We start from the raw sequence: 60,614 nt of genomic DNA on the forward strand, positions 1-60,614 counted from the left end.
AGGTGGTGAATGTTTCTCGGCAGTCCAAGAAGGTTCTCACGGAGGTCTTCCTCAAGCTCAAGCCCAAGCCCGAGCCCGAGCCCGAGCCCGAGACCGTCAAAAGAGATATTGAAGGGTACATAGTTGTGTGAATATGTTTAGTTTTTGAATTGGAATAATCTTAGTATCTTAGTTCTTTTTTCTTCTTTTAAATAAAAGACGGTATTCCTATTATCTATTCAGCAATTTTGTTAGATTCTTGAACCGATTTCTTAATTAGTCGTTGTTTTACTGAAATTGCAAATTAAGTAAATAAAGATGTATTCACAATAATAAAATGGATATTATGAAAAAGCAAAAAAAAAAAAAAAAAGGTTATTAGCATTTAATACACCAATTTTGGGGTAGTCTTGTTTTACATGAACTTTAAATACACCAACTAGAGGAGTAATTTGGTTTTGCACATGAACTTTTAAAGAAGTCAATAAATACATTAACTTTAATATTGCAGTAATTTTGCAATCAATAATGCTATTTGGACAAAATTTGTCCGGACAAAATATAGTTAAATATTTTATAAAATAAATGTATTTAAAAATTTTGGTTCAAAATAAAACAGGATTTAGCTAGTTTTATTGTTTTCTTCATATTGTAATTTTTTTGTAATTTTTTAATAAATTTTTTAATTATTATTATTTTTAAAGTACACAAACTACAAATAAAAGAATAAAAAATAAAAAAATTGTTAAAAATTACGAAAAAACTACAATATAGAGAAAACAATAAAACTAACTAAATCCTTTTAAACTTGAATCAAAATTTATGAATAAATTAATTTTTAAAAAATTTTAACCTTATTTTTGTCCGGACAAATTTTGTCCAAATAGCATTAATAAATTTTGCAATAACCAAACTACCCTCAAAATTGGTGTATTTAGGCTCTAATAACCCCAATAAAAATAAAACATGATTAAAAATAGATTTATTAATAAAATAAGAGGGGGGGGGAATTTTCTTAAATTTAGCCTTTAAATAAATATAAATTTTACATTTTAATTTCAATATTTGGATAAAATATATCAAATTAAAGATCTCATCGTGATATGCATATCAAATATTTTATAATTAAAGAAATTTCACAATTTTAAAAAAGAAATAAAATAGAAAATAAGAAGATAAAGAAAAGGAAATAGAAAGGAAAAATAGTAATTTATAAATAAACCTTCGATCGATTTATTATAATAAAAAATTATCAGTTAATTTTTAAATTGATATATTTTTTTAAATATATTATAAATGGGCATGGAACCAAATTTTGGATGTGCTATTATTTCGTTGAAATAGCATCACTTGGTGGGATCTACATATGTGGTACTTAGCTCTATTATTTATCGATTAACCAAATTATTTAGTTTTTTTCATTGTCTAACTATGGTCGGATCTATGTGTTGGCTGTTAGGAATTTCAATCCATTGGCAGGATTAGGATAAAAAAAATATATTGAGATATTCCCTTTTCATCTCTTCATCTTTATTTATCTCTTCATCTCTCAATAATTCTTCATTTACAAACACAGGACAGAAGGACTCGCAACGGATCTACGAAGAATTCTCAATATATTCAACAACTAAGATGGGTCAATCGGCATTGCTTTCCATGTTGATTCTAATTAGCAATTTTCGACAATGAATTATTATTATTATTATTTTTTTTCAGATGCTTTATAAGTTATTTTCAGCTTACGATTTCTAATTAAAATTAAAATTTTATATTTCTTTCATTCTGTCTCGCTTGACCTGTATTTATTTATTTATTGAGTTGTCCCATCCAACTTAACTTAGTTCATTTTTGACAAAATTAAGTGCCACTGAAAGCCACTAATTACACAATTAATTGCAAAAATAAGGCACAGTCTTAAACAAATGCCCTATTTTTCAATAATTACATTGTTGGGCCCTAAAATAAAATAAAATAAAATAAAGGTTAAAATTAGCTCCCCAAAGGCCCAAAAATCACATCTTGGGCCAGTTCACTGTATATGGGCATTAGATTTAAGCCCAAGCCCATAATTTACGATTCAAACATCATCTTAAAGCCTGCCGTCCTCATCTTCTTCTACTTTACTTGGAATATCTTCGATGCTATAGTTATTGTTAGTTATTACATTGAGTTAATTGCTAAGAGGTGGTCTTGGGTACACCCGGGTGTACCGTACAATCGGGTTACACATTTATTTAAATATTGATCCACATCCTGATTTGAATAATAATACTATTTTGGATATGGGTCAACCCAGTTGTACGGTACACCCAGGTGTACCCAAGATTTTGTGAAGTGCTAAATATTACGAATTTTTGACTTAATTAATTTTATTTGATACCGTCAATTTTGAATTTGTAGTAGAATAGACAAGTCGTGTGTCATAATGTTTTTGCCTCTTTACTGAGTGCATGGTGCTTAGAAATAGTGTGATTAATAAAAGTAAGATAAATAATATAAAAAGATAATATTAGTTATCTAGAACTAATGTGATTAGCAAAATCAAGATAAATAATATACGAAAAAAGAGGTTAGTTATCTATCTAATAATAAATAAATGACAATAGAGGAGGTATTACTTATCAAGGTAAAATAGTAGAATAAGATAAGACATTTTAACTATCACGAGTCGACTTGTTAAATAATATGAGCTACCAAACGCCCACATAGACCCAGATTATTTAACAATCTTAACTTATATAGTGCATCAAACGCACAATATTGAACCGTAGAGATGTATGAAATGTGTTTCTTTTGTTATAAATTAAAATGTTTTATTATTATTGCAATAATTTGTTAAACATATCGAAAACCAAAATTTTATCAAAGGTCGTTGAATTTTTTAGCAATTACCGTTTAATTCAATTTAGCATCGATCTATAAGCATCGATCTATAAGCAATTTAACATGACTTTGCCCGATCAAAAAAAAAAAAAAACATCGATCTATAAGATCTTCAATCATCTATCTTTTTTACGGATTTTAACTTTTGACCACCTTTGGTATTCCATTTAACAAATAAATATTTTAATCATCTCCTAGTTCACTGCACATGCATTTGGCTTTATTAGAACTCTTTAGAGCTCCTCGTGTGCGTGTGTGAAAAACGCATATTTGGATTCTTATAATTTTTTTTTGTTCAGGTCCTTATATTTCTATTAATCAAAGCTTTGATTTTTCATTTTTTTTTATTAAAAGTAGATCCCTATGTCAAAGATTATATCCTTATCACTACATGAATCTGGCCGATTACCGACGGAATTTTCCGTCGGTAAAATTCCGTCGGTAAATCGATACACCGACGGAACAACGACGGCCACCGCGTGTCGCTGTAAAAGTGGTCGGTAAAAAAATTACCGACGGAATTTTGATCCGTCGCTAATTACCTCCAATTCATACCGACGGACCGTCCGTAGGTAAGCACACGACGACGCCGGCGTCGTCTGAAATAGCGACGGAAATGACCGTGGCTAATACCGATGAAAATGAATTCCGTTGCTATTTTTTTTACGAAAAAAATATTAAATATATATATATATATATATATTAATATCAATCTAGCTTTATTCTCTACAAGTATTTTGGTATTTCTATTTCTAATGTATTTTGAATTTAATTGCATACGTTAAGGCATACTTCCCAGTGGGTCACCCATCTTAGCTGTGCTCTAAGTCAAGCACGCTTAACATTGAAGTTCTTTTCGAGTGGTCACCAGTACAGAACACGCGTATTATTGATATAATTATCACCTATTAATTCATTTAAACTCTATTTCAATATACAATATCATTTATTCATAGTCTTAGAATATGCTGAAGTCATATCTAAGACTTGTAGTGCCAACGAAAGAATGACGGTAAATATACGATCGAATTTAAAATAATAAAAAAATATTAATATTATAATTAATTAAAAATATATATATTACTGTTGAAAATAACAATAAATTTAAAATATTCTCAATAATTTAAAAATAAGAATAAATTAGAATATTAATTAAAAAATAATAAAAATAATTTTTTTAAAAATATATAAATAAGAAAAAAATTAATAATATTTACCGACGGATTATTAATTAAAAATTAAAAAAATAAAAAAAAAATAAATTTTTAAAAAAATATATTTAGCAACGGAATATATTCCGTCGCTATTAAGTCCGTCGTTATTCTGTTGGTAAATTTAAAAATAAACTAAAAATAATAAATAATATTTAACGACGGATTATTTTCCGTCGCAATTAATTCCGTCGCTATTCGGTCGGTAAATTGCAAAAAAATAATTAAAAAATAAATTTTAAAAAATAAATAATATTTAACGACGGGTTATTTTTCGTCGCTAATAATTCCGTCGCTATTTCGTCGGTAATCCGTCGGTAAAATTTTGAAAACATCTACGTCGGAATTCCGCCGTTGTTCCGTCGGTGATTACCAACGGATTATTTTCCATCGGTAATTCCGTCGGTGTCCGATACATTTTTTTGTAGTGTAAGAACTAATAGTTGCAAACGCAAACAAGGCCTAGAAAGTTAAAAATCTATGTGTTTATTAATCCCTTCGTCCATAGTATCGTTTTCACTTTAGTCATTTTGATACGTTCGCGACCATTTCCATTTATATCAATATAGTCCACAAAATTATACTCATAAAAATAATGGGATCAAAACTTCACTCACAACAATATCACTATTATGAACTACTAACTATCAACCATTTTCTTAAAACTCGTGTACTCCACAAAGTGAAAACGTTATCGTGGATGGAGGGACTATGTATTTTTGTGATACATATTCAATTTATTTAACCATATATATATAGGAAAAAGTTATACTAAGAATGCTATCTTTCGTGAGAAATGAGAATGATTGAATAAATCAGTCTATAGTGCTGAATAAGCTGCTTGTAATTACTTCATAACAAAATTCAATTAATTAGATAGAATTTTCGCTCCCTCCAAGATTCGAATCCAGGTAACAATGTTATGCAGTCATTATAAGTAACTTATTCAACACTATATACTAATTTATTCAATCATTCTCATTTCTCACGAAAGATAGCATTCTTAGTATAACTCATCTGTATATATATATAGTAGGTATAAACAAATATTGTTAGGGTGAAAGGGATATTTAGAGTGAGTGATGTCCCATGGTTGGAGACAAAAAGATGGAGAAAAACGCGTTGGATTTGCACATGAATTGAAGTCGAAAGTCGTAGTTGTTTCCACAAACATCAACTACTTCCATCAATTTAACTAGTCCATTTCATAGCAGCTTTTTCTTAAGCTTTTCTCTGTGAATTAAGGACTTGGGATACAAATAATAATTATCTTAAATATATTCACCATCACTTTTATAAAGGGTGAAAGGGCAGAAGTGACTGTAGAGAGAGAAAGTGGACACCTATGTTTGACTAATCATCACATCACAAAGCTTTGTTATATGCTCAGCCACGATTTTTATTTACTAGATTTTGTCACAACTACATTTTCTTCACCTTATCAATTTTATTTATTTTCTTCCTCAAATTATCAATCAACAAAAATGCGCATAATCATAAGTAAGTTTTCGAGATTGTGTTCGTGTTCAGTTTCCTCTCTGGTCACTCGTCGAATTTTATTGGAAGCCAAAAAAGACCAACAAATATTTTCGAAAAATTGGCTCGCGCCTGCGCTTTCTATAAATATTTTATTGTATCACGTGTTGATAATTAGTAAATAAGAATTAAATATATGAAGACAAATAAATTAATTATCGGAGTTTAATTTCGTGAACTCGTGTTGTCTTAATCACAAATTAGCTAAATGAAAACCTAGAATATATCTACTATTTGCCGACGAAGAATTTTGCCTATCGTAATGTGGAATTCAATCGCCTGCTTTTTATGACTCTTGTGAAAATCTATATGTTAATAGAATTCGTTTAAATATATATTCGAATAACAAATGAAGAAAACGAATGTTAAGAGTTTCTGAAAATAATGTGTCACTTGTCACTTGTCAGGGTTCAATATTTGGTTAATTAAATAATGTTTGTAATAATTCCATTTTTTTTTCTTGGTTCGTATAAATTAATTTATTGGTGAATATCTGTAGTCTGTAGACGTACGTATGCACAATCTATTTAATTCGACCTTTTTATATATAAATGTGTTTTAATTAATTACTGATGTGCTGAGAGTGCTCTAATATGCTACATTTTAGTCTGTTATGTTATAATTCAATATAATAAAAAAATAGAAAATAATTAATTGATTTTTATTAGATTGAGTCTATTGGGCCTTACTGTCTAAATCGAGATGCTAATAGTATTAAACAATAGCAGATTGATTTAAGTCTAAATCGAGATGCTAATAGTATTAAACAAAATACTCATTGAAAAATGGCTCAAAAAAAAAATATACTCAGTCAAAAAAGCTGAGAGATAGATAGCAACGTTAACGGTATAACAAAGACATCTTCTTTTACCCAGAAAAAAAAAAAAAAAAAAAAAGACCGATTACATCTATTTAAGCCAATCGATACAGAAGATATCGATTAATTAATGTTATGATCAACAGTGGTGATTGGTGAAAGGCATGCCTAAATTATACTCTATATATTAGATCATTTCTAAGCACTATGATCGTTGGGGCTGAAATAGAGATTTTATAGAAAGAAAAAGAAAAAAAAACCTTAAAAACCCTATGATGATTACTTTACTTGAATTCGAATTAAATTAAATTCTTACAAAATATATTTGACTTTTGATATTTATTTGCTATATTGGTACATGGTGGGGACGAATTTTTAAGGAAATTCTAGAATTCATAATGACATCAGAATTAACATTTCTTCAAGAATTATTGGTAGCTTTTACACACCATTCCAAAGATACAAAAAATATCCATTATAACAAAAAACTACAAAAAATTATTCATTTTGAACTTGAAAAGATAAAGTTATCATTATTTAATAGATTCGAAACTCTATCTTAATATCGTTCTATAATATTCAAATCACGAATTTTGCTCGACAGCTTGACTAATGCGAGTCGAGCAAGTTAAAGTGATAAATGCATTAATTCTCTATCGCTGTACTTCTAAATGACAAAAATGAATGAATAGATAGGCATTGTACTTCTAAGTTGACGGGAGTTGATTAGTTGCGGTGCAAATTCATCGAATTACTTTTCAACCATATATTGAATACGATGCTGAGGAAAAAGATATTTCTAATACAAATACTTGAAGGAAATTACAGGGTGACTTTTCTTTGAGAAAAAATGGTGGAAATTATAAATTTTTATAATTTTTGTTATATGTTCTATATAGTAGATAATTTTTTTGGGGATGAAAAAAGTTTTAGGCAACCCCTTTTAATTTTTGTTATATGTTATATATTACATATTAAATTATGTAATATAAAGTAATAAAATAAAATACAAAATCAAACATCATTATATTTCGCAATTTTCTGTCGATTTAACCATGCATGATCTGTTTGTTCTCGTTGACAAATAGCTCTATTTTTTATACTCATTTTTTTTCCTTTTGAGTTAAAGCAAAGTCAATCCATCCACACATTGGAACTATATATCACTATCTCACTCTGCAATAAATTTGTGGGAATTTCTCGAGCCCATTTATAAATATTTTACTAAAATCGATTCTTTTAATAGCCCAATAAAATAACATGAGCACTTGCCCCCATTTTAAAATTGCAATGCATACATATATTCTCGAGACAAATAGTTAACACAATTTTCTATTCTTCAACAGCAACTAATTCCCTACAGTTGGAAAAAAACGGCTTTATATATAAAAATGATAATGGAAAATTCCGCGTACAGAAAATTCTAAGCATAACGCGGTTGGAGGAAGAAACAATTACCCTAAGTCTTATTAATTTCTTAATTCAAATAAAGAATTGGAAAACTTTCTCGAAGTTCTACACAAAAGTTAAAATGACCGTACCTAACTCCCACTATACTTCGATTTAATAATGTTATGAATTTAATTAGGACTTTTTTATCCAAATAATGTCTACTGCTCCCTCCGTCCACGAAATAAACTCATACTTGTCCTTAAATATTTGTCCATGAAATAAACTCCTTCTTTACTTTTTGAACAATTATACCCTCTTTTATTTTCTAAACTTACTATCCTTCACCGTTCATGGGCCCACCCCACAACATTTTTATCACTTTTATATTCTATATTTACTTCTCTTTACCACTCATGGGCCCACCCCATAATACTTTGTCACTTTTATATTCTATATTTACTACTCTCTATCACTCATGGCCCACCTCACAACACCTTTATCACTTTTGGTCAACTATCCTTTTATTTCAATCACAACACCTTTATCAATTTTCTTAGTCTCCGTGTCGAGCATCAAATGAGAGTTTATTTCGTGGATGGAGGGAGTATATTCTATTATTCTTCCAACAACTGTTTCAGGGATAATTTAACCTCATCATTAATTAAGCGTTAATAAAGTAAGCCTTCATAAAGTGGCATCTCAAGGTAAAAAGGGTCAATTTAAGTCATATTTTTTCTTTTATTAATGAAAGCAAATTGTCAAATCAGTCCAACTTTTAGTTTAAAAATGAGAGAAAAGGGTGAAAAAGGAGAAAATACTGGTTTAAGGCTGAAGGAATGTTTGTCTGCATTTTCCATATATAGCAAACTTTGCAAGGAGAATTTTGGTAATTGATCTCGTGTACTAATCCTTCCCGCCCATTTCTTTAATTTTAGGGTTATTAGTCTGTAAATAAATGAACTTTTTATATTTTTTAAAATTTAACATGACTTTTATTTTTAGCCCACAAATACACGAACTTAGCATTTTTTCTGATTTTTGACATCGACATGAAAAAACTCTATTTATTGTTGAGGTGGAGGCCGAAATACATGACGTGGATTACGAAATATGCACTTGAATAGAGTAATTTGATTCATTATTTTGATTAGAGAGTGAATGACATGGTATACCGGCCTTCACGTTAATAGTAAATTAGAATTTTTTCTTGTCGATAAAATCAGAAATAATGCTAAGTTCGTTTATTTGTGGGCTAAAAATAAAAGTCATGTTAAATTTCAAAAAATATAAAAAGTTCGTGCATTTACAGGCTTATAACCCTTAATTTTATCAACTAATAATAGTTTTAAGTTTTGGTAAGCATATTTTAAAAAATAATATCTTTGAATTTTTGAAAATAAAACCAAAAAAATCATATATCTGGTAAATGCAGAGTATTCATAATGTTAATTTAGTAACTTAATTTGCTACACATAATTAGAAGAAAAAATAACTGCTTAGCTTGTTGAGGGATTGCATGCTGGTGGGGTGAGTGCTTGTGTTGTGACAAAGATATCTCTGTTTTTAAATTCCACGAATACAAAAGAATAATTTATTTAATGAATGATTTTATAGCGGTTACAATATCTCATCACTAAAAGGATGGATAAAAAAGTACGAAGTTACATTAGTGTAAGAAAACTCATATTTTGTTTACTCGTTACGTCCCGCGAAACTTGAATAATTTTTATTTTTTTGCACAAATTTTAAGAATTACTCTCATTGTCCCATTATAAGTGACTTATATTCTATTTTGGGCCGTCCTAATATAAATTGTATATTTCTATAAAAAAAAAATTACCCTTAAAAAAAGTGTAGGCCCTTGCACGTTTAACCAATTTACACTTTCCTCTTAATTTCTGTATCGAAAAGTTTTGAGTCACTTATAATGAGACGGAGGAGTAGTATTTTGTGTGTTAAGCATGGTAGGTGAAAAAATGAAAAGGTGAATAAAAAATAAAAAATAAATTGTCATATAAGAAAAATGCTCAAGTTTCGCGGGACAATCCGAAAAAAAATATTGCTCAATCTTCGGGGAATATATCTCTATCGCGTTTTGTGCTGCAAAAAGACAAATTAAGAATTAGCATGGAGTATTTTTTTTATTTTTATTTTCTAGAACCAAAAAAGAAAAAGAAAAAAAAAAAGAATTAACATGTTTTTAAGCCACTTGCGATTAAAGAAAGCTTATTTTTAGTCGTTAAATTTTCTCTCTTTTAGGCAGCCAGAATTTTCTTGAGCATCTAATTACTTATTTTGCCTATACGTACATTGTCCAAAACACAAAAATTAGGCAGTAAGATCCCAAAACGATATTATTATTTATCAATTAACGATAAGGATATATTGGTATAATTTAATTCTCTCACCTACAAGGAAAATGAAAGAGATACAACAATTAAAATGCAGTTCAATTGGTAAGAGGTTTTTCCGCTAGTTATTAGATTGTGGGTTCCAGTCCTTATGTTGGGGATTGAAGAACCAATATTGATGATTTCTTTTCCAAAAAAAAAAAAAAAAGAGTTATGAAAAATTTGATCTTATGTGTGCATGCCAATCACTAATTATGGACGTCTGATTTGATGGATGAGATTTATAAGATTAATAGGACATAATTCAATTTTAGGATAATAAATATTATTCAATTGAATGATTAGAGTGCGTCAAGTTATCCATCACCAAAAATTATGCAAATCAAACATTTTTTTTTTTTTGATCAGTAAAATATAACTTTTATTGAAAGAAAAGGAATCAAGGCATCAGGAATGCCAATCAACACTACAATACAAGTTTGAAATCTTTGGAACACCAAGAAGTAAAAGAAATTCCTAACTCCACGATTTTGTAGGCCTCGTTCCAACTCCAAAGTCTCCCCTTAATCTGTAATACAAGTCTATCAATATCCCAAGCCTTGTCCTGGAAACGACTACCATTCCTGCTTTCCCAGAGCAACCACACTGTTCCCACCCACAAAGCTTTAAGCAGTCTTCTTTCTCTCTTCTTTTTTCCAACCGCAATGAAAGAAATGAAGTGTTGGAAAATACCTCTCGGATTTGCAGTTTTGATGTCAAGCCATTGAAAGATCTGGTCCCACACCGCCGCTGCTTTCGGGCAATGGAGGAACAGGTGTTCCGTCGTTTCCTCACTAGAAACACAGGCATTGCACCATCTCTCCTCTACGCTGATCTGGACATTTCTTCTACTCAGATTATCACATGTTGCCAATCTGTTTCTAAGACATCTCCATGCCGTCACCTTGGCTTTATTTGGTGTTGGGGCCTTCCAAACCTTTGCCATCTCCAAAGGTAAAACTTCTTGCACCTCTCTAATTTTTGCCACTATTTCATATGCCGACTTGATTGTGAAGCATCCATCTGATGTCGCCTTCCAATTCCATCCGTCTGTTACATCTACCGAAGGAGCAAACTCAGCAATCGCCAATCGGAGATCCTCCGCAAACCCTTTCTCCCTCTCCCTTAACTCCCTCCTCCACTCCACCCTCCACACCCATGAGCCTCCCTCCCAATACCCGCTTTCACCAACCAGGCTTTTCTTGTTCAGGCTCAAATTATACAATCTCGGAAACACAAACTTAAGGGGTTTGTCAACCGCCCACACATCCTCCCAGAAGCTGGTCTCAAGCCCATCCCCAATTTTTCGCCTCAAATTATTGATGAACCACCGATCTCTTCTACCTCCTTCCTTATCCACAATTTTCTGCCACCACCCTTTCTGTCCACCTCTTCCCGCCACCGAACATTCTCCCCCTTCCCCCCACTCTAGCTCCCCATAAATCGATTTAATCACCCTTACCCACAGAGCCTTACCCTCCCCCAAAAACCTCCAGAGCCACTTACTTAACAGCACCTGATTAAACCAATCGATATTCCGAAACCCCAGGCCTCCTGAATCCTTGTTTAAGCACAAGGCATTCCACTTAAACCAGGTGATACCCCTCGTCTGTGTACCTCCTCCCCACAAAAATTTGGAAAACAGTGAATTAAGTTCCTTAATCACCGCTTTAGGTACGAAAGCGAGGGATAATTGATAGACCGGGATGGATTGCAACACCGACTTGACTAGAGTAATTCGTCCTGCCAGCGAAAGGTGTCTCTTCTTCCAGCTTGCCACTTTGTTTGATACTTTTTCAACCAAAAACTTCCAATCTCCAACACCATTGCTGCGCCCCCCCCACTTTAGTACCCAAGTAGTTGCACGGAAATGATCCGATCTTGCATGTGAGAAGCGATGCCCATCTCCGCTCAACTGCCTCATCCACTCCCACTGTCAAAAGACAGCTTTTGTCGAAATTTACAGCTAGACCCGAGACGAACTGGAAGAGAATCAGGAGTTTCTTCACACTCTCCATATTCCTATCATCTGCCTCCAACAAGAAGATAGTATCGTCTGCGTACTGAAGATGTGAAATGGGCACTTTATCCTTGCCAATCTTCGCCGGAACCAGGAACTGCCTCTCCGCTGCTCTTTCAATGAACTCGTTGAGGCCTTCCGCCACAATAAGGAAAAGGAAAGGTGACAACGGGTCACCCTGTCTCAAACCTCTCTCCATTTTGAAGTCTCCCGTCGATGACCCGTTCACCAATACACTTGCCGTTCCAGATTCCAGACACCCTTTAATCCACTTCCTCCAAACTCCGTCAAAGTTAAGTCGATCGAGAAGCATATCCAGGAAATCCCATTGCACAGAGTCGTATGCTTTTGCGAAGTCAATCTTGAAGAAAATCCGGCCCACTCTCTTCTTTTTTGCCTCAAAAATAGCTTCATTCAGGATAACCACCCCATCTAAGATGAAACGACCCTTGACAAACGCACTTTGATTATCGGAAATGATCGACCCCATAACCCTCTTCAATCTCTCAGCCAGGATTTTAGCCACAATTTTGAACAAACTGGTGATAAGAGAAATTGGGCGAAAATCATCGAGCGACCCAGCCCCTTCTTTCTTCGGAATCAGAACAATAAAAGAGGCATTACCACCTTTCGGAATTTTCCCGTTTTCGTGAAATTCCTTCAACACCTGGAGTAAGTCCTCTTTAACCATGTGCCACGCCGCTCTCCAGAATGTGAAGTTAAATCCATCGGGTCCCGGACTCTTGTCTCCACAACAGCTCCAAACTGCTTCTTTAATCTCGTCCAGATCAAAATCCCTGATTAGCCACTGCCTCTCGTCAGTTGAAATTTTCCTCCTCATGAAGTCCCGGGGGAAATCAGGCATCAGTCGTTCTTTCCTTTTGAAAAAAGCTTCAAAATGATTTCTCACTCTTGCTTTAACCTCTTCCGGTTTAGATATCCAAGAGTTTTCAAAGAGCATTCCGCCAATTTCGTTTTTAACCCGTCTCCCACGAATTGCCCTATGAAAAAAACCCGAATTAGTGTCTCCCTCTTTGAGCCATTTGATTTTGGCTTTCTGTTGCAGCATCATCTGTTTATTCTTGAATTGAAGGGAGAGCATGGCTTGAATCTCATTTCTCCTGATCACCTCTGATTCTTCAAGACCTCTCTGTTCGTCCACCTTATCCTTATCCTGAAGTTCCTTCTGAAGTTCTTGGATTTTGTGGTCAATCTCACCGAAAGAAGTCCGATTCCACACCTTCAAGGCCTCTTTGAGTTTCTTCAGTTTCTCCTTAACCTCAAAAAAGCTCCATCCCCCCACATTAGTCCCCGTCCAAACATGCTTTACCATATCCTCGAACTCCGAATGATTCACCCATGCATTGAGGAACCGAAAAGGTCTTGGTCCCCAATCCTCCGATCTTGTAGTGAGAATAATCGGACAGTGATCCGAAATTGAACGTTGAAGTCCTCGTGCCGACGTCCCTTCCCACACAGCCAGCCAATTCTCATTAACGAGAAAGCGATCAATCTTACTCTTGCACTTTCCATTTGGTTTGTACCAAGTAAACTTCCGGCCATGAGTTTTAATTTCCTCCAAATCGTTCTCCCGGATAAATTCTTCAAAACTTCTTGCATCAGTTGCTCCAAACGCCTCCCCACTGCCCATACGTTCATCCCTCCTCCTAACTGAGTTAAAGTCTCCCAAGATACAGACACTCCTATCCGTATTTTGTTCCACAATTGAGCTTAAGGCATCCCACAAGATCCGCTTATCCCCTGATCCGACTGGTGCGTACACGTTGATGATGCAACATAAGATATCACCCTCCTTGTACCTACCATTCACCACCACCGCCCCCGGTAAATCCCACGTACTAGAGGCTTCGAAAACCTCCCTATTCCACAAGCAAACAATTCCTCCAGCCCTTCCCTCCGAATTCCTAATCGCTTTGTCTGTATAATTAGACCCCCACCAAGATTTACAGAACAAATCCCTGAACACCTCCATCTTTGTCTCCTGTAAGCAACAAAAATCGATCTTCTGCCCTTTCACCAAATCAGTAACATCTCTCTGCTTCGCAACACTCCCCAAGCCCCGAATGTTATAAGATAACAAATTCATTAAACATTCCTCAAAATACTCCCAGCATTTTCGCAAGAAAGAAAATTACCTTGCACCTCAATCTGTCGAGCAACATCTTCGTCTGGAATTCGACTTGAAAGCCCGATCTTCTTTCCAAAATCCCATATCTGCTGACCTGAAATTTGCTCTCCGCCTGTCGTCTCCTGGCCTTCTTCGTTCTCCCCCTCTCTTTCCTGCTCTGCCACTTCCTCCCCCCTTCCATCAATTGGCTCTAAATCTGAAATGAAGTGTTTCCATTTCTCTTTCTCCCTGGCTCTATTCTTTTTCTTTTCTCTCACTTTTTTTCCTTTTGAATTTCGGTCCTCAAACCTTTTGCTTTGCTTTGAACGACTTCCTTCGTCGGAGCTGAAAATCGGAAGCTCGTTCTCTTCGATCCTTTGCCCTTCCTCTTTCCACTCCTTGTCCTCGACAATATTTTTGGCACCTTGACATTCGCTGTACACAACTGAATCAGCTTCTTCCCTTTCCGGAATATCGCTTATATTCTCTCCTTGCGCTTGGTTCGACATTAAGGTATGACCTCCCTCACAAACGCTTCTTCGTAGCCCATCAAGAGAAACACCAGTAAAGCCACCAGTTGGGCTTTTTTCCTGTACATTCTGAAAGTCGGCACAATTCTGTTCCTCAAAGATCTGATGTGGGCTTTGAAAAGCGTGGCAGTCCATCTGCCCATCCTTAACGAATGACTGAGTCTCACCTTCGGCCCCAACCAAATTCAAAAGCATTTTCGAGCCTCCCTCCACCTCCCCCTCATAATTAGTTTCCTCAACAAACGTGTCTGCAACGGTTTGGATCGAAGTTGACGAAACGTTGATTTCTTGTAGAACCGAAACGTCACCATCCCTTTCACCGCTCTCGTTCCGATCTCCGATGGTTGCAGCTGCCGGATCCATGGACTCCTCCCCGCTCGTCCATCCCGAATCCGACCCCGAATCCTCGAGCACCGACTCACCGATCATAGAAGAGAAAGGGTTCTCGTGAATTTCCTCAATGCGGAACGTGAACCTTGCTCCATTAATACAACACTCCGTCACTTGATCAATGGATCTAAGGCCCGTGGAGATTTGAATCAAAGCAACATCCAATTTTTCTTTTTCTTTCGTCTTCTCATGCATCTTCAACACCCGACCGAACTTTGCAGTTGCCAACTCAAAAAAACGAGGATTCCATGCATGTAGTGGAATACCGGCCCACCTCGTCCACACAACTCGTTGTTGAAACACATCCACAACGTTCCATTTCCTCTTCCATTGAAACCAGAAGTCACTCCATTCATCCATCTCCGTTAAAACTTTTTCTGTTGGCGCGTCGCAGACACTCCGAATCAACACCAAATTTCCTCCCATCGTCGTCACTTTCAATTTCCCAGCACTTTCACTATTGATTTCTTCATTAATCTCTTCCCATAGGAACTCATCTTTGATGAAACCCGTGAAGGCTCCCTCTAGCCATCGTGTTTCCTCATCCGAAGATTTGAACTGAATCAAATCTGAAGGTCCTGACTCCCCTTCTTTGGATCCAGTGAGTACCTCCTTAAAAGAAACCCCCATCATCCTTTTTGCGGCATGCACAAGCTTTGTCTTTTCCGGCTTTCTACCTACGTCTGATTTGATTCCCTTCCCTTTACTTCCTTGGCCCTTCACTTGTCTCTCGAATCTCGGTTTGAACACCCTAATTTTATAGCTCCCAATCCACAACTTATTCAGCTGCTCCAGCAAACCGTTCCTATCTTCAACGTCTTGGAAGCGAACAAAACCGAAAGGCTTCCCCTTTTTGTCTCTTTTTCTTGGACAAAAGATGTCTGTCGGTTCTCGCACAGAACCGAACTTTCTCCTCAAAAAATCAAAGCTACATTCTTCTGGAATGTTGTTGAAAAAGAATGTAACTCTTTGTGCTTCATTCTCGTCTCTTTCTTTCCACTGTTTCGAAAACTTTTGATTCTTTTGGTTCAGCTGATTCTTCACCATCCCATCGACTCCAGTCTTCACCGCCCCTCGTCTCCTCACTTCTCTCCAGACCTCCTCTCTCATCTCTTTAATTGGAACTATTCTGCCATAAACAATCAGTCCTCTCTCTCCACTCAACTCCAGCAACAACCAATCAGTTGAACACAATCAAGGTAATTTGCTATCTCAAACATTCAATTCAGTTCGCAACCAAATTTAGCATAATCACCTTTCATCTACCTCAAATATCCATAAGATGCTTTATAACAGAAGGATATTAATGCTTCACATTCGTGCACTCTAGAATAGCAAGTTATAAGAACTTCACCCCAATCCTTACCAACTAGCGAGAGAGTTAAACTTAGCTTAAGGGAGAATGTCCGAATATGATTCCCGCCGGAGTCAACGCCTCGCCTCTCCTCTCTAACAAGCATCCATTGCACGCTCGCAGCTACCGGCCGGCCAATCCGAGGACGATCTAGCTGTGATTTCTTCCAAATCAGTGGTTCCCGGAAGAAATCCCAATCTACAAAATCTTGCTACCCAAATCAGATCTTGCCGGATCTGCGTCTGTGATCGAGAGCAAGAACAAAATCTCAGTAGATCCACCTCTACTTGGAAAAAATTATCTGAGCTGAATACTGCGATCGGAGCAGCAGCGACAAGGCGATGATGAAAATTTAGGAATCAGGCACTTTCCTCCGCAGGGATGGAGGCTGATTCAATCCTTTACATCGGCAGGCAACGGCGGGCTAACGCAGGGAGGCGGAGCGGCGAAGCGGCGGACTGACGCAGGGAGGCTCGACGGCGAGCGGCGGGGTTCTGACGCAGAATACTGCGATCGGAGCAGCAGCGACGAGGCGATGATGGAGATTTAGGAATCAGGCACTTTCCTCCGCAGGGACGCAGGCTGATTCAATCCTTTACATCGGCGGGCACCGGCGGGCTAACGCAGGGAGGCGGAGCGGCGAAGCGGCGGGCTGACGCAGGGAGGCTCGACGGCGAGCGGCGGGGTTCTGACTCCTCTAAAGCGGTAATATGCAAATCAAACATTTTATTAATCTTATCTCCATTGGTTAGCACCACCAGAGTGATCGCTTCTTAGGATTCTTTGATCCATCTAGGTTCGTGCTAATTTTCCGTACTGTTCTCAAAGTTATTACTATTAATTAGGAATATTTTTTGAAATTTGTTATATTTATCAATCATGTATCATAATCGTTCAATCCGAGAAAAGTAAACCAAATACATAAAGCAAATTTTATGGGGAGTAGTTATTAGTGTGCATCAAATAAAACAATAGATTCTAGTAGCCTTTTTATTTTTTGAATCGGATTGTAGCAGCCTTTTTTAGGTCTTGAAGTATGTATGTATTTCACTTAATTACATTAAACTTATGGGTTTAGCTCATAGAATACTTGATTATTAATGTTTTTATGTATAAAAAAATGTATGATTGCTGATTCATTTTTTCAAATCCTTAGAAGACGTATAAAGTCGTTTTTGTCATACATATATAGGACTCGCTTGATAGTTAGAGAAAAAGTTCATATGTTTCATTGTGAAATTATGGTGGTTTAGTAATTAGTATATTAATAAATTAATAGTATATGATATAATTATGTTGGTATTATATATCTGATTTAGAAGATTTTTTTTTTTTTTTATCAGAAAAAAATAAATTTGATTAAAAAGATGGCAGGTACCAGAGGTACCAAAAAATACAGAAAACAGAAAGGAAGCAGGAGAAAGCAGAAAAACAAGGAAAACCAAAAAACCAAAACAGGAGGTCTAAGTAATCAAAGCTTCAGCAGAGAACCACCTTCTAAACTCCGAGTATGGCGTCACCAGATTGAACGCCATTTTCCAGCCCCAAAGTATCGACTTGATTTCGGAAAAAATCCTTTCCCTATTCCACATACCTTGTTTGAAAATGCATTCATTCCTCTTCCTCCAAAAGCACCAAATCGTGCAGATCCACACACTAAGAAGCAGCTTAACGTCATCTTTATTTCCCAAATTAATGAAGGCGTTAAAGTGTGCTTTCGCCTGTGTCTGGGACGCTGTTTGCTTGCCAAGCCATGAAATAATATCCTTCCAAATAGCATCAGTTTTGTGACAAGAAAAGAAGAGATGATTAATCGACTCCTCGCAAGAGTTGCACAGCACACACAGGTTCCCCGACTGGAAGTTCACCTGCCTCCTCCTGAGATTATCGAAAGTAGGAAACCTTCCTCTAAGTACTTTCCAGGCTGTGATAACTGCCTTTGCCGAAGCTTTCCAAATCAATGCCATTTCATTCTCGACCCTACGTTCTTCCATCGATCGAGACTCCAGGCCAAGAGCATAATAGGCCGATTGAACCGAGAAAACTCCATTTTTGCTAGCTTTCCAGCACCAGCTATCTTTCGAGCCTGCAGTCAAACGAACATTACAAGTGGATGAAGTAAGCTGTTGAACTTGATCAAGCTCTCTCTGTCGAAGTTCACGATTCCACTTCAAGTCCCATCTCCACTCCCCCTCAAACCAAGTACCCATACTACTAATCGCTCCCCCCTTGTTGTTGCTAAGATGGAATAACCGAGGAAACAGTTCAGACAACTTAAAATTTCCTGCCCAACAATGATGCCAAAAAAGAAAACCATCCCTCTCCCCAATTTTCACCTCCATATTGTCTCTAAACCACTTCCCGCCTTCTCCACCGCTCATCTCTACCACTTTCTTCCACCACCCATGTCTTGCTGCTTTATTCCCAGTCACCCGAAACCCTCCCCCATCCCAAGTGAGATCCCCCTGACATGTCTTAATAACTTTAGTCCAAAGAAGATCCTTCTCCGAAAGAAACCTCCAAATCTGATTTAGAAGATAGTATATGAAATCTCATAAATCTGCATAATGCTTATGTGTTTTGAAGCAAACGATTTATTGGGATTTTATTGGTATATTAAAACTTTATCCCTCTTAGTTACTCTCTCGATCCCAATTAACTTGATCAATATTCGTTTTTGGATCGTCTCAACTAAGTTGATCAATTTTCTTATATGGAATAAATATAAACAATGAAATATCACTTATTCAGTTTATTACCAAACACACTTACAACACTAATTTCTTAAATTTCGTGCCGAAAAGAAGCTGATCATTTTAATTGGAACGAAGGAAAACTAAATAATACTAGAAGATATGTTTTCTTTTTTCTTTTTTGTTGGGCATGAGGGAGGGAATGTGAGAATTAAACTCTAAAGGTGGCTTTGATAAGAAATAAGATAAACTTCATTTACCACTTTATATCTCATTTGCTTTGACGTAATAAAATTTCAGGCAATATATTTTTTTTGAAGATAAGGTATAATTTTATACCTAAAGAAATGTGATAATTTTATATCACTTTATAAGTCATGAATGAATTTATTATCGTCTAAAACAAATAAAATGTAAAAAAATATGACCCCCATTTTAAATAATAAATTTATACTTCTAATAAAAAAAAATTGGCAAACACACCCAAAGCCTCTCTCTTATCACAAATGAAATTCACCGCTTAGATTTCTCTTCAAATAGAAGGCAACAAAATATATTAGTTTAGTGTAAATAAGTATTTCAACTTATATTTCATTATACTCCATTCGTCCCTGAAATAAGTTCCTCTTTGGGGACGTCACGAGTTTTAAGGAAAAGTGGTAAATGTTATAATTAGTATTGAGAGTGGTGAAAAAGTGAAAAGTAGTAGTTGTCCAAAAATGAAAAAAAAGATAGAGAAATTTATTTGGAAGACGTCCCAAAAATGAAAAAAGATGAACTTATTTCAGGGACGGAGGGAATAGTTAATAGTATTCACATCGTACAACAGAGACCATATACAAACGAAGAATATGGATTTGCATCGATTGTAGTATCATTTTTGTGAAGTAGATGTTGGAATTAATTCCATAGATTCTCAATGAAGATGAATTAGGAGAGAGAGAGAGAGAGAGAGAGTGAGTGTCACATGAGCAGAGTGTGAGTTGTCTTGAGTCCCGCATTTGTCGCTTGAAAATGTTAAAATTTGGGCGCAGCCAATAGGCTTTGTGTGAGTGAGAGAGTGAGAGAGTGAGTGAGTGAGTGATGTAGGATTTGGATTAGATGTATCCTCTTCTCTTTGCCCATTAGTCTCTTTGGTTTGGCAGTCACTCTCTTGGCCTCTTCTGCTTTAGTCCAACACTCCACCAACCTCACCCCCTACGCATTTTGTTTTTTAAGTCTCCCATTTAGATATTAGTATTTATTTTCGAAATGGGTCGATTTAGATATTAATAAGCTACCTAGACAAAGGCTTTCTAAAGTCTTGTGTTTAGATAGATAAGAGAGGAGAGGTAGTATGGGTACAATTGAGTGTATCGTACATTTGAATTGCATCCTTATTTAAATCATAATTCTGCACCCTAATTTGACCCAAACTGTATAAATAACACTATTTTTTTGTGTGGGTTAATCCGATTGTATTCAAGTTTTTGTGAATAAAGGATTAAGATTTTTGTACTATAATAATCCTTGAAATGAAAATCAATACCATGAGCGGACGTTTACTTTGCATGATTGATAAAATAGATTATTGAGTATTTTTTATCCTCAAGAGTGACATTATACAACAATCTCACTCTTTTGATGTGATAAGAATCAAGAAAAATTAGTTTAAATGATAAAAATAATTAAGGATCTTGGAGTATTTCAAAATTTCAATCCAACAAAATAAATATGAGATTAGCTTTATCATTTTTATCTATCAAGGTTAATCCGTGAAAGTAAACGCTCTCTTAAACTACAATGCTTAGAGCATCCACAATGAGCCTACTTGATAGCCTACTTGATAGTGGGGGACCACATTGAGTAAGTAGTGCTGCATTGAAGTTATTTGATAGCCTACTTGATTTTTTTAGTTTTGATTTTTATGTTTTTCAATTAAATTAATTACTGAAATTTAAATAACACATTTTTCTAATAATTAAAAACTCCATTAAATTAAAAATCCTAAAAAAAAATTAAATTTTAAAAAATTTCATTTCATTTTTTTTAATTCAGGCGTGTGCAAAGCACGCGCCAAATACGCCTCTCGCTCGAGTATACCCAAAGACTCGAGCAACCCTCGAGTACCCCCCTCCCCCGCCCTTACTCGAGTGCAACGCTCTATTTGAGTAAGTGATCGAGTAGAGCGTTACGGGTGCTCTTATTGTTAGATTTGTGGTGGCTAACGTTTCCAACAACATCTACACAACAACAATCTTTTCGAATTTTATAATTTGAATATATTTGGATACCATTATAAAAAATTCAAATGTTAAAACATAAAAAGGTTCCTTTTTTTTTCATCTATTTATCCAGACGAACTATTGATTAAGAATTTATATATCGCAAATTCTTGGGTGAGGTTGACCTCACCCTATGAGACGGGTCGGGTCGGGTCGGAGCGCGGGTTTGACGGGTCGGGGCGCGGGTTTGACGGGTCGGGTGGGTTTTGGGCGCGGGTCTGGGATACCAGAAATAAAGTATACATTCTCATTAATAAAAGTAACAATTATTGTGAACAAATGTAATACTTTAGAAACATTACATTTCATCATATCAATAGTTACTTTTCCTCAAGACAATGATTATTTGAATTATTATTTGAATTATTTCATCATATCAATAGTTACTTTTCCTCAAGACAATAATTACTTGAATTATTATTTAATTTTTTTTCTATATTCTATTTATTTTCTCCGTTATTCAAAGTAATTGTTATTATAATGAAAAGTAATTATTGATATGCAGAAATGTAATGTTTTGAAATTATTACATTTGTTCACAATAATTGTTACTTTTATTAATGATAATGTGTACTTTATCCCAAACCCGCGTCCAAACCCGACCCGACCCGCGCCCCGACCCGACCCGACCCGTCTCACCCCATGAGGTTGACCTCACCCAAGACCAACTCTTTATATATTTATAATAAGAGAGTGCCCGAGCCCCACGCATAGAAAAGAGAGACATATCACTATATTAGTAGTTTGAGTTCTCTCTCCTACAAAATCATTTCATTTTCTCTCAAGAATTTTAGGAAGATGGATCTTCAAAGAAGCCTCCTCCTCAATTTCACCTATTTCCACCAAGATAAGGTCAGCAATTGCTCTTCACTCATCATTCATCACTCATCATCAAGGCTTAATTTAATTTTGTTGATAATAATTAATTAATTGTGTGAATGAATGAATGAATTAACAGAGCATGGATGAGCTGCGGCAGTCGCTGCTGCTAACAATGGAGCTTGAAGACACGCGCCTCCAAGCGCAGGAGGAGCTGAAGGCCCGAGACCAGGAAATCGCCCACCTCAAGGGCCTGCTCGCCGCCGCCATCAGAGACCGCGACGAGGCTCAGGAGAAATGCCAGAAGCTGATGCTCCTCACGCCGCATTCCAGCATCGACGACGACCACCGCGCCTTCTCCTCCTCCGACTGCGACGAGAGCATTGTCTCGTCGCCGCCGGAGCAGGAGCTCGCCGTGCTCGTCGACCGCCCGCTGCCGGAGAAGGGCAAGCTCCTGCAGGCGGTGATGAAGGCGGGGCCGCTGCTGCAGACGCTCCTCCTCGCCGGCCCCCTGCCGCAGTGGCGCCACCCCCCGCCGCCGCTCGACACCTACCAAATCCCGCCGCCGCCCCTGCCGGCGCTCAACCAGGACGGGAACTGCGGCGCCGTCAACCGGAAGAGAGGGGCGCCGGAGATGTCGCATTCCGACCTCAAGTACCAGAGAATTGTGCTGCAATGACAAAACCCTAGAATTGGAATTTGCCGATTTCTGTGATTTTCTTGGATTGCTCAAGATGAGGAAAGGTGGGAAATGCAGGTGAAAATTAGACAAATTTTTGTACAGTAGTTTGGTGGATGGTTAGAGCGTCGTTTTCTCTGACATGATTGTTCTGTTCTTACTCTTTTTATTTTTCTCCAAAAACCATATGGATTTTTCATCATATAATGTAACATGCATTCTCCAACGGTTTTTTATTTACTATCTCACCAACTCTTTGTCATCTCTCTTTTTAATTTCTTTAAGTCTTATGTACTCCCTCCGTCCACGAAATGAGTACCCATATTTCCTTTTTTGTCCGTCCACGAAATGAGTACCCATTTCCCTTTTTGGCAAGTGTACCCCACACATCTCTTTAATTAATACACTCAAAAAGTGGGACCCTTAAACTATTCACACTACACTCCATATATTTCTTAAAACTCGTGCCGTCCACAAATGGGTACTCATTTCGTGGACGGAGGGAGTATATCCTATCAACATTGGATTTTATGTCTGCGTGTGTTGGCCCAATGATAACGATAGATGTTTATTGTTCAACAATTGAGTCATAGGTTCGAGTTCACTGTAGTGCGATTCTTAAATTTCTTTATTTATTTATGTAATTTATCAAAAAAAAAAAATTGAATTCTTTGTTTGCTCACGGGCTTAAATAAATGAACGAAATTATTTCATCCGTCCCAATTCAAATTTTTTAATAGTATCTTGTATATTAAGACATATTTAGAAGAACGAAATTACGTTTTTATGTATAAAGTATAGGGTGAAATACAAAATACAACAACAATAATAATAATAATAATAATAATAATAATAATAATAATAATAATAATAATAATAAAAGTTGTCTAAAATAGTAAACATGTTTTGAAATCTATCTAAAGTATGGATCTCGTTTGACGAACCATGACTCATTAGATAGTCTGACACAAATTTTTGTGTAAAAATAAGTTGCAATATCTTAACTTTCTTATGTCAAAGAGTTTTGTGAAAGAGTTTCAATTATACTATATATAATAATTAAATTAAAATTTATGAACATAATTGTGATCTAGAAAGCAATTAGATAACAAAAATGCAACGTCTCACCATAAATGGTGACAAATTATTGACTATAAAAGGTTTTCCATTCTAGTTAAAGGCTTAAAGCAAGAACTCAAGATTTCACGAGCTCCTCACACAACACGGGTTTTTGTGTGTGAATTTGACTCTCGGGGTGTGAGAGGTGGGGGTAGGGGTGGGGGTGGAGGGCACCAACCAGAAGGTGTGAAAGGGTCGGGCTTGTCGGGTTTGGTGGGTTCCCACAAATCACAATTGGGATCTACTAATTGACCCATGTCTACTTATTGTTAACTTTTAATTAATGCCAATTAAATAATTATTATTCCATACTTTAATCTAAGTTTAGTCACAAATCCCCACTCTTAAAAATATCATTATTATTCTACTTGAAAAGATTAGCAACAAAGAGCCGCAAGCCGTCTTCCTTGAGCGCACAAAATCTTTAACTTCATCGAATTGTGGATGTGGATGGCGACTCACCTCACTTTCCTCGTCATACTATTCTAAATATGCATTGGATTAATTACTTTTGGGCCATATTCGACTAATGTAGTAGTGCTAATTGTTAAAACAGAATCGTAACTTTCACTGTTTTCTCGATTGAGGATTATATGTTACATAATTTGAAAATAAGGATTATAGTTTTCATTTTTTACATTTACACTCTTATTTTACACATTAAAATGAGGACTATAACTTCCATCACAGCCCAAAATAGGAATATAAATGTGAAAAATGAAAACTACAATACTCATTTTCAAATTTCGTAACAGTCTTCTTTCTGAGACACTAAAAGTTACTGTCCTATTTTAATATCTAGCTCAAATGTAGTATGTATTTTCAAATCTTAACATAGATGCATGATTTATTTTGTAATTGTATGTAAAATTTCACATCATTTCATCAGAAAATGGTCTTAGGATATCTTAGAGGGATTCGAATCCGGTTGTTAACGAACAATGAGAACACATAATCATCAGGATTTGATGGAATAAGACCCAAAATCAATCATAGATAAAATTGTGTATATGCTTCAAATATGATTACTTTGCACTCGAGTCTTTTCTTTTTATGTAGGGTGAAAGAATCATCCACATCAAAGTTAATCATGACTAATCAAGTACATAAAATTTATTGGTAATCATATTTACAAATATTGGTATAGAAAATGCAAATGCAGTCGTGTTGTTCAATCACATACATAATTACTCTCTTCATCCCATTAAGTATAACGCCTTACTTTTAAAGGAATACCAGTGATAGAAAATAAAGAAACTCACAATTTTTTATCAAATAAAAGAATATTCTTTTTTTTGGAATGAACCGTTCATAATGAAATAAACCCAAAATGGCAAAAAGAGTATATTAAATGGAACGAATAGAGTATTTTTTTTTCTTTCGGTATCAAAAGAGACGAGTATGGGTGTGTTATGATCACAATGCTTACTAAAATATACGTGTACAAGTAAAAAATTGAAATATAAACTAAAGAGAGATTTCGTGCAGAATGTGTGACAGACAGGAATATCAAAAACAAAAGGTGCACTTCACCATTAAAAAAAAACTAGAAATAGAAAATAAAGAGTATTTAATGGGTCTCAAAAACAAGAATATTTGTTCATACCCCCCAACAAATGTCTCAATAATGTACTAGAATTCCTAAACAAGTCGGAGTCGGCGCCTAACATGCATTAAAATCGAAGATGGTGAAACTCACGAGCAACCCAAGCTTCGCAATAAATACTATACTTCCTCAATAATTAAAAGTCGGCTCTATTTATTCATGGTTATTCAAATTATTCAACATAAGACTCAAACTCACACGTGTCTGGAGTGAATTTCCTAGATATAGCATTACTAAAAGCCGAGACTGCCCGATTCATCAAACCAGATTATACTAAGGGTGCGTTCTCTTTGGTTGTAAATTTATCATGAAAAAAAAAAAAAATTCACCATTTAAATACTTCCTTTCTTTTTTCCACATTTCCTACTTGACCATATTATCCCTCCTTTGTTGTGTAAATGAGGAATGAGTAAGGATCAAGTAGAAAATGTGGAAAAAGAAAGGAATGATTTAAATGGTGAAATTTTGTTTATCGCTCATTTTCTCATGATAAATTTACAACCAAAGAGAACGCAGCCTAAAAGTAAGCCCAGAAAATATCAAACAAGTCCAGAGAGAGAGAAAAGAATTTGGGGGCGTGAGAGACGGTTAGAATAAAGCACAGAAAATATCACGTTCAAGAGTCAAGAATGGTCCACACGGAGAAACCAATCATTAAAAAACAAAAACGAAGAAAGAAACTGAATGCAAGAATCACGTTCCTTGCCCCCCTCAACACATTTTATTTTCAACAATATCTATACACCCCATTTGCTCCAACCCTAAATGTCTAACTGCATATTCCACACGACACTGCTACAGCTATTATACAACATGCAAGTGCATTCCATATGGCATGGAGATAATATTTTCCTTTATACTAAAATGGGAAATTGCTAGCTCTCACCCTCCAGCAGTTGATTGTAAAACTGGACATGGATTTCGACAGTAAAATTGAAACCGGTAAAACAGGAAGCTAGTGTCAAGACAATACACATTCAAAGCGTATTCCATCATTGCAAATCTTACCAATCTAATGCCCAACTCCTGAATCTTGAGCACGAACTACTTCCTCTACGTTGGTATCTGTCAGATTAAGCGCATGACATCAATGCATAATCACAGAAACGGAGAAAATGAAAACAACTACATAGGTTCAAAGCATGCAAGAATGTATCTCATCTCCCATTACTTCCATTGAAAAAAAAAAGTGTTGCACTTATTACTCTGAAACTATAGTGTATTCTCTCTGTTCTTTCTAGCTATATCAGTTAATTTTAGGAATGGAAACACTTCAAATGAAATAGTTATCATTAAATATCATACCAAGTTATTAAAATTCTCTCAAGTTTCAAATGGTAGAAAAGTTTAACATAGAATGAAAAAGAAGACAAGTAGAACAAGGAAAGCTTGGTTGGAATAGATGACTACAGCACATGTTGCAGCTTGTTATCACCACTTGACTTTACGTTGTGAAATATCACATCTTAACAAACTAAAATGCAAACAGAAGTCTAATGTAACTACAGCTTAGGTTTCTACATAATCCTTTGGGGTTTATGATATCCAAACCACTGAAAAATAAAAGATTCTGAAAAGAAACCAACTTACTTTTCTCAATAATGAACATCCATTAGTTACAGCGACAACACTTCCAGAAATTAATGAAAGACATTCGCTTTTCCAATCTCAGACATCCTCATTTTCATCTTGGTTGTCTTTCTGAGTGTGCTTCTGTGCGTTGTACATATCAGCAACCTGAATGTAGCAAAAGAAATGGCTCCAATAAATTATTAAGAGCAAAAACTCACAAAAGTAAGCGACAAAGGTACATTGAGCAGAAACCACAATATGTCAGTGGTTAGTTACCATATCAGATGAGGAGGCCTGTTCTGGATTCTTATCTTCTCGGACACGAAGTAATCGTGGAAACCTCAGAGAAATTCCCTGAGTCAAGATAGAATAAACAAGATGAGCGGATGCTCTTTGATTGAAGGCAATAACGAAGAAATCCAGCTTTCACGTATGTGGATGAAAATGAAATGGAATTCGTAAATGTGGAAACATAAAGTGTTTTTAGCAAGCAGAGGAGGTCTATAAACATGTTAAGCAAAGTCACATCTCAAATAACTACGGTAGAAGATTTCAATTACTGTAAAGAAAAATAAGATTAGATTGTCAATTACTCTTAGTTCAGTCATAGCTTAGAGTTCCAACATTTATAAATGCTGGCTTTTTCTTTGGAAAGAAAAGGGAGGTACCTTGTCAGGATCTATGGTGCCAACGGCAGCACGATGAACAGGGCTAATGGTAAGATCAGCTGCTTTGACCTCCCAAACCTAAAGAGAGTAATATAAATATCAGTCATCCTATATTTGAGAATTTATATTTGCTACCCTATGGAATCATGTACTATCTCTAGCAAACCAAACAAATAAAGATGTTGATAGGTACCTCACTAGGTTCAAACCATACATCCGGACTAACTGTATCTGAATACCTGTAATATGACTGGACACACATAGATGTCAGAACCTTAAGAAGCTTCAACCCCCATAAAAGGAAAGCACATAGGTTCAAAGACAATATAAACAAATAATCCAACCTTTGGCTTATCAATAACTTTCGAGCGAAGACTGGAAGAACGTTCTTCGAGCATAGCTTCAGAAAATCCAGTTCCTAACCAGAAGCAAAAGTTCCCACATCAGTTAGACATCAAATACAACTTAAAATTATCAAGCAGCAACAATTATGTATTTTGTCAGGAATGTAGAAGATTGTCAGGGTGGCATCAAGTAGCGCGATACCAATTTTACATATGCTTTGGAATTCTTCTTTGTCATTATCATAACAAGCAAGGAGAAAGGCACCATAGACACCTAAAAGCACCAACAACATTACAACATATCAATATGTTGGTCATTAAAAGAAAAGGAAAGCATTACCACTGAGTACTGACATGTCTCATACAAGGCATCAATTGATTATTGATGTCCAATTACACAAAAAGCTTTTAAACGACTTACCAGTACGTTTCCCCCTGCCATGGAATGCAGCTATGGGGACCAAATCTAGTGAATCCCCAATACTGCAGAGTAGATAATGTGAATTATACCTGAAATGAGCTTAAAATTTACAGATTCAACAAGGTAATGAGATTAAAGGCTTACGTGTCCATGTAGTCTTTTTTCAATTTTAGCCAGTTATTCGACCTTTTTGAAGGTTCATAAGTAGCATCTTTCTTCAATGTTTTGATGATCAACCCCTCAGAGCTGGAAAGTACAAATGGTACAACAAAAAGGTAAGAAGAAAAATTATATGTACTAATTCACAGGTAAAATAAGTTCCCTGATTCTTAGTGCATGTCTCTTCAGTTCCCAGGCTGGGTGCAGCCTTCGAGAACAAAAATTCAGTCACATCCCACAATTGGCATTACTCTCAAGTCTTCCAAATTACTATGTCTACTTAGATGAATGATCCACATTAGTGGGACAGCAAATAACTAAAAGAGTTACTTTCTGAAACATGATTGGAAGGTGAATGTCGTACTATATCAGTAAATGGAAGACATAAAAGTTAGACTAACCTAGAATTAACAGCATCATCTAGAAACTTTTGTATTTCCTCAAGATCATCTGATGTTATAGCAGTGGCAAACTGAAAATAACCAGGTTCTTCTTGAAATGATTTGTAAAGATGCTGCACAAATGTCATCAAGAGGTCAACCAACATTACTATACGACAAGACAAAATATATTGAGCCACAGAACGAGAATCCAAACCAACAGCACAGAAAAGTCAACACTTCAACACAAGAATTATCAGAAACACGTGCATTATCAGTCAGTAAAGAGAAAGCCAACAAGACATCATACCTCTCTACGAACATTCAGTTGCTCCTGCAGGAGTAGTTGGCCATTAAGATAGAGCATGTCGAAAGCATATATGCAAACACTGACTTTGATTTCGTCCATGATAACATTTTTCCGAGCACGTGTACTAAGTATCTGACCAAAAACAAACTTATTAAGTAACACCTACAGCAGATATATATACTGATCCAGACTGCAAAATCTTCCATCGAAAATAAAAAATGCACATAAACAAACAATAAAAAGTAATATAACACGTATAACATTTTTCAAAATCACAAAAACCACAAAAATCATCACCCCATAGTTTATATAGTAAAATGAATTATTAAAAAATGGTTCCAGTTATGCAGACATAATTGCAAATTTTTGTACCTGGAAAGGTAGAATTTTCTGTTTCTCACGATCGTATGCAACAAGTTCGCAGTCAAGAACAAATGATGTAGCAGAAGGCTTTTTTAATCTGCATTTAGAAGGTAACTGTTAGTAAACACAAATAAAGAAATAAATGTAATGCCCCAGCGTGAGCACCTAGAAAAAGTTTCAAGACAATCTTCAGAGCGGAAGAGACAAAGAAAAAAGGATAATGCCACATTAATGAATAGGGCTTTTTAGGATTAATTATTAACGAATGGAAAACGTTCTTAGTAGATAGTCACTATATTAAGAAATCATTAACTCCCAAAGCAGCTTCTAAATGTATCCAGCATCATATTGCATCAGATAGGATAAAAATATCGGTTCTATGATAAAAGAAAAGTGCATAGTGTTATTTCACTTTCTACTAAGTCACCTCTTGTTTTCCTTATGTAAATGTAAAATGCTATTGAAAAGATACTTGCAGTTTTTTTTAAATAGGAAAGGATACATGTAAGTTGTAGTTAATAAACAAAAAAAAAAACTCTCGCCACTAATCCCAATAAAATAAAACAGCTAAGTCATCTACAAATGAAAATGTCACTGATACAACAAATTACTTTTTCATAAGAAGAAAATTCAAAAATACACACTCCCGGTATTTTCCAGAATCCCACAACGAAAAATACCATCTTCGCAATATTCTAGGATGCGCAAATGATAGCGAAGATCATTAAATTTTATTGAAGGGGAGTGAGTTCTGGCAACAAAAAATTTGCAACTACATAAAGTACTAAACCAAGTGAGTGCAAAGGCCACAAATTTGTTGATATTAACTTGGGAAAAGAATAATGTAACCATCAAATATATTAGTTTCACTTAAATAAAATCAGGCCTGGTGTATAATAACAACAATTAGAAAGAAGTATAGCATTTGCGGAGATCATTTTCCTTCCAGAAAAGTATTACAATGCTTTACAAGCCATTTAGAACAGCTCGTGGTTGTCTGTTTCCACAAGCTTTCTGGCTGCGCTACTCCAGAATGGTACTTATATAAGATCGGGGTTATCAGGCTGGATGTAACAATTAGGTGTCACAACTCATGTCCTAAAACGTGAAAATGGCCTATAGCTATTCTATTCATTAAAGTAAAGATTACCTAGTGATAGCGGCAACAACATCTGGGAATTTTCCAGTATTGCGCTCTGCATTTCTACTGTATATCTCTACTGCGCCATTCTCCATAAAGTGTATCTACAAGGAAAGTTAGCAATTACAGCAAAAAATGCTCTAGATTTCATAATTCCAGAATTTTAGCATATTATTTTAAGTATTGTCACCTGGGCACGTTCTCCATCATACTTGTATTCACAGGTGTATTCCACACCTTGAAACTTTTCCACAATTTCAGACACTCCTTTTGTAGGTTTAGCTAGCATGGGTCCAACGGGAATACCAGGGGAAAATTTACATGTCTTGGGGAGATCCCACACGCCACCAGAAAGAAGAGCTGGAATTATCGCATCGTAAACTGGAATTACAGAATAAACTTGTTTGACAATTTTTGCAGCCTGGTAGAGACAGAAGAGAAAGTTTCAGGAAAATAAATAAATTCATCTAAAAATGTTCGCCTAATAGTCGAAAAAATAACCATATAGAAAATCGTTCAATTCAATATGACAGAAAGCAGATTAACCTAAATCTGCAAACCAAACTAGCTTCCCAGACTTCGACCCACTAGCACTGTACCAAAAAATCCTCATAAAGAAATCTGAAATAGCTCTTGAGGTTCATATTTAATCTACGTAGCATTGTAATCCGTTGCTCAATTAATTGGATTACTCGCATACTGGCATTTAAAGAAAATAAAAATAGAATAAACAAAGACACAGACACACACATACACTGCTCTAATAGTTAGAAGACCATATTAGCATCATAAAATGGAGAGAAGACAAGTAACAGAACATGTGGCCAGTCAACATGTACAGGTGTCATATGCACATCAAGGCAGATTGTTCTAGAGATATTCTAATGCATAACAACTTACTTCTTCTAGAGAATTATCAGCCTTCGCAGGAGTTGAATGCTTCTCAGAATATACAGCAGCATGCCCTAGTGCAGCCAACAGAGTTTGTTCTGCCAAGCCGATACGCAATTTTGTCTGCATAAAAGCCAAGTTTATGATTTTTGGCATGGATTGAATGGAATATATCAAATATTATTTTAATTTACCTGGAGCAAACGAATCAAATATTGAGGTTCACAATCAGTTGCTGCAACTAGTAGTGCCTTTATGTGATTCTTTTTCTTCTCTTGACTATCTTTCCCAGATTCCTGTGACAGCTCATAAGTTAGACAAGAAATACAGCATTAAAGTTCCAAAGAACTTTAAAATTAAGGTTTAGAAGTGAATAATCTGACAAGTTGATGAAAAAACATGCATATGTAATAGAGTATGTAAGAAGCACCATCCTGATAATATCAGACAGCTCTTATGTTGGCCTGTTCTTATCCTTTCCATGGTCAATGGGAGGTGAGAGCTAACTGGGGAAGGATATGAAGAAGGCACCAAACCCTTCACTCTTAATAAGGAAGAACTGACGAATGTGTAAGATGTCAGCGGGGGAACAGAAAACAAGGGGAAAGGGGTTGAACTCACTCGAAATATGAACAGAGTCAGTCATTTTACCCGTGCATGAGCTGTTACTCGTGAAGCTTAAACGAACCAAGCTTGAGTTTAGCAGTATTCATATCGTTAACTCATGAGCCATGCGCAAGCTCATTAAGTGATTTAACTTGAAAACTATAAAATTATTAACTAGATACAACTTATAAATCTATACTATAATTAGTAATAATTATATTAAGCTTTTACCTAACTTTATTTATTATAAGAAATAACAAGTATATTATGTTATTGTAAATAATGTAAATATACTAATTTATGAACATAAATCTAAATTTAGAAAGCTCGTTTAGGCTAGAATAAGCTTGTGAACCTCAAGGCATTCAGTACTCGGCTTGATAATAAACGAACCAGGTTAAGGACGACAGTATTCAGCTCGATTCGGTTCGATTACACCCCGATTATGATAAGTTCAAGTTCTTTTCGTCCTCCCCAGAAGTTGGCAAACTTGGCATCACAAAAACATGGAACAAAAATAATATGTATTCTTTTTTCTTCTCTCTCTACGTTCAAATATAACTTTATTATAAACCTGAGATTGTATTGTTAACATATGAGAGCTCCAGTCTGGAGCCATTAAACTCACTTCAACGTCCAATCTGTTAGGCACTAAGCTAAACACGTTCATTTAGTATAAGTTGTCTGAAAAAAATGCATCAGAACCTTGCAAAAAAAGTGAGAAGTGTTGGAGCCAACTTCTTGATAACTAAATAAAGCTGCAAATAATTTCTTCAATTTGAAATCAATTATAGAAAGATGCAACGTCTGAATCGGAGAAACTAAGTATGCAAACAATAAAGAAGATGACACAAAAAGTCCATCCCCAATAAATAAATACTAGATAATACAAAATACATTTAAAAATAATAACAATACCTTGGCAATCAGCCGGAATGTGTCAAAGACTTTTGCAACAGTTAATGGTTCTGGTTTACGTAGCAAAGGCTGCGACGAACGACTGGCTTTTGCTACAAGTCCTAAATCACCAAGTTCCTACAGTTAAGAAATATTCAAATCAAAGAACTTTAACAAAGCAAAGAGGTGAGAGATAGAAGGAAAGAGGGTCATCATAGTTATAGGTTTCCAACCATATAACAAAACTCAAAGAAGACATGCCACAGCGTAAAAGATGCTCGAGTTAAAAGTGTCATCTAGGCTTTTAGCAGGATGAACTGCCAGGAAGAAACCATTTTACATATTCTTCATTCACATAATAATCATTTTTTCATTGCAAAACAGATTATTCAAATGGAAAGGATATAGCAGCAGGTTCTTCATCTTAAATGCAGACTAAAAATGATGGAATGATATGATGGTGTGTTACAAGGAATCAAGGATAGAAGAATGATTAGAAATTAGATCATCCTACAGTCCCAGATATATATCTAGACCTACCCACCTGTGAATTTCGCTGCAAACAACAAACCAAGTTTCACATTTCCAGGATATACAGAGAACTATATACATTAGTTTCCAGGATTAAGACAGTTTTTCATAATCAAAGACTATACTTCCTCTATACCTAGCATAGACACAATACGCTGTACATTATTTTTTCTAAATCCCAAAATTGTTGGCAGTATCAGACTGTTATCCTTGCAACATTAAAGCACAGATTATTGAGAAGTTTAATAAGAGCAAGAACATCTACTAGGTATTATCTCTGTGGTGCTGCTTCATCCGAACCACAAAGGTTGATTACTTGTGCACATTACAGGAACTGTTACATGGGAAAATGGCATATCATAGTTACAGCAACAACACTCTTTATGTCATGTAATTCATGTAGGAACAAACATACACTTCCACGTGAACGCGTGTATGTATGCACATGTACATATAAACAGAGGTTTATCTTCGATCCATACTATAGCAGCAGCATCTTACCTTCGAGTAACAACAAGTCATAATCCAACTATATAATCACTTAATTATTTTTCCAAAAGTGCTTTTTTCATAAATAATGCATTTAGAAACTGTGGCACTTCTATCTTTTTTTGCAAGGGACTGTTGCACTTCTATCAATGGTTCACTATTATCGAAATTAATTTAAAGAAAATCAGAATATCAAAAATACATCCACGGCCATCACTCACCTCAATACCTTCGAATTTATCCGGTGACCTAGACAACCCAAGTTAGTCCATCTAAGACTTAAGTTGAAATAATTTTGAAAAGCACAAAAAATAAGCTAAACAAAGGCGTAGCACATAGTCAAACTTCAACTGTAAATCATTCGATCACCTCGTATTGCTTCTTAATATGTGCTTCTTTAGCTCCACAAGCCTCCGCAAGGGCCTTGATAATCGAAGATTCCCCAATACCAAGCTCCAAACCCTCATGCGCAGGTGCGATCCTATTCACCAAAAGGTACATAACCGCCAACAGATCATCGGGCGCCGTCTCCATCACTGTCCTCAGCATATTACACACAATCCCTGTGATAACTATCCTACCTGACTCCTTCGATACAGCATCCAACGCCTTTGCCACAAACATGAAGGGCACTCGCTTTCCCTCGCCCCAATACGCCGCCCTCTTCACTTTGAACTCTGCCGCCTTTTTCTTCAACTCCAATACGCTCTCGTCCGGGCTAATTGACACCTTCGGCTTCTTCGCCGCCACCAAGCCTTTATCCGCATCCGCATTGCCAGTCTTACTTTGCTTTAAACCCGAATCTTTCAACCCCGTATTCACTGGATTCTCCACTTGCGCATCTCCAATTCCACACGAGCTCGAGTTCTGGACAATTTCTGGATGTTCAGAGCTGGGTGCTGGGGTATCGCCATTCTGTGGAAGTAAATTAGCGGTTTGGGATTTAGATGGGCTTTTGCGTTTTCGGGGTGATGATCCTTTTGGCTTCGCCGATTGCGACTGAGACGGTTCCTTTTTCTTGGAAGCATTGGCCATGAGAACGTCAAAGGCTGAACGCGAAGAGCCGGACATTGTTCGTACACTAGGGTTCAGCTTGGTGAAATTCAAGAAATGCTTAGAGGAGATGGAGAGAGAGGAGCGGAGGTGGAGTTTCCCGGCGACGTTAACAGAGAGAGAGACGAGGATTGAGGTGTGGCGGCATGACCAAAGCGAGAACATCAACCGCGGAGAATTGGCGGGAAAATTGTCCGTGAAGTCGTCTGAGAGAGAGGGTGGATTGTGTAGTGACAGTGTTGTGTTGAGACTAGGGAGGTGGCCCAGGCAGCAGAGTGTATTACTCAAAACGACATCGTCTTGCTGAAGGGTAAAAAACAAACCAATAAAAAGGAAAAATACCAAAATGAAGGGCTCCTAAAAAATTCACATAATATGATGGGCTTTATGATCTCAAGCCCAAACCCACTTACCATGAATATAAACTTACAGAATCAAGGCCCATTCTTGCTGCAAGCAGGTTAAAAATATATGGCAAAACATATCTTTAACTCTATATATTAATGTTTGTTTTCAAATCATCAAAAAAAAAATGCTTTCTTCATTACTCCTTATCTAATTTTTGTATTTCTTCAAGTACATCTACTTTATGTTTGATCTCAATCAATCCTTGTACTATTTTTTAGTTTTACTCGATCCTTGTACTAGATTATAGTTTTACTTCTCTTTGTTTTACCAATTGAGATTAAAAAATTATAGTATTAACAAGAAGTATGTAGATTTAGGGTGTGTTTGCTTTCTATCTCTCTATATTGAGGAATAATATAATGAGGTATAAACTTATCACTTAAAGTGAGGATCATATTTGTTATATCTTATTTGGTTTAAAGAATAATATATTTATCCACTTTTTATAAGGTGATATAAAATTATACCACCATTTTTTAGGTATAAAATTATCAATTTTTCAAAGGATAAGGGGCTGTTCGAAAAAATTATACAACCTGCCTAAATTTTTTTATACATCTAAACAAACGAAATGTAAAATGGTAAATATAACTTATCCCTCCCTTATACCTCAAAGCAAACACACTCTTAATATTATTTGCTACTAATATTTAGTATGGTCAGTCTAGATAACATTTATGATTAAATCACATGGGGTGTCATAAATGTCCTAGGCAAATGACCAACAAGCTTATAAAATCTAAATGGATAGCAAATAAAATATTCGAATGTATTCAGAGTAAGATACAATTTAAGTGCTAATTATTTGAAAGAAATATCTCTTTAAGGGGTGTTTATTTTTAAGAATTAGTATTAATATATAAAAATAGTAAGGCTAATTCTTTATTTACTTAGATGAATTGGAACTTTGAGATATCTCAAGGTCCTTAATTATTTATATCAATTAAGCTAGTTAATTTGGATTAATTCATTTTCAATTGAAATAGTGAAATTGCTATTCAGAAAAAAAATTATATTTAAGCATATGTACGCGATATCATTAACTTTTTAGTTATGTAACCATAAATATTTTATGTTGGTTAACTACATCGACTTACATTATAAATAGTGATCATTTAATGCTATCTACGATTTCCTTCTTTTCGTTTATTTAATTTCTATTTTTCCTTTTCTTTTTTTGAGAAGGAAGGTAACAATTCATTAATCAAAATCGGAAACAACAATATCTGCAAGTCAGGCAAGAAAGTCCGACTTCTAGATCATTACATCATAAAACATTAAAAACAAACTTAGCGAGCTCATAAGCCGCTCTATTAACCCTCTCACCGAACATGAAAGAAATCTAAAATCATAGTATTGCTAGCATGATTGAAAGCATCCCACAAATCATCACACAGCGAATTCGAACCATGGTGAGTCTCGTGCAGAGTGTGAATAGCAAGAAGGGAGTCAAAATACAAAACCACCGGACCATAATCATGCTGTAAGCAAAAATCCACAGCAATCGGACAATGTATATATATTTTCAATCAAAAAAGAATTGACAATATATATTTTTTTTCTAATAATATATGGAGCCACACCAAGTGAAATGTAATTGCACTGTCCTCCCAGAGTCTCAGTTACTATGTGCTACTAAAATTTGAATTAATTATAACTGGAAATTTTATCATTCAATTAATTTTTCAGCAGCTTAAATTTAAATATACACACATGTACGTTGCAATTGCCGCATTTTATGGATCTTGTAGAGAACATTCTAACTGGACCACGTCAAGCCTACTCGTGCCATGGAAAAAACGTTACTATATAAACTATCTCATCATTCAAAATGAAATAATTTTATAGTTGCAATTAGTAAAACAATACTGTGATGTGTTTATTTTAATCAAAATTTTCAGATCACGACACTATTCGTATGCGAAGAATATAAATGTCACGATGTATAAGATTAAATAAATTAGGGATGAGAATGAGGCTCCTCCTTTTTTATTTTGAGGAATGACTATTGACTAATGAGGCATTGAGGCCCATCCTTTATTTAAGGTCAATTTAGTCAAACAATATATACATTTATTTTTTAGAATCATGTATTGGAGAGGTCGCACCATGCTGCCAAATAACTAATCTTAATTAGGATTTAATTAAATTTTGTAATGAATTAATGGAAATTAATTGTGATTTAATAAATCTAATTATAGACTGTATTGAATCATTTTGATATTCTCGTCAGATGTTATTGAATTTCATGTCAACATGAAAAGGGTAGTAAAGAGCTCCTCCTCCTCACTCCTCGCTCCATCATCAACAACAACAACAACAAACCTCTGAATTTCTCTAACCTCAGGCATAACGCCAAATCAACTCCCACCTCCATCTCCACGCATCAGTCCCTTTCTGCAATCGTTGTCTCTCTAGTGTCTAGTCACACTTCACCCTCTAGCAAGCTCTGTCGCCAACACACAGTGGCCACACTGCTGCATTTAATGTGGGCCTCCTCTTTTGTTTTTCAGTTTACCTTCAGGTTGGCGCTCTTCGCCTATTTTTGCTTTCAAAATTTTCAGCTTGATATCCTCTCTTCTTCTTCTTGCCTTTAATTTTTGGGTGGTATTTCGTATTTATTGTGCCAATCTGCAAATGGGTTGGCTCGGGTTTGTCACTCTCTAACTCCCTTTGGTCGAAAATTATTGTTAGGCTCACGTGGTTTGTTTTCTTGCGAGATTATTGTTTTTTTGGACGTTTTCAAGGTTTTGGAGCTATTGTGGTTTATGTCTAGATCTGTTGAACTTCAAATATTTGCTGATGCTGTGTAAAGAATCAATTTTTTGGGGGGTTAGATTTCGCATTTTGGTATTTGGGGGTGTTGGGGATGTGATGATAAGCTGAGATTCTTGAATTTCGACCCTCTTCAGCTGCTTCATTTGAAGGAAAACTTACAAGGGTGCTGGGTTTTCTTTCTGTTGAACATCAGTGATTAATAATTGAGGAGAGTCAATTCCAATTTTCAACTGCCGTTTCGTGCAACAAAAATGGAGAGAACGAAGAAATTTAGGCAAGTCAGCCCAGAACGGGCCAAAGTGTGGAAAGAAAAATCGCCCAAGTATCATTACAATCACCACTACGATCAGCAGCCGCCGCAGCACAACCAGAAGGTGCCGGTAGTTTACTATCTATCTCGAAATCGACAACTCGAGCATCCCCATTTCATGGAGGTCCCCCTGTCCTCTCCTGATGGCCTTTACTTGAGAGGTAACTTTGCTACAATGTGGTTGAACAGAAATGATTATTTGGTGAGTATTGTGTTCTGAATTTTGTCAGTTGTGTTTGTTTTGTGAAGATGTGATTGAGAGGCTTAATGCGTTGAGAGGCCGAGGCATGGCTTCGATTTACTCCTGGTCCTGCAAGAGGTGAAAATGGTTTATGCAGTTTCTTTTGATATATCCTTGTAAATTGTAATTTGAATGCAGCTTCTCTTTGGCTGTGCGAATATGTGGTACGTGTTTTGAGGGTGATTTGTTGATGTAGGAGTTACAAGAACGGATATGTATGGCATGATCTTTGTGACGATGATTTGATTCTTCCTGCTCATGGGAATGAGTATATCCTCAAGGGTTCAGAGCTCTTTGAAGATTCCAATTCTGGTAAAATAAGTATCTTTTTCAGTGGTTTATATATCCTGCAATTTGTGTGCAAACTAAGGTTCTGAGTGAATTTCTTTGGGCAGACTTGTTTAGTCATGTTTCATGATTTCCTAAAAGAAAGAGCTGAAAAGGTTGTATGTTTGGTGTTCTGGTAGGAAATTTTCTTTATGTCTGCGCCAAACCATGCATGTGTCTCTTTCATTGTTGTAATAATCTTCACTCTCACCTGTGATTGATCTGCAAAAGCCTGTTTAAGGGTCCTTTTTCGGAGCTTCTTCGTTCATTCTGGATGAAGTGAAAAGCGTTTGCTGTTTTCTTGAGATGGAGTTGATGCAATTATTTCCTAATTTCATGCGTAGTCTGACTTCCTAGTGATTGATGCTTGATTTGTAGGTAACTTTAGTCCCGCTGAGACTGTCATATTACACAATCAGAAGGCACTTCCAGAACCACCATCTTCAAGAAGCCAAGAGGAGTCGTCATCTTCGTCTAGCTTGAACGACAGGACTACAAAAACTTCTCAGGAGGATGAATTATCTCCTCCGGATCAGCGTCCTTGCTCCTCATCCGTGTCTCCTGAGTGCAGCACTGAGAAGAATTCATCGTGGAACGGCTCTTTGAGCCTGACCGAGTATAAAATCTACAAGAGTGATGGTCTTGCTGATGCTTCCACTCAAACCGAGGACAATGCCAACAGAGGTGCTAGAGCCCGAGATACTTGTATGAGAGGCGTGTCGACTGATGATGGATTAGCGGAGCCTGAAAGTAGTGGTCCTCGTCCTAGCCAAGCTCCTCGCGTGAAAGCCACTCCAGAGATTTGCCGAGACTTTGTTTCACCACCTCCTTCTACATCCAGCGCTTCTTCAACAAGTGGCAGGACCGATACCTTGGAATCTCTCATTAGAGCTGATGCTAGGAAGCTCAACAGCTTTAGGATACTTGAAGAAGAGGAATTCCGAGTGCCATCCCATTCTAAACTAAAGGCTTCGAATATGATAATGCAACTGATATCTTGTGGTTCAATATCTGTCAAAGATCATAGCTTTGGCCTTATCCCGACCTACAAGCCAAGGTTCTCACACTCCAAATTTCCTTCCCCGTTGTTCTCAACATCATTAATGTTGGGAGAGCTTGATTGCCTGGCAGAGAATCCTCGTCTTATGGGCATGACTTTGGAGGACAAAGAGTACTTCAGTGGGAGTTTGTTAGAAAGGAATATGATGAAGGAAGGGGCACCCAGTTTAAAAAGATCATCTTCGTTTAATGCTGACCGGTAAGTCCTCTTTACCTCAGTCAATGTTCTGTCCATTTTTCTAAAGCAGTTAGCATTCTGCGAGTTCAAGTCTTAGCGGTTTCACAATGTACGTCTATGTCTCCATCTTCACTAAATTTTGCGGAGCTATGAGTTGAACCAATCCTAGATCTCTTCTACCATATCTTACCTCCCTAGCTTGTGGATATACTCCAAACACATTCCATAATCTTGATTTTTCATCATCTAGATGTAGGACTATTTGTGTATCATGATTTAAGATATAAGATCATTGAGTAGCCTTTCTTGTCTGGGATTCTTTATCTCTTAGTAATAGTTTTTGACAATTTAAATATTTTAATTCCTATATAAAAAAAGACCCATAGAAAGAAAAAGAAAGGAAGAGTCAAGATCCTTGATAACATTCTGCTTGAGATCCTTGATAACGTTCTGCTTGAGATCGCTTAAAGCTCTAGATTAGGTCTTCTCAAACAAAACAAAACAAAAAAAGCTCTAGATTTGGTGTTGCAACCACACATATCTCTATTTTTTGGTTTCTGCTGGTTATATTGTAGTGCTTGATATTGAACTGGTAAATAGTTAATATAGTATTGGGCAAGGATTAAGATTTCTTTTGTTGTCTATTTTGACTGCTATCAAACAGAATGGAATCATATATATTTGAAGTCAAATTTCGTGGCCTCTTTCTTGATTTGTTGGTTTTGCAAAGTAGGCAATATCTGCTGATTATAAATTCTTTCTGTTTCTCTTCATACTGAAACACTAAAATCCTTTCAGAAGCACCGAGCAACTTAATTCTACGGAAGACAAAGAAGAGGGAGGTTCCACACGCACCAAGTGCATCCCGAGATCAATTAAAGTCGCCCTAAGCAAGCAGTCGAGATGTGAATCAATGCGGTCCCCTGTTTCTGAGGAACCAAGAATCTCATCCGACAGAGTTGGGAGTTCACGAACATCCACACCTGCCTCATCCATTGGTGGGAGCAAGAGAACTACTGAGCCACTCTCAGGGAAAAATTTATCAAACAAACTAGATTCTTCCAGAAATCTTAACGACAACGTGATCCAAATCGAAGAAAGTTAAATGCCAGCCCCTTTTAGTTTTTACTACATATAATTCAATTTCAAGTTCACACTGCTTGTCCTCTTCATGTAGGTTGAAATATTCTTTTCGATTTTGTCCAACAGGCTTACTTCAGGAGCTCGGGTTATAATTCAGTCGAAAGTATGTTCAGACAGCGAGGGTAGCTCATAGTGGACGCGTACGAGACTAAGGAGATGGAATCATGGAAGAATTGACATACTATTCTGAATGAATTGTTCATGTCAATGGAGCAATGGTTGAAGCCTTTTGAGGTGACTCTTCATCTCATGCATATGCAATTTTGTTTTCCTTGAAATGTTTTCTAGTGAATTAATTATGCTGACTTTAGTGAGAACCCCCAGATTTACACTAGGATGGTGAGAGAAAATTTACCTTGCATTGTTAAGTTTATTATTCAAGTATTTTTGTTCTATTTTTCGAGGCGTAAATTTGGAGATCAGCATCGTAGTTATTACATAACCTTGAGAAGGCCGTGATACTCGAGAATTTTGTCCAAATAGCATTATTGTTAAAATAAATTAAAAGAAAAATGGTACAGAAGTTGTTGAACTATCGAAATCAAGAATATTTCAAAAGTTGGGAGTTTTGACTTGCTCCAAGAAGCATTGGATTCTGATGCTTCCTATCTGTGGAGCTGACCAAACCTTGGAGCTTCATCAAAGTCAAAATACCCTTTTTAATCTGTCTTTTACATATGTGGTGGGAATGCTAAAAAAAACAAGAAAATTAACAAAATCTTGATTTTCTAACATTTTAATATTCGACCATAGCATAATGCTCAGTTAACCTTTTTTTGAAGTCATAGCAATTGTATAAAATGAAAGGTTGATATCCGACAATATGCATAGGATGCTGCAATTCATTTTATTTAAAGAAATTTTCGAATTACTATATATTTTGAGCTTTAATGAGTAAGCATACTATTTGCATTTTCTGTATGTACCTTTTGGTTGTTAAAAAGTTGGACAAGTGCATTGAAAAGGGGGGATATGTTTAGTCAAAAGTTTAAAAAGTTAAAAGTTTGTGGCGGGATTCATAATTTTTAAAATTTTAAGTTTTGGACGAACAAGGGCATTTTAGTAAAAAGGTTGTGTCTAGTCACGTGAGTCAATTATTCAGTGTGACAAAAAAAATTAATAGTGGCTCTCAAAAGTCAATTTTATTTGATTTACACTGTTTCAAACATTGGATCTTATTGTTTCTATCTCTATCTCAATTATGAAGGATCTTCATCTCATTTGCACGCGTGAAGAGTTATGCAATGGAGTTTGTACAATGTTCTATATTTTTTTTTGTTACATGAAATTTACAAATAACTTAAATTTCTAATACTCCATCTGTCTCGCAAAGCTTGAGCAGTAATATTTCTTTTCGAGTTGTCCCGCGAAGTTTGAGCACTTTTTTTATGTGGCAAAAGTTTCTTTCACTTTTTCACCTACTACACTTAACACACAAGGTATTAACTCCTTAAAATATGTGCCGAAAAGAAATTGCTCAAGTTTCGCGGGACGAAGGAAGTATCTTCCAACAATCCAGTTGTGCTTTAGACAAAAATCGTTCCTATAGGATATGGACGTGTGTATCAATATGTTTGTGTATTTCTTGAACAGTAAGCTATTTTTCCCCTAAAGAGGGGGAAAACAAAAAGAACTTGGGTAAAATTAGAATATAGTTTCTTTTTTCTCATTACATATAATATCTTTTTTTTGGATAAATTAAAAGTATTAAATAAAGAAATTTAAAGACCGCGAAAAAGGGGACTCGAACCTGAGACCTTTGGCCTCAGACATTAATCCCTTACCGCTTGGCCAACACACGCACGCTCTTTTTTCTCATTACATCAAACTTGGGTAAAAAGGAATATCAAAAATTATTTGATGTGAAAACCAACATGTCTTTTTTTATTTGATTTAATAAATAAAACCGTGAAATACATTTGGGACTTTATTCTATTTTATTTTGTTTTGTTTTATTTTACTAGGCACTTTTAAGTAGCAAGGTTATTAGAGCAAAAACGTACAATTAAGCCCATATGAGAATTCAATTATGGGCCTGAAAAGTTGGGCATGTTTAATACTGGATCAACAAATAGATATGTAGGTTCCCACATCTATACATGTTACCTTTTGATCCAAAAATATGCGACTATATATTATACAAGGATTTATTAGCTTCTCAATTATGAAGTTGTTACCTAGGTCCCAATCACGGGTGAGAATTAAAAATAATTTTGGGATTAGATTAATTTAGATGATTTATCCAACCATTACTACAACAAAATGTCAATTTTGTTAATGACATAATTTTCGAAGTATTGTGACATTTACAAATAACATTAAATAATACCGTGACATCTTCAAATGGGTAGTTATCATCTGTGAATAAAAATAAAATTATAAAAATATATATGTCATAAAATTTAGTGACATTTGAAAATGTAGCTAATTTTGTGACATGTAAATGTGTAAATATTTTATGACAGCGAAAGTGTAAATTTTTTATGACTGTATATTTAGATTGTAGACAATTTTGTAACAGTGAATGTAATTTAGATTGAAAATTCGTAACTTGGAAGCAACCAACGTTAAAATATAAAAATGTCTGTTAATACTTGAATTTGATCCGAACTTTAATACTCATGTTTGCGAATAAGATTTGTATATGTTATGGTATAATTAGAACTTCCCCAACAAACATTTCACTAGTAAAACAATGATGTCAACCGATCATTAAATTAATCTCAATTAGAATATTTAAAATGCTTATGTTACATTTTATGATGAATTGTTTTTGTTTTTATTTTAGTATTATAAAATATTATTTCAATTTATCATGATACATCAATATTCCTCACTATACATTCCCTCAAAAAAAAAATCCTCACTATACACACAATGGATATAGGAAATAAATAAATACACATTTGACCAAGAATCAAAATAATATTTTGTTTGCGGTCGGGCTGTTTGAGCTATGCTTATTACGTGATCCAGTACAACTGGAGATGTCTGAATCCAAGCAACGTTTGTAATAAACAATTCAATGTCAAATGCATATATATTACATAAATTAATGGAGCATTCATTATCTCTTCAAATTTGTCAACTCTCAACTCTTTAAATCTTGATCCCAAAACCACAAAAAATCAATTAATAATCACAAAATGGAAGAGAGGTGTGGAGAAGAAACAATCCCAATCCCAATCCCAATCCCAATCCAGGAACAATATGCAAATCCCGATTTCGAGATGGCATATTTCAACGAAAATTTAGATCACTTTCTTGATCTATTCTGCAAAGAGAATGCAGCCGATGATCCTATTCTCAACGAAATATACGACTTCGACACCCTAAACGACGACGTTGCATTGACGAGTAGTCCTCTTCCAGACTTTCATAGCAGCATGCCTAACCACCTTCAAAACGACGACGTACAGGATGAGGATGAGGTCGAGGACGAGGACGAGGACGAGGATGAGTCCTCGGCAACCACATCGGAGAAGACAAAAAAGAGCGACAGATCCACCACTTTGATGTCGGAGAGACGCCGCCGCCGCCGGATGAAAGAAAAGCTCTACACTTTGCGCTCCTTGGTTCCTAATATTACTAAGGTTTAATTTCCTTCCAAAATTTCTCATTTTTATCTCTTTCATCATATAAAAGATAATTAAGGATTAATTTATAGTGAGAATAACGAATAAATCAGTACAAGTATTGAAGCTGCTTGTAATGCATGAATAGCCGCAATTCAATTAATTGGTGAAATTTCCGCCCCCTCTAAGATTCAAACCTATATAAATTGACTTATTCATATCAATTCTCATTCTCGTTGGAACCATTCCCTTAATTTATTATGGTGCAGATGGATAAAGCTTCTATAGTTGGAGATGCAGTTCTGTATGTGCAGGAATTGCAAAAGCAGGCTAAGAAGCTAAGATCGGAGATCGCCGGCCTCGACTCATCATTCACACGACTCAACAACAGTAAATCAAAATTCAAGAAAACAAATGCTTCCCCTACTCCCACAATCAAGAAAATTTTCAAGGTATATATATTAATTAAAATTTCTTAAATTAGTGCAGCAACTCATACATGGTGAATTAATTATCGCAGATGGATGTATTTCAAGTTGAAGAAAGAGGTTTTTACGTGCGAATAGTCTCCAATAGAGAAAGAGGAGTTGCCGGATTTCTCTACAAAGCGCTTGATTCCCTCAAAAGATTCCAGATTAGGAGCTCTAATCTGGTTTCTGATGCTGAAAATTATGTGCTGACGTTCACTTTGCATGTAAGTGTCCTTAATAACTGCATGATGAACTGATGAAATAAAATACGAGACGACAATAATATTGAGATGTAATGTACTTCCTCCGTCCCACGAATCTTGACACGTTTTCTTTTTTGGGTCGTTCCACGAATCTTGACATATTTCCAAATAAGGTAATACAGTAATAATTACCTTCTTTCTCCTACTTTATCATTTTTATTACTTTCTCCCTCCTACTTTATCACTTTTATACTCTATTAACTACACTAATCTGCAACTCTTTAATTCTCGTGCCGAAACCAAACGTGTCAAGATTCGTGGGACGGAGGGAATAACATTTATGAATGATTAATTGAAGAAAATTTGATGCAGGTCGTTGAAGAAGAGGTGGAGACGGACGTCGTGCCAAGTCTGAAGATGTGTATTGGAAGGGCTTTTGTTGGTCAAGGATTTGATTTTCAAACAACCTCATCTGCTTAAGTAAATCAAATTTACATATTTTTTGATTAATTAGGTGTTATTGATTTCAAGTTTTTGCATGAGATTTTTTTTTTTTTTTTTTGGTTCTTCCTTAATCAATATTTCAGTTACAGTTGTTTAATTTGTTCGATTCTGTTAAGTTTCTTTGACTTTTGGTTGTACCTATAAATTAAATTTCTTTGACTTTTGGTTCTGATTCGCACACAATTAATAACATTTCGCACTTATATCTAAACAATAATATAAGTATTACCGGGTGCAGGTCTATTAGTAAAGTAAACGTATATTAATATATAGATAGATATAAAAATGAGTTTCTATAGTAACAGTTTAATTGTAATTTAATACGAAAAAAAAGTCTACATATTAAACAGATATAATTAATCTGCATGATGAACATATACATATGTTTGAACACAAATATACATATATATGAAATTGATTGCTCTAGATTAATTTTTTCTTTAATTTATTTAGATTGTTTCCTTATAGGTTCATAATTCAAAAGTATAGAATGAGACAATAATATTAGAGACATGCATGTTTCTGTTTTAGTGTATGCTGATTTTTGATTGTATGCATATTTCCGTTTAATAGTATGCATATTTATGTTTTACTATATATACTACTACTACTTCTTCTTCTTCGATTTTCGGTGAACTCTAACCATTTTCTTTTTGGAGTGTGATGTAGAAAGAGAGAGATGCATTTAAGATAAATGGGGTATTTGAAAGAGATAAAGGGAGGAGACGGGACAATGGTGGCGGTGCGAGGAGAAGGAGAAGAAGAAGAAGATGCATGAAGATTAAGGAAATTAATTAGAGGAAATTGTACAATATTCTATCCTTTGATGATTTAAAAAATAAATAAAAATAAAAAATGAGCTGACACAATTTAAAGAGTCCATATGTACATAATGTGTGGTCAAATTTAAGTTATACTCCTTCAGTAAGAGAGTACATGATTATTGATAACACATGTTTTAATAAATGTTAGGTGAATATATTGAGTGGAAAAATAAATCTATTTTATTATAAAGTAAGGGTAAGAAATAAGAAGTTGATGGTAGAATTATGTTCAAAATTAACAAATAGTACATATTTTTATAGAACGTCCCAAAAAAAAGTGCACACTCGTATGATAATTTTCTCTTTCCCTCGATCAAACCTAACCATCTAATTTCAAACCTACTAGTAAGAATAATCTTCGCACAAAGAAGCCCATATTGTTTTGGGCCCCTTATGGGCTTTTATGATTTATTCCTGAGTCTTTCTATGTAGAAAAGGGAAATCCCAAATATCATTCACATCCTTCCGATTTCAGTAAATTATTTAGTATTTGTTTCAAATATTGCCAAAAAAAAAGTTTAGTATGACTTTAATTTTCACAAAATTTATATAATAAATTTGTGTCATATTATTACCGATTATACAATTTATGTTTTCACCAAGTTTGTAAATATTTGCATTTTTAACCGAAAAAATTATTTAATCAAATACATTATGTCACTCAAAAGTCCCTGACATATACAAAAAAACCTGTGCACATAGGATTGACACAAAGTAAAATCCTGCAATCTCTTGCAGATAAATTATTTTTTAAAGATAAAATAATTGCATTAAACGAAACTTATCATTCTATCAACTAAACTGAAAAAATGAAAAAAGAAAATAAAAATCAAAGGGAGGTTTAAAAACAAAGGTTTTGAACTATCCATCAATACTCAAACTCAAGTCAAAAAAATCAAAGGAGATGGGATATCCACCAATTTATAACCAAGACAAATAAATATTGGGACAAAGTTGGATTTTTCCAACCTTATCTATCAAAATAAACAAATTGTATATTTTGTCGCAATCAATTTCTGATCCAAGAAATCTTACTAGAGTCTACATGGAATCTGCACAAATCAATATGCCCCATATGGCACCCAACCTTTTTTATCTGATCACGTTCGATTCTTTACTTTCTCACGTTCGATGCTTTTTGTTTAAAAATTTATTTTACAATATACTAAAGTGTATCATTTAAAAAAATTAAACTAAAATAACATTTAAAAGAATTTAAACCCCAAATCCGGCCACCCTTCATATATTATATGCGCAATTATTCTAATTAATATATAAGGAAAAATATTATACTTTGTCATATACTGTTTGCTCGTTCATTTTTTCAATAATATTATGCATTTTGCGCTTTTGTAAATTAGTATACAATGTTTAAATATTACTCCATCCGTCCCACGAATTTTGACATGTTTTCTTTTTTGGATCGTCCCACGAATCTTGACACATTTTCAAATAAGGTAATAATTATTACATTCTCTCTCATATTTTATCACTTTTATTACCCTCTCTCTCATATTTTATCACTTTTATATACTTTATTAACTACACACTTAAAATATTAATCTACAACTCCTTAATTTATGTGCCGAAATCAAACGTGTCAAGATTCGTAGGACGAAGGGAGTAGTATTAAATAATATTACAATTTTCAAATTTGAGCGTTGGAAAATGAACATAGCACGGGCACCGCCCGAGATACGATAAATATATTTCCACGTTAAATTTGACTTGGAATAAGATTTTTTTTTAATATTGAAATTTGAGTCTTATAAATTACTCCCTCCGTCCACGAAATAACTTTCTAAGAGGGAGTGACACGAATTTAAAGAAAAAATATTACTGAGTGTATTGAAAGTGGATAAAAGGTAGTTGAGTGTATTGAGAGTGGTGAAAATGTGTTATAATTAATATTGGGAGTTGTGAAAAGTGAAAAATTAGAGGGTTATAAATGGTGGGGTATAGTCCAAAAATAGATAGAAAATTCTTTTGTGGACGTTACAAAAAGAAAATATAGGAAGTTCTTCCGACGGAGGGAGTATAACACTATAAAATCTAAAAAAATCCTTTATCGTCTTTTTTTCAAATGACGCGTGTAGGTTAATTGGGATTAATGGTTCATTAAGAAAATATTTTCTGTCACTTCAAAAAAAAAAAAAAATCTGTCAAAATTTAAAGAGCAGCAAACTATCAAATTATCCAGAACAACGTATGAAGATAAGCTCACTTTGGTGAAGTCGTCGGTTCTGATCCGATAAGCCAACAATTTAATTTATCAAAAAATAATAAAGCTTGCAAGGGCACGTGTTATCGGGTCACATAAACAGACAAACAGAGCAGGTCCCAATTCAATATATAAATGCTAAATAAAAAAATTAACCCACACGTCACAATTGTATGATTGATCGCGCACTGTTATCACTATTTAAGTTGTTTGCTATATATAGTAGTGAATAGTGATCGATCTAATTATTTAATCACATTTTTAAATAATTAGTTTTTTTTATATATTATTATTATTTTTTAAATTTAATTATGTTTATTTTTATGATTTATTAATGACTATTTCAATTAGCCAACCATTCAATCGTAACATCACTTATTATTATTTGTAATATAACTATAATTAAAAATACTATAAATTATAGTAAAAATGCGTAAAACTCAAAAATTACAAATTAAGTATTAAAAAGTATAACAAAAGTTTGATTGGGTTCATAAGAAAAGAGAAAAAGATAAAGAGTTTCTAAAAGTAAAAAATGGATGATATATGTAGAGAAAATAAAATAATTATGTTGTATATATTTATATCAATATTAGTGTCTATTTATAGAAAATAAACAAATAAAAAATTTGATGATTTTTTTTAAATATATATAATATACGAAAGATATTAAACATCCATCTTAATATTAAAAATAAACTTAAAACGGGTCGATACTCAAGTGACAAATGATATAAACTTAGAGGCCCGCTTTTGTGGTCAGGTACGATTTGTGAGCAGTCCTGGGTAGACTCTTTGGTGATTTTTTTTTTTAAATTAATGATGTGGCGATCGATAAAGATCACTACTACATTAAGTCTTAAAATTACAAATTTACAGGTGTATTACAATACGAAAAATACAAAAAATCGAATCGAAAAGTCTTATCTTCAAGACGAGATACATCTTAATAGTACGTATGGCTTTAGTGTGTCTTCCTTAAAAATAAAACAACTTCTAGATAAGAATACGGCAAACCAACGACTGAAACGAGGCAAGAGAAGAGCTTCGATTAGTAAAGTGAAAATATGTGGAAAATTCTAACACATATTGAATGTGTTGTCCTACATATATACATACAAACTATATAGTCCACCCATGGCGGAGCTTGCACGTTTTAATACGTGTATGCATAATTGATGTGCATTATTACAATAAATTTCCAAATGTCACATACTTGATGTGGATTATTACAATCAACTATGGCCATAACAAAACGTCGTCCCTTAAATAAAAAAAAGCAGTAATTCGTAATTGTAATCGAAAATTGTAAACAAACATATAACAAAAAAGCCGTGCAAACACAAGGCGACACATTTCCACATGGAGTAATTCAAAACACGACAGTTACAATATACCAAACACAATTCACATGGAGAAAGCAACATCAGTGGACTCCGTGATGATCGCCGCCGGGCAACCGCTCGTGGCCGGAGTGGTTGATGAAGAAGGCTTCGTAGACGATTCCGGCGATGGCGGCGCCGATGAGCGGCCCGGCCCAGAAAACCCAGTGGTTGGTCCAGGTGAAGCTGACGAGAGCCGGCCCGAAGGACACGGCGGGGTTCATGGAGGCGCCGGTGAAGGCGCCGCCGGCGAGAATGTTGGCCGCCACGATGAAACCAATCGCGATGGGAGCGATGGTCCCCAGTTGGCCCTTCTTGGGGTCGACGGCGGTGGCGTACACGGTGTAAACCAGCCCGAAAGTCATCACGATCTCGAAGACTAAGCCGGCCCACACCGACACTCCGGCCGACACGGTGAACGGCGGCGTTTCCTGCGTTTATCGAAATAATTAGTTTTTCTAGTCTCCTAATTAAGATCTTAATCACATATAAGTAGACTTGATGATGACTTAAAATTAAAATATTCGTATATCAATTTCATAAATGCTAGTTAGAGCTTGTTAATGTAGAAGTACTACTCTAAAAAAAATTGTTCTACTCTATGCTATAGTTAAATACTAGCAAGATAAAAGTGTTAAGACAAAAATGGCCTTAGATATTGATGATTTTGGTTGATTTTATATGAAAACTCTTGTATATTTATTACACGAGTACGATTGAATCGTAAATGTGTAATATTTTCTTTTAAAAAAATGAATAATTTGACTGCAATCAACCAAAATTCATTCAGCCAACTAGATCATCTAGCCTAGATCTAATCGCCGACTAAAAGGATTTTAAATAATTGTTAATTTAGTCAATTTGAAGATAGAGTACATATATATTTATAAAGGGTTAATTACTTGTAAAATACTAAACTTTCATAAAATTCTAATTTTGCATATAAATTTTAAAATGTAGCGCGATAATTATCGAACTATTGATTTAAAATGATTTTGCTATCAATCGAGATTTAAACAAAGTATGTGGTGACACATCGCAATCACTAACTATTCGAAAATATGCAAAATTAGATTATTCGTCTAGCCTGATAGTAAGTTTGGTCGGACTCTCAATTGGTAGCAAAATCAAATTCAATCAATAATTCGATAATTACGACACTAATTTTTAAACTTTGTATGCGAAATCAGAATTTTATGAAAGTTAAGTAATTATCAAGCTAATTTTTAAAAAAATTAAATTACTTTTTAAAGGTTATAATCAAAATTATGGTGAAAGTTTAGCATTTTTTACAGCAATTACCTCATTCATCAAAGTGGATAATGTTCACATAAATTTAATGAACATGGGCAATTTTATTTTTTCCACAAGAGAAAAACTAATATAAAAAGATATACCAGTCCACCAGTAGTGAAAGAGAGGAGGAAGCAAGCAGCAACAGAGCCAAGCAGCTGCGCGATGATGTAGAGCAGACCTCGGAAGAGAGTGATATTCCCGCCCACAAACAACCCGAAAGTGACGGCGGGGTTGACGTGGCCGCCGGAGATGTTGGCGGAGACGGACACCGCCACGAAGAGGGCGAAGCCGTAGGCGATCGCCGCCGCCACGAGGCCCGTGGGAGTGGCGGGAGCAAAGCCAGTTATCTTGTTGTAGGCTATGCTGGAGCCGGAGCCCGCGAAGACGAATATGAGGGTGCTGATGAACTCCGCAATCGCCGCCTTCACGGTGTCCGGCTGCCGGAACTCGTCGCTGTTGCCGACCGCCACGCGGCGGAAGGGGGCGTTGAAGTATTCGTTGTGGCCGGCCATGATGATTCAAAGAGTGTGTGTAGGTGTGAGGAGTGAAGCGGCCACTGGTCTCAGGATTTATATTTGGGAATAGCGCAAGGTTTGACTGGAAATGGTGGTGCCGGTTGCCGGTGTGAATTATTATTATTATTATTAATCGGGAATTACAAATCTATTTACTACTATCAACTCAAATTTGTTTCAAATTCAATTTAAAAAGTGATTTATTATTCATACTAGTGCACCCATCCGTGCGATGCACGACGAACATCGAAATTAAACGATATGTTTAAGTGTGTGTGTGCTGGCCTAGCGGTAGGAGATTAATGCTCAAGATCTTTATCATATTAATGATCTTATAACAAAATTAAATTTAAGAAGCATATTGAATATTTATTACTCCCTCCGTCCATGAAAGAACTTCCTAGGAGGGAGTGGCACAAGTTTTAAGAAAAAATATTGTTGAGTGTATTGAGAGTGAATAAAAGGTAATTGAATGTATTGAAAGTGGTGAAAATGTGTTATAATTAATATTGGGAGTTGTGAAAAGTGAAAAGTAAGAGGATTATAAGTAGGGGTGGAAAATCGGGTTGCGGGTATCGGGTATACCCTCACCCGTCCCGATACCCGCAAAATTCGGGTGGAGGGTCGGGTGCGGGTATCGCATCCTCAAAAATTGCGGGTAGAGGGTACCCTCGGGTATACCCGCGGATACCCGCATTACCCGCAAATAACATTATAAAATTAAAATTAAATAATTTTATTAGATTTTACTTTTAGGAATTAACCCCCAAATCCCCAAAACTCCTCCTAGCCCTAATTTTTCGTCTCTTTCTTATGGATAATTTTATTTATTATTTATTCGTCACAGGTTTTATGGATAATCGATGAAATAGAAATGATATTTTCAAATTTTTTTGTGAAATGTGGGACAAAATACCCTCTCGCGGGACGAAATACCCTCTCGCGGGACGAAATACCCTCCAGCAGGACCAAAAACCCGCAAAATTACAATTAAAAAAAAAAATCGCGGGGTACCCTCATACCCGCAGCGGGTATCCGCTGCGGGTATTCGGAGAAAACTCCTCTTTTATATAGTGAAAAGTTGGTAAGAGAACAAAGAGAAAAAAAAAAGACGAAAAAATGAAGGAGAAAACTCCTCTTTTATATACTCCCTATAGAGTCGTCCAATTTTGTATAATAGTATCATTAATTATCATTTAAACTTATTTGAATTTATAAAATATTTAACATTAAATATAACTTGTTACAAAAATTAAATAATTTCAATAAAAACTCAAATAGTACCAAACCCGAGTAATAATTATTCCTAATGTGAACTGATTAATTTGGAAGGGATATTGTGGGCCGGGTACATATTGTGGGCCGGGTACATTACATATGCGCGGCGGAGAGACACCTACAAAAAGTGAACTTACAGCCAAGGCGGTTGCATGAAAGGTGGTGTAAGGTGATACGTGTATTACTGGATTGGGCCACGTCACCGGCCCACCGATATAACTTACTTTAGTCCACAGCTGGCGGAGTTGTGTATCATCACAATTAAGATGTACGATGACGTCTAGTGAAAATTAAAACTTGATCGTTAATTTAATTTTAATAAATTGTATTTTTAGATTTCTGGAAAAAATTATCCTTTAATAAATGCGGACAAAGGCCAATGAGACCTTGCTCTAGTGGCAAAGTTGAGGCACCCAAAGACTCTCATTTGTAAGAGATATTGGGTTCATGTTTTCTCACTTTATGTGGTGATGTATTATATTATTTGGTGTTGTGGTCCCATACGTATGGCGTTCTCGCCTACGTGCGGTGATGTTTTCCCACCGTTGAGTAGTGTTAAAGTCCCGTCTGCGTGCGGGTTGCATAATTAATTGTATTTAGATAACTCTTGTAACTTTAAAAAAAAAAAATACGGACAAAGCTGTGATTATACTAGTATGAATAAGAAGATATGCATCAGTCCTTCTAATTAGTAGCATCAATCAGTAAAATCTAATACGGATGTGGATATATTATTTGCACCAGTGGTGATGCGCAGTCTCGATAATTAGCTCTCGGCCTTTCGATTGAAAAACCTAGTACGAATAATCACAATTCGTATTAGAATTACTAAGATGTTGCGCGTCACGATTGGTACGAATTTGTACTATATATTTATATTCAATATATAAGTGTACAGAGTTAAAGTAAAGTCATTTAAAGTTTTTTATGTCAAAATGACTAAAAGTTATTGAAATTAAATTGGTGGTCAAAATTTGATTTACATTGATCAAATTTTACAATATTTTGCGCTATTAATATCAACTGAAGTACATGTAACGTTTTTTTTTTTTCAATGTTGTCATAATTGTTTGTAGTGTGAATTAATTTTTTAACATTAATAAAAGTACTTGTATTGACAATAGCCTGTGTAGAAATTCCAAAATCAATATATTTTTTAGAAAGATCAAATTCAGAGTCAGAGAAAGAGAGTCAGGAGAAAGGAAGGAGGCGGCACCGGTCTCGCTGAATTTAGAAGCGGCGGCTGACGTCACCATAAAATTGCGGTGGCGGAATTTGAGAGAGATATATATTTCAATTTTTAGTGTTGGTATATATTTTCGCAAGAAATTAGATTTGCCAATTAATTAGCGCTTAATGTTCCTTATTATATCTCAAAATAGAAATGATTGATCACTTTCATTAACACGATCCGAAAAGGAATACAATGCACTTTTGCTGAGAGGGAGTATTATTTAAGAAATACTATGAGAGAAATAACATAATGCATTGTTTTAATAATCGTAGAATTCACGTTAATTGCTTAATATTTTATAGTGGTTTGTTGATTAGTTTGTTAATTAAAGTTGTGTTATTTTTATTTCATTTTGCTTTCTTAATTAAATTTTAAGTTTGAGTTTGAGTCACATCCCCTAGTTAAATTAAGATCATGAACTATTAGTAATGTACATGTTATTGAAGATAAAACAATTTAAAAAACGCATAGACGTAACTCTTTTTGTGCTTTCAATGTATCTATTATTGAATCAATAGAAAAAGAACAACCATTTATTATATTAAGTGACTAAGTTCTAATCTTAAGCCATTTAAATTATACTTGGACACAAAAACAAGTGTACGAACTGCCTAATTTTTTTTGGCTCGGGGACTATTGCCCTCGAATACCCGTACAAGTATTTACGGGCACTGTAATTCAACGAGTTCAACCCCCCTATAATGAAATCTTGGATCCGCCATACACTTTTAAGAGATGTTATATATGATATTCAGCCTCTTCAAGTAGAATCAGAGACGAAAGTGAAAAGAAAAGAGACAAAAAATCACTACAACAAAATCAGCCTATGGGGATGTTTATATGAGGACTCTTTTATGACAAGAGTCCTATTATGTATTTAATGGGACTCTTGTTTTAAAATCGTCTTATCTAAACTATCAATACAAATTCGTTGTATCAATGCTATACAAAGACTACAACATTTTATTTTAAGCAAAAAATAAATAAAATTCAAAAAACCAAAAAAAAAAAAAAACCAAAAAAATCTCAAATGAAAATCTCTACAGCTTATGTCCCTCCCCCCTTTTCAAGAACAGAAAAACCCCCAAATCCCTATTTCATTCTTATCCCCATTTTCTCTCTCACAAATTTCAACAACGGACAAGATTTGCAGCGACGTTCGCCACCACCGTGACAAATCTCGTTGACCACAACGTCCGCCGTTCACCGACGCGAGGCAGAGCTCCACCTTATTTTCTCTCACTTTGGCTCTCTCATTACTCCCCATCACCTTCTCCGCTGTGTCTCGGCAACAAATGCTATATTGAAAATTTTGGCCGATTAACTGCTAATTCGCAGTTCGATTGCTGCTTCACAAGTGTTAGATTGTTGAAAATAGGATTTATGAAACCGAATGGGGAATTTCAATGGTAATTGTCGAACTTTTTTTTAATGGCGGTCAATTCCTGTGAGGAGGTGAGATTTCAATTTCTTTTTGCACCTGCAATTGTGTTCTACTTCAGATTAAGTTGCATTTTCGTCCTTCTCTTTTCCAAGTTTATTAGCATTAATTTATGCATTTCGATGTTCTGTTCCGATTCAGTTTTCCTGATTTCCGTGTTTGTTTCATATACTAATATCTTCTGGGCTTTTGGTATTCTTGTGTTTGGTTTATGTTGTATGAAACTTGCATATCCGTTGAGTTTGTATTATTGCTATGATGTTGAAGGTGAAACCCTAACTCTTAGGAACTGCATTGCTGAGGTAATTTCTTCAGCTTTGGCCTGGTCGAGTAATTTTGAGCTCTCCTTGCATCTGCTAAAGTTATCTTTTTGTTTTTTGAAGCGATCTGCAACAGTTATCTGTTTACACCATTTGTGGTAGTTCCAACTCATGAAATTTGAGATGATAACGTATATGACGATTTGCATTTCCATTTTGCTACAGGTATAGATGACTGGCAAGAGTTGGAATGTCCTTATTGTGGAGTGGTTGCAATAATACACATCACTTTTAAATATGTTATTATTGTTATGGAAATATGACTAGTCTTTATTAGCAGCGCAACCTTTTTGGTAATGGAAGATTATGTGCACTTAATATATCTATGCATAAATCTGATAAAATTTCTAATCTCATGTTGCTTCATTTATAATATTGCGTATCTATGCCAGTGACATTGAATCAGAATGGATAGCGGAGGATGAGCTTGGTGTATACATCACCATCAGACAGCTTCTTGATGGCACTAGAGAGCTTCGGCATGTCAAATTCAGGTCACCATTTCTCATACAAAGCTCACCATAGATAGATAGCCTTTTCACTTGGTTAATAGCTATGTTGATGTGTTTCAGCCGTGAAAAATTTGGAGAGGTGCATGCCAAGCATTGGTGGGAAACTAACAGGGACAGGATACAAACTCAGTGTCTTTGCTATATTACGGATCATATTAAATCATATCTCCTAACCATGATTATCTGTAGTTTATTATTTATATGTTTAAAGATGGTTTACTTTGGTGAATACACAATGAGTAATGTAGTCAGACCTACTTCATGCCTTAGATAATGATTTTAGAGAATGTATATGTATCATGACTGATATTATTTTAATTTTTGTGCAGCACACTCGGTCAGGGGGCAGTAAGCATCTCAGGGAAGTCTTGTTTTCTATAGCAGTAGCCATTTTGGGACTCCTCTTATTTGCTCTGCTCATTGGTAATATGCAAGTATATATCTAAGCTCCTCTTATTTTACTCTTATATTCTCATGCTGGAGCCGGAAGATGCAACAATATATCTGATTTGATTATTTAAAACTTTCTTGATCTTCATATTTGTCACAAGGTTCCTCTTGTTGATAAGTTTTAGGTTCTTCTTGGTTTCTTTGGGTACTCAGGTACGAGCTTCTTGCAATATTGTACAATACCAGTTGACTCAGCCTCTTGTAGGAATTCAGTTATTTTCTCTCTTGAAGTAGTAGAAATGATAACTCCAAAGATATTGTCTATCGAGTTTCCTGTACTTGTCAATTTCCTCTTGATCTTAATTATAGTTTCATTTTGTTGTGTGCAGCGGTGCTATATATGCATTTTGTAACATCCATCATTCAAGAAATAACAACAGCTCTGGGAATTTACTGCTTCAGGTAACGAATATTGTGGAATGACTAATAGCTTTCTTCATCATTAGAATCTGCCTAGTTACACTGCTTTCATTCTGCTATGTAAAATGACCGTTGAAACCAGCAATGCTTTGGTTTGGATAGGGAAATTCGCTGCATATTTTAGCCTCTCAAATCTATCTTATATAATCTGGAGTCTAAATGTTATGATTCTTTAACATAAATAATGCTCTGTTTCATCGAAATGCAGGATAACTAGAAAAGAAGCTTAAGCTGTGACTGCTGCACGATTTTCGCTGTGCCTGCTTGTATCTTGAGGTATCAACAAATCATTTTGGGACTCTCTCTTATTTGCTTCCAATTTGAAGGTAACAAGCATTGATAAGACTTGGATTAAATTTCCTAGGAATAGCAAAACGTATTTGGATGGACTGAAAATGTTCCTTGATTTTGCTTTCTCGAAAGAAAATGTTCCTTGATTCATATGTTGGTATGCTTGTTCTATTTTAAAATATTGATAGCATTTATTCTTTCTTTGTTTTCCCTTGAAATATATGCTTGCTAAGTTTAACTTTCACTTTTATTCAATTATCTAGTATCCTGTTGTTGGAATAATTCTAATGGGTTTTTCCCTTGCAAATTTTAGGTGAAAGCTAATGACTATTTGGATTGATGAGAAGCTGAATAGCTTTAAAAGTGGAGCCTAGAGGTTCCATTCTAAGACAGTTGGTACCACAGAGAAACCTATTTTAAAATAGTTGATATAATATACACCATGTAATAAATTTTTTACTCATGGTTGAGTTCCTTCACCAGAATATTCCTCGGTGATATTTGAAATTTCAGATTTGAAATAAAGCATTGTTATATTGGGATTGATCTCATATTTGTTGTATTATTGTTACGTAAAATGTCGTGGATATTAGAAAATAATAGTTAATTTAATTATAGCATTATTTTCATATTATAATTGTATTTTGAAAGCCTCCTAGCATCCTAAAATAAGAGAATCCAATCAACCTATAATAGGACGGCAAAAAATGTCCTATTATGCATTTTTTGGTAAACTTTTAATAGGACACTCTTGAGCATCCTAAAATGAAGCGTCCTAGAATAGGACATGCGCATGTGTCCTATCAGACTTATTGTGACTAGCACAAATAGGACTCATTTTGGAAAAGTCCCATACAAGGGAAAGTCCTATTATATTGCATAATAGGACACTTATGAGAGTCCTATTAGAAGATTTTTGTTGTAGTGAATGTGAAATACATATGCAATAATAAGTAACAAATCACTATATATTAACAAAACAACAGTCTATCTAAGCATTAAGAACATTTTCCATTTCCTTACCTGCTGAGTTGAACGTGTGCACTTATCCGAATTTGATACTCATAATTAGGGAATTTTTTTGTGTAGTCTCGATATCTAATTATCATCTTAAAGTAAGCTTTACTTCAACTACTGAAATCTTCACATGTCTTAACTTTTAAAAATTCCATATAACTACATGGAAGATTTCGACATGATACGAAGTAACAAATTCTTGTAATTAATGGTAACTATGGAGACTCTTTAATTTGAAGATATAAGAAAATAGGTAGAAACATTAGAAAAGGATGAAAAGTAACCTATTTAGAAGAAGCTAGCTTGCATAATGTGGACTTTTAACTTGGTATTTGACATGATGATTGGTTATGAATTTAGATGATAAATAGATCTTAGATGTTTTTGAAGATATAAAAGTAAAGTATAAAAGCCACTCATGACATAAACTACTATAGAAAAAGAGCTTCAATTCAGCTCTGTAATGACACTTTTTGACTTCATTTAAACATCAACCCACGAAATTGCAGTGAAATGCTTGAAGTTGACAGCTCGACTTCATCCATCCAACTTTTAACAAAAAAAAAAAAAACATATGTGAGC

General features: G+C 35.1%; 7 protein-coding genes and 1 long non-coding RNA gene across 16 annotated transcripts in view; 5 read left to right on the forward strand and 3 right to left on the reverse strand.

Moving 5' to 3' along the window:
• The window catches only part of LOC131000109 (uncharacterized), a 2,429-nt gene extending 718 nt beyond the window's left edge, over positions 1-1,711 (forward strand). The window contains exons 2-3 of the mRNA XM_057925876.1: positions 1-115; positions 1,556-1,711. The exon at positions 1-115 is cut by the window's left edge and continues 7 nt beyond it. Of these exons, the coding sequence (XP_057781859.1) occupies positions 1-115; positions 1,556-1,610 (170 nt within the window). The 3' untranslated portion in view covers positions 1,611-1,711. The remainder of the gene's footprint in view (positions 116-1,555) is intronic.
• A 16,382-nt stretch (positions 1,712-18,093) lies between these two features.
• LOC130997144 (uncharacterized) lies at positions 18,094-19,011 on the reverse strand. The gene has a single exon (XM_057922403.1). The coding sequence runs from the start codon at positions 19,009-19,011 to the stop codon at positions 18,094-18,096; it is 918 nt and encodes a 305-aa protein (XP_057778386.1).
• Positions 19,012-22,266: 3,255 nt separating this feature from the next.
• Positions 22,267-23,347, forward strand: LOC131000111 (uncharacterized). The gene is made up of 2 exons (XM_057925878.1): positions 22,267-22,439; positions 22,546-23,347. The coding sequence occupies exons 1-2, from the start codon at positions 22,386-22,388 to the stop codon at positions 23,083-23,085; spliced, it is 594 nt and encodes a 197-aa protein (XP_057781861.1). The 5' UTR covers positions 22,267-22,385; the 3' UTR covers positions 23,086-23,347.
• Positions 23,348-26,486: 3,139 nt separating this feature from the next.
• LOC131000110 (DNA ligase 1) lies at positions 26,487-35,935 on the reverse strand. 2 transcript variants are annotated; one of them, XR_009093660.1, is made up of 18 exons: positions 34,952-35,935; positions 33,584-33,700; positions 32,254-32,355; positions 32,069-32,182; positions 31,359-31,589; positions 31,178-31,272; positions 30,037-30,124; positions 29,665-29,796; positions 29,376-29,488; positions 28,960-29,061; positions 28,816-28,877; positions 28,597-28,668; positions 28,395-28,468; positions 28,244-28,300; positions 28,051-28,128; positions 27,659-27,736; positions 27,401-27,547; positions 26,487-26,875 (listed from the first exon to the last, which is right to left on the reverse strand). XR_009093660.1 is itself a non-coding variant. In XM_057925877.1 (17 exons), exons 1-17 carry the CDS (start codon positions 35,798-35,800, stop codon positions 27,479-27,481), a joined length of 2,433 nt encoding a protein of 810 aa, XP_057781860.1. In that variant the 5' UTR covers positions 35,801-35,935; the 3' UTR covers positions 27,234-27,478. The 2 variants fall into 2 exon arrangements, 1 of the variants encoding a protein (XP_057781860.1); XM_057925877.1 differs by lacking the exon at positions 26,487-26,875 and having other exon boundaries at positions 27,234-27,547.
• Positions 35,936-38,284: 2,349 nt separating this feature from the next.
• Positions 38,285-42,476, forward strand: LOC131000112 (protein SOSEKI 3-like). 3 transcript variants are annotated; one of them, XM_057925880.1, is made up of 7 exons: positions 38,285-38,567; positions 38,956-39,292; positions 39,381-39,450; positions 39,569-39,684; positions 40,078-40,957; positions 41,735-42,035; positions 42,144-42,476. In XM_057925880.1, the coding sequence occupies exons 2-7, from the start codon at positions 39,073-39,075 to the stop codon at positions 42,210-42,212; spliced, it is 1,656 nt and encodes a 551-aa protein (XP_057781863.1). In that variant the 5' UTR covers positions 38,285-38,567; positions 38,956-39,072; the 3' UTR covers positions 42,213-42,476. The 3 variants fall into 3 exon arrangements, with proteins under 3 accessions (XP_057781863.1, XP_057781862.1, XP_057781864.1); XM_057925879.1 differs by having other exon boundaries at positions 39,015-39,292; XM_057925881.1 differs by lacking the exon at positions 38,285-38,567 and having other exon boundaries at positions 38,586-39,292; positions 41,738-42,035.
• Positions 42,477-45,021: 2,545 nt separating this feature from the next.
• On the forward strand, positions 45,022-47,767 carry LOC131000114 (transcription factor FER-LIKE IRON DEFICIENCY-INDUCED TRANSCRIPTION FACTOR-like). Of its 2 annotated transcripts, XM_057925883.1 has the most exons (5): positions 45,022-45,672; positions 45,924-46,106; positions 46,175-46,348; positions 46,700-46,807; positions 47,501-47,767. In XM_057925883.1, exons 1-4 carry the CDS (start codon positions 45,226-45,228, stop codon positions 46,805-46,807), a joined length of 912 nt encoding a protein of 303 aa, XP_057781866.1. In that variant the 5' UTR covers positions 45,022-45,225; the 3' UTR covers positions 47,501-47,767. The 2 variants fall into 2 exon arrangements, with proteins under 2 accessions (XP_057781866.1, XP_057781865.1); XM_057925882.1 differs by lacking the exon at positions 47,501-47,767 and having other exon boundaries at positions 46,700-46,999.
• A 3,277-nt stretch (positions 47,768-51,044) lies between these two features.
• LOC131000115 (aquaporin TIP1-1-like) lies at positions 51,045-53,360 on the reverse strand. The gene is made up of 2 exons (XM_057925885.1): positions 52,656-53,360; positions 51,045-51,689 (listed from the first exon to the last, which is right to left on the reverse strand). Exons 1-2 carry the CDS (start codon positions 53,064-53,066, stop codon positions 51,303-51,305), a joined length of 798 nt encoding a protein of 265 aa, XP_057781868.1. The 5' UTR covers positions 53,067-53,360; the 3' UTR covers positions 51,045-51,302.
• Positions 53,361-56,609: 3,249 nt separating this feature from the next.
• LOC131000116 (uncharacterized) lies at positions 56,610-59,566 on the forward strand. Of its 5 annotated transcripts, XR_009093662.1 has the most exons (7): positions 56,611-57,036; positions 57,508-57,635; positions 57,735-57,836; positions 57,915-58,457; positions 58,634-58,706; positions 58,933-59,050; positions 59,329-59,566. It is a non-coding gene; the product is annotated as an uncharacterized LOC131000116 (long non-coding RNA). The 5 variants fall into 5 exon arrangements; XR_009093664.1 differs by having other exon boundaries at positions 56,610-57,036; positions 57,508-57,836; positions 59,336-59,566; XR_009093663.1 differs by having other exon boundaries at positions 56,610-57,036; positions 57,508-57,836; positions 58,933-59,000.
• The last annotated feature ends 1,048 nt before the right edge of the window (positions 59,567-60,614 follow it).

This window comes from Salvia miltiorrhiza, chromosome 8 (assembly GCF_028751815.1).
Source record: "Salvia miltiorrhiza cultivar Shanhuang (shh) chromosome 8, IMPLAD_Smil_shh, whole genome shotgun sequence".
In the NCBI taxonomy this organism is placed as follows: Eukaryota; Viridiplantae; Streptophyta; class Magnoliopsida; order Lamiales; family Lamiaceae; genus Salvia; species Salvia miltiorrhiza.

Excerpts from the sequence above, each read along its gene's own strand:
- LOC131000112 (XM_057925880.1), top strand. The coding sequence starts at position 39,073 with ATGGAGAGAACGAAGAAATTTAGGCAAGTCAGCCCAGAACGGGCCAAA. Across the intron at positions 40,958-41,734 it reads TCTTCGTTTAATGCTGACCG|AAGCACCGAGCAACTTAATT; the intron begins GTAAGTCCTCTT and ends AAATCCTTTCAG. Across the intron at positions 42,036-42,143 it reads ACGTGATCCAAATCGAAGAA|AGGCTTACTTCAGGAGCTCG; the intron begins AGTTAAATGCCA and ends ATTTTGTCCAAC.
- LOC131000111 (XM_057925878.1), top strand. The coding sequence starts at position 22,386 with ATGGATCTTCAAAGAAGCCTCCTCCTCAATTTCACCTATTTCCACCAA. Across the intron at positions 22,440-22,545 it reads CCTATTTCCACCAAGATAAG|AGCATGGATGAGCTGCGGCA; the intron begins GTCAGCAATTGC and ends ATGAATTAACAG.
- LOC131000114 (XM_057925883.1), top strand. The coding sequence starts at position 45,226 with ATGGAAGAGAGGTGTGGAGAAGAAACAATCCCAATCCCAATCCCAATC. Across the intron at positions 45,673-45,923 it reads TGGTTCCTAATATTACTAAG|ATGGATAAAGCTTCTATAGT; the intron begins GTTTAATTTCCT and ends ATTATGGTGCAG. Across the intron at positions 46,349-46,699 it reads TGCTGACGTTCACTTTGCAT|GTCGTTGAAGAAGAGGTGGA; the intron begins GTAAGTGTCCTT and ends AATTTGATGCAG.
- LOC130997144 (XM_057922403.1), bottom strand. The coding sequence starts at position 19,011 with ATGAGCGGTGGAGAAGGCGGGAAGTGGTTTAGAGACAATATGGAGGTG.
- LOC131000110 (XM_057925877.1), bottom strand. The coding sequence starts at position 35,800 with ATGTTCTCGCTTTGGTCATGCCGCCACACCTCAATCCTCGTCTCTCTC. Across the intron at positions 29,062-29,375 it reads GATGATGCTGTTAATTCTAG|CTCTGAGGGGTTGATCATCA; the intron begins GTTAGTCTAACT and ends TGTACTTTCCAG. Across the intron at positions 28,301-28,394 it reads AAGTTATTGATAAGCCAAAG|TCATATTACAGGTATTCAGA; the intron begins GTTGGATTATTT and ends ATGTGTGTCCAG.
- LOC131000115 (XM_057925885.1), bottom strand. The coding sequence starts at position 53,066 with ATGGCCGGCCACAACGAATACTTCAACGCCCCCTTCCGCCGCGTGGCG. Across the intron at positions 51,690-52,655 it reads CTTTCACTACTGGTGGACTG|GAAACGCCGCCGTTCACCGT; the intron begins GTATATCTTTTT and ends CGATAAACGCAG.